Genomic DNA, 57,553 nt, shown 5'->3' with positions numbered 1-57,553 from the left:
GGTGAGCTCCACCTTCTGTGCAAGGCTAAGCCTAATGCAGCTCAAAGTGGTGCACAGAGCGCACCTGACCAGAACCCGAATGAGCAGGTTCATCCCGAAGGTGGAGGACAAATGTGAGCAGTGCCAGAGGGGCCCGGCCAAGCACACCCACTTGATTTGGGCTTGCCCCAAGCTTGCTGAGTTCTGGACAGCCTTCTCCGAGGCAATGTCCAAGGTTGTGGGGGTGAGGGTGAAGCCATGCCCAATAGTGGCAATCTTCGGGGGAATCGGAGCAGCCAGAGCTACACATGGGGAAGGAGGCCAACGCCCTCGCTTTCGCTTCCCTAATCGCACGCCGGAGAATCCTGCTAGGCTGGCGATCAGCAGCACCGCCCACAGCTGCAGATTGGCTCGCTGACCTCTCGGAATTTCTCCACCTGGAGACGATTAAGTACGCCATCCAAGGGTCAGAGGAAGGCTTCCTGGATACTTGGGGGCAGTTTGTCGGCCTGTTCCAAAATCTGTTCGAGGCCAGCAAAGAGGAGTAAACCATGAAAAAAAAGAGTTGAAGAACCAAAGGACTGCACAACCTGGGGGGGAGGGGGGGAGAAAAATGGGGAAACCACAACAGAAGAGGAAGGGTGCTGAAACCAATTGGGGGGGGGGGGGAGGAAGTTAGTCAAATGAAGGACAAAACAAACCTCTGTAAAATTAAGCAAATTAGCGCGGGCAAGCAAAATGTAGGGCGGAATTCTCTGCTCCCCACGCGGCCTGGGAGAATAGCGGGAGGGCCTCCCGCCATTTTTCACGTCCCCCTGGCGCCTCCCGCTATTCCCCCCCCCCCCCCCCCCCCCCCCCCCCCGCTCACCGAATCGCAGCTCGCCGTTTTTTACGCCGAACAGCGATTCTCCGAGGCCAAGTAGCCGGCCGTTTCCGACCTCTTCACAACGGCGGCAACCACACCTACAAGACTCCTCAACGACTCCCCTTCAGACTGATTTGTTCCCTGTAAGAACACTATTCACGTTGCCCTATGCTGCTCTTGCTCATGTATTTGCTTTGTTTGGCCCCTTGTTCCACACTGTGACTAATCACTGTTTGTCGATGTACCATTTGTCAATGTTCTCTGTTGATTATTCTGTTTATCTACTTTGTAAGTACTGTGTACATTCCCTCGACCACAGAAAAATAGTTTTCACTGTACTTCGGTACATGTGACATTAAATCAAATCAAAATCAACACATCAATAGGATGGGAATAGAGGGATACAGATCCCGGAAGTGTAGAAGGTTTTAGGTTAGATGGGCAGCATGGTCGACGTAGCTTTGGAGGACCGAAGGGCCTGTTCCTGTGCTGTACTTTTCTTTGTTGTTTGTACAAGGAAGTGCTTCCTGCCATCACCCGTGAATGGCCTAGAATGACAGAATCTAGAACTGGGGTCACTGTCTCAAAATAAGCTGCGGCCCATTTAGCGCAGAGATGAAGAAAAGCTTTTTCTCTCAGAGGATTGTGAGGCTTTGCAATTCTCTTCCACAAAAGGTGGCTGAGACAGAGTCCTGAACATCTTTAAGGCATTCTTGATCAACAAGATGGTGAAAGGTTATCGGGGGTAGGCAGGAATGTGAAGTTGAGGTTAAAATCAGATCCACTATGATTTTATTGAAATGAAAAATGAAAATCACTTATTGTCACGAGTAGGCTTCAAATGAAGTTACTGTGAAAAGTCCCTGTCACCACATTCCGGCGGGTGGGGAGGCTGGTACGGGAATAGTGGCGAGTGGCCTACTCCTGCTCCTAAATTGAATGTCCTTCATTTTAAGGTGCTTGTTCTCGACTCCCTCGCCAGACAAAAAAGTTTCTCTCTAACTTGTATTTATAACCAAATTCTTAATCTTCTGTATTTGAGGAAATATATTCAAAGAAATATAATTCCAGTCTGTGCAACCTCTCCTCATAGTTGCATGTGTTGAGCCCTGACATAATTCTGGTGTGCACAGTAAGAAGTCCTACAACACCAGGTTAAAGTCCAACATGTTTGTTTCAAACACTAGCTTTCGGAGCACTGCTCCTGCCTCAGGTGAATTCCTCGGATTCACCTGAGGAAGGAGCAGTGCTCCGAAAGCTAGTGTTTGAAACAAACATGTTGGACTTTAACCTGGTGTTGTAAGACTTCTTACTGTGCTCACCCCAGTCCAACGCCAGCATCTCCACATCATAATTCTGGTGAATCTCACTCCTTCCAAGGCTGGCACATTGGTTAGTACTGCTGCCTCCCAGTGCCAGGGACCTGAGTTCGATTCCGGCCTTGGGTGATTGTGTGGAGTTTGCACATTCGCCCGTGTCTGTGTGGATTTCCTCCCACAGTTCAAAGATGTGCAGATTAGGTGGATTCCCATGCTAAATTGTGCCATAGTAGCCAAAGATATGCAGGTTAGTTCGGATTATGGGGATAGAGTGGGGGAGTGGGCCTAGATAGCGTACTCTTTCGGAGGGTCAATGCATACTCGATTGGCCGAATGGCCTCCTTCTGCACTGGAGGGTTCTATGGATTCATGAAGTTCAGAGCCCAGACCTGAACACATCATTCAGTTGGACTTTAATTAGAGTTTTATATAGCTGCATAACTTCAACCTTTTCTGTTCCAGCTCCTTGAGGTAAGCACCAATATTGCATGAGCCTTTCAAGTTATCTTTGTGTACTTTCCCACTAAGTTTCACTGATTTCTGCACATGGATCAGTATCTCTCTCTATTCCTGTACGATTCCTATCTTCCTGCCATTTGGAAAATACTCTGACATACCTTTATTAAATCTAAAGTAGACAACCTCATACTTACCAACATTTTGACTCTCCTAGAATGAATCGCACTGCCATGATGGCGGAGTTGAAACCAGGCCAACAGCTGTAGGTCCTGCCAAGCATTTCAATTTTAAAGACCCCAGGATGGTCATTGTGTAGTTCCAGTAGAATCGGGTGCTGCCCTTGGCGGTGTCAACTATTCGGGACCCCCAAAGGTGATACCATCCCCAACAGTTCATCTTTCTTGGTAAGATATGGTTTCATGTCATCTGAGGATTGTCCCCGGACTCCGCCATTCAGGATCATATGCAGACACTGGATATGTCTCTATACAATTTAGGGCCATCGTGACCTTTTGCAGCAGCAGGGTAGCATAGTGGTTAGCATAAATGCTTCACAGCTCCAGGGTCCCAGGTTCGATTCCCGGCTGGGTCACTGTCTGTGTGGAGTCTGCACGTCCTCCCCCTGTGTGCGTGGGTTTCCTCCGGGTGCTCCGGTTTCCTCCCACAGTCCAAAGATGTGCGGGTTAGGTGGATTGGCCATGCTAAATTGCCCGTAGTGTCCTAATAAAAAGTAAGGTTAAGGGGGGGTTGTTGGGTTACGGGTATAGGGTGGATACGTGGGTTTGAGTAGGGTGATCATGGCTCAGCACAACATTGAGGGCCGAAGGGCCTGTTCTGTGCTGTACTGTTCTATGTTCTATTACTGGCAAGGTAGCCTGGCTTGTAGGCAGCGGGAGGTGACTGAAGCGTTAGCTATTCTCATTCCAGGATGGTGCTCTAAATCTTCATTAGCTGCAAGTAACAGGACCCAAGGCTGCATCCTCCTTGAAAAGTCCCAATAAGGGCTTTTGGTCGGTCACTATTATAAAAACCTACCAGAGAAGTACTGGTGAAATTCTTTCACACCAACACGATGGCCAGGCCCTCCTTCTCAATTTGATAATACCTCCGCTCAGCATCCAAAAGAGTCTTGGATGTGTAGGCGATAGGTTTTTCTGTCCCGTCTTTCCAGCGATGTGAAAGTACCATTCCGATTCATAGAATTATAGAATTTACAGTGCAGAAGGAGGCCATTCGGCCCATTGAGTCTGCACCGGCACCTGGAAAGAGCACCCTACCCAAGGTCAACACCTCCAACCTATCCCCATAACCCAGTAACCCCACCCAACACTAAGGGCAATTTTGGACACTAAGGGCAATTTATCATGGCCAATCCACCTAACCTGCACATCTTTGGACTGGATTCCAGGAGGGGAAGCATCACATGTCAGGATCAGTTCCTTTTCAGGGTCAAAATAGCAAATAAATTGGACAGCAGCAACTGCTGTTTTACTTTCTTGAAGGTCTCTGCCTGCGGTGCCTCCCAAGACCATTTCTGGTTCATTTGCAGTAGTATGTGTAGTGGAGGCGGCAAGGAAGCCAAATTTGGGATAAACTTCCCATGATAATTGACTAATCCCAGGAAGGATTTCAATTCTGGGATGTTTCTTAGAGCCGGTGCTTCACTGATGACCCTCACCATGTGCACCACAGAATTCCTACAGTGCAGAAGGAGGCCAATCGGCCTATTGTGTCTGCACCAACCCTCTAAAAGAGCAGCCTACCTTGGTTCACTCCCCACCCTATCCCCATAACACCACCTAACCTGCACATCTTTGGACAATAAGGGGCAATTTAGCATGGCTAATCCACCTAACCTGGACATCATTAGATTGGATGTAACCCCTTTTTATCCACCCAGAAGCCTAAATAGATCACTTTGCTTGTGTTATGGGCCAGGGTTAAGAAAACTCCAAAATATTTTGTGGAGTTCACCTGACCTATAATTGTTTGTTGATTTTGGCTATGATGAGCACAAGAGCCCGCCTTTCAGGTATTATTCAACAGTGTTCTCTGGCGTTTTTAATCAAAAAACAAACTTAATCTACGAATTTAGTTAACATTTGTATAAGCACATACAGTAAGAATTTTTATCAACTACAAACATAAAGACCCCATACAGCTACAGTAATTATGTATAACCCTTAATGAATTCCCCTGAACTGTTCCAATTAAATAACAAAATCCAAGTAAAACAAGAAACCCTTTTCAAAGGCTTGGCCCAGCACAGGGCATTCTTACTAGTATAAGACTTGTAATTGATACTCTGTCCCCTTTACAAACAGCAGGTTTGAATTCTTTCCAGAAAGCAATTATCTCTTTTAAATTATCAAGCAGTCTGGAAACAGCTTTTAAAATGAAGATAGAGAGACACTTGTTTCAACCTGTGCAGTTCAAACCAGTCCAAAACTCAAAGCAAAAGTAAAACGCACAGCCACAGGCACAGCCACAGCCCAGCTCCGCCCACAAAATGACATCACTGAAGCCATGTGATAAGACAAAAACATTTCTTAAAATGGGGCACTCCCATGAAATCTCCCCCCAAGAAAAAAATAAGCCATCAATTTCAAAGATGGTTTCATTTTTCACCTTTTCACTTGCCCATTCATAACAATTGACAATACACAAAAAAATTTTTAAACAAAAAAAAGGCAAACATTGATAATAATGCAGTCCATTTTAGTTCTTCTTCCACCATCAAACCTGCTTCTCTTCATCACATTCGTGACAAAGAATCGGCGATCACATTTTCTCGTCTTGCCACATGTATAATTTTTTTAATTAAACTGATGGGACCATTGAAACAGTCTCATTTTTATTCCTGATGTGGAGATGCCGGCGTTGGACTGGGGTGAGCACAGTAACAAATCTTACAACACCAGGTTAAAGTCCAACAGATTTGTTTCAAATCACTAGCTTTCACCTGAGGAAGGAGCAGTGCTCCAAAAGCTAGTGATTTGAAACAAACCTGTTGGATTTTTATTCCTGAATCACTACAAAAATGTCAATGGATTATGATCAGTATATATAATTGTTTCAGATGAATTGCTGGTAACATAAATGTTAAAATGTTGCAAAGCCAGCACCAAGCTCAAAATCTCCTTTTCAATTGCTGAATACTTCCTGTGGTGATCATTTAATTTCTTGGAAAAATATCCAATAAGCTGCTCAATTCCATCATCTTCTTTCAAGAGCACGGCACCCATGGCAAAATCACTTGCATTGACAGTCACCTTGAATAGTTTCGTAATTTGGGGTGGCCAACACAGGAGCAGTGGTTAACACAGCCTTCAGGCTGTCAAATGTCTGTTGACACTCCGCCGTCCACTGAAATTTGCTACGCTTCTTCAGCAAGTGCATCAGTGGAGCAACCACGTTACTAAAATTTGTCACAAATTTACGGTAAAAACCACTCATGCCAAGAAATCTCATTATTTTCCTTTGTGTTGAGGGTATTGGAAACTCCCCAATAAGTTTTGTTTTCACATCCCATGGGACCATTTGTCCATGTCCATGTCCAATTGTATGGCCAAGGAACGTGACTTGGGCTTTTCCAAGCTCACTTTTGACTAGGTTTACCACCAAACCCTCCTCCTGAGGTCGAGCGAATAACTCCATCAGATGCTTCAAATGTTCTTTCCATGTCTGACTAAAAATCACCACATCGTCTATGTATACCGCACAATTGGGTAATCCTGAAATGACTTTGTTAGTTAACCGTTGAAATGTGGCTGGGGCATTTTTCATGCCAAATTGCATAACTTTGAAGCATATACCATTTGCAGAAATCTCCTTTGCTCTTTCAGATAATGGTACCTGCCAGTAACCTTTAAGTATTTCCAGTTTGGAGATAAAAGCTGATTGTCCCACCATCTCAATGCAGTCCTCCAACCATGGGATAGGATAAGAGTCTGTTCTTGTAACTGCATTACCGTTCATCCACACACAATCGTCGGGTACTGTCTGGTTTAGGTGCCATCACTATGGGTGAGCTCCATTGGCTGCAACCCACTTCAATTATGCCATTTTTAAGCATACTTTCAATTTATTTTTGAACCTGTGCCAATTTTAGAGGATTAAGTCTATATGGATGTTGTTTAATTGGAACAGCATTTCCCACATCTACATTATGTACAACCATTTTAGTACTTCCCAACTTATCTCCACAAACCTGCCCATGTGATATTGATAACTCTTTCAGGTCAGCTTGTTTTTCCTCTGGAAGGTAACTCAATAATTTACCCCAATTTTTAAGAACATCCTCATTCTCCAATTTAATTTGAGCAGTGTCAAATTCAGAGTCATCTGGATACGGTTCTTCACTTTGAGTTAGAATCACTAAAACCTCCTCCTTATTCTCTCCTTCCCTTTCCAAATACCTTTTAATCATATTCACATGACACTCAGTGAGTTTTCCTTCTATCTGGCGTTCTTACCAAATAATTCACCTCACTTAATTTCCTTTCAATCTGATAAGGTCCACAAAACCTCGCTTTTAAAGGTTCGCCTACCACTGGTAACAATACTAAACTTTATCTCCACTGGTAAAGCTAAGAACTTTTTCTTTCTTGCTCACTACTTGTTTAATCTCATGCTGTGCAACTTTTAAATGTTGTCGAGCCAATTCACTTGCTCTATTTAATCATTCCCTAAAATTTGACACGTAATCCAATAATATAATGTCAGACTGCTCATTGACTAGTTTCTCTTTAATCAATTTAAGTGGTCCTATTACGTCATGACCAAAAATTAGTTCAAAAGGACTGAATTTGGTTGACTCATTAGGTGCACCCCTAATTGCAAACAGTACGAATGGAATTATTTTATCCCAATCCTCTGGATACTCTTGACAATAAGCCCTCAACATTGTCTTTAACGTCTGATGTCACCGTTCTAATGCTCCCTGCGATTCTGGATGGTATGCAGATTTTTACATAGAATTTACAGTGCAGAAGGAGGCCATTCGGCCCATCAAGTCTGCACCGGCTCCTGGAAAGAGCACCCTACCCAAGGTTAACACCTCCACCCTATCCCCATAACCCAGTAACCCCACCCACCTAACCTGCACATCTTTGGACTGTGGGAGGAAACCGGAGCACCCGGAGGAAACCCACGCACACACGGGGAGGATGTGCAGACTCCGCACAGACAGTGACCCAAGCTGGAATCGAACCTGGGACCCTGGAGCTGTGAAGCGATTGTGCTATCCACAATGTTACCGTGCTGCCAAAGCTATCCATAACCTCCTTGAATAACCTTGAGGTAAAATTTGATCCTTGATCCAACTGTATTTCTGTGGGTAGTCCATATCTCGTAAAAAAAATTAAGTAACTCCTCCACAATCTTTTTAGCTGTAATACTGCGTACTTGAATGGCCTCTGGAAACCTAGTAGATACATCCATTATAGTCAAAAGATATTGATTCCCACATTTTGTTTTGGGAAGCAGTCCAATGCAATCAATTAAGACCCTTGCAAAAGGTTCCTCAAAAGCTGGAATGGGTATTAAGGATGCTGGTTTTATCATCCCTTGAGGTTGTCCTAGCTCTTGACATGTGTGACATGATTGACACAATTTGACTACAACTTTATGAAATCCAGTCCAGGCCAATAAAAATGGTTTTGCATTTTAGCTTGAGTTTTCCTTATTCCCAAATGATCTCCTACTGGTACCTCATGTGCTACTCGCAACACCTTCTTTCTATTCCCTACCTGCAATACCACTTGATTAACGTCTGCCCACTTTTCTGCCTGTATGTGTAAAGGTCTCCATTTTCTCATTAAGACATCATTTTTAAGGTAATAACATTCTAGTGTACACTCAGTTTCCTCTTCCGTGTATGCTTTCTGATACATTCCGTTTTATTTCTCTATCTGTTGTAACTCCGCCAACTTTCCTGAACTAAAAATATCCACCTCATCCTCCACCTGTTCTTGTTCTTTTCCAACCATCTGATCAGAAATCATTTCTGATAATTGAACTTCAACTTTATCTTCACTCTTTGATTTCTCCTCCCGACTTAATCTGTGACTTTGTAACCTTATTCCTACACAATCAGGAAAAGTCCCAGGATATTTGTCCTTCAACAATTCAGTTGTTTAATTTTCCACTGGCTTATCAAGCACAGTAGGTATCACTCCCACCTATGATCCGGCTACATCATTACCCAAGATAAACTGTATTTCTGGACAAGATACTTTCTCTATTACTCCAACGACCACTTCACTACTCTTCACTGGACTCTCCAACCTCACCTTATAGAATGGAACACTACTCTTCTCACCCTGAATTCTACCTTTTCTGGCAATATTCCTCCCAAACTACATAACTCCTCATCTCTTACCATCAAATATTGACTTGCTCCCGTATCTCTTAGAATTTTGACTTCTTTACCTGCTCCTCCTGGTACACATGAGTAAACTTTACCCATACAAGTCAATTCTTTAAGGAGATCTTGCACCTTCTTATCATTCACCTCTTGATCGGGCTGTACGTTCGTTTGCACCTCCTTCGCTTCAATTTGGCTTTCCTTTACCACTTTAACAAATCCCACTAGATTTACCACATCAGCCTTCCGAGTGTTTTTCTTAAAACCCCAACACTGACTTTACATGACCTGGTTTATTACAGTAAAAACATCTGAAACTTTACATTTCTCTTCCACCCTCCTGGATTTCTTTTTTAATCTGAGGTACACTATCCTTATTATCTCCCATTCGATCTCCTCTACCTTTACCACCTGAGTATTTCTCTTTTCCCCAGTTTCTATCCCTCACAGGCTGAAACTGATGTCGGTAACCAAACTTTGATTTATGAACTAATTCATCATCATCTGCCGTTTCTGCTGCTAATCCCACAGTTTTAACCCTCTGCTCTTCCACATGAATTCTCACTGCATCAGGAATTGAATTTTTAAACTCCTCCAAAAGTATAATTTCTCTAAGAGCTTCATTCGCTTGGTCTATTTTCAAAGCCCTTATCCACCTATCAAAATTACTCTGATCCCTTCAAACTCTATGTATGTTTGACCAGGTTCTTTCCTTAAATTTCTAAACCTTTGTCTGTAAGCTTCAGGCACTAGTTCATATGCACCTATGATGAATTCTTTCACCTCCTCATATGTCCCAGATACCTCCTCTGATAGTGATGCAAACACTTCACTAGCTCTACCTACCAACTTTGTTTGAATCAGTAATACCTACATGTCCTGTGGCCATTTCATTTGTTTAGCCACCATCTCAAATGAAATGAAAAAGGCTTCTACATCCTTCTCATCAAACCTTGGCAATGCTTGGACATATTTAAATAGATCTCCACCAAACCTTCAACTATGAAGCTCTTTCTCTTTCTCACTATACTCATCACTATCCTCAGACTGTACTCTTCGCTTTATCTCCACCAATTTTAACTGATGTTCACTTTTCATGGCAAGTTTCTGAAGTTCAAGGTCTCTCTTTTTCTTTTCCTCTCGCTCCTTTTCTTTTTCCCTGATCTGTACCTGCCTTTCTCTCGCTTTTCATTCTGCGAGGGCTATTTCTTTTCCCTCATTTCAAGTTCGAGCTGCTTTAATTCTTTTTCACGTTCAAGCAGCTTTAATCCTTTTTCATGTTCAAGCTGTTTCATCTGTAATCGAATTCTTGCCATTTCCAATTATCCTGACTGTGTCTCAGGCAATTTTAAATGCTCAGCTATCCCACCACAATTACTTCCCCTTTCCGTACTTTGTCAGGCAATGTTAACTGTAATAATTTTGCCAATTCTAAAACCCTTGTTTTAGTCACCGTTTGTAAGGTACTGCGCGTGACCGTTTCCCCCCCAAAAAAAATTCTGAAAGAGCAATTTTCCACAACACGCTCCCTATTTAAACTTGAATACAACACCTGAAAAGAAAACAGAAATGTGCTCATCCGTCACTCTCTATGAGTTTACTAAGCCAACCCAAACATGAAATATAGACTTTTATCTGACATGTCCCCAATTTGTTATGTGCCAGGGCTCAGGAACTCCAAAGTTTATTGTGAAGTTCACCTGACCTATAACCTTTATGTTTAATTTGGCTAGGATGAGCACAAGAGCCCTCACTTCAGATGTGATTCATCAGACTTCCTCGGCGCTTTTATCAAAACAAAGTTTATTATAAGAATGTAGCTAACATATATAAAACACCGCAAGAATTTGTTATTAATTACAAACATAAAGAAAACCCAACAGCTACAATAATCTATGTATATAACTCTGAATGAATCTTCTGCAGTCCAAAGCAACAAACCAAAACTGAAACCCAAAACCTAAACCCCCTCTCACCTGACAGCAACAGCCCAGCTCCACCCACAAATTGCATCACTGAAGCCATGCTGCAAGTCATGCGGTAACACCAAACCTTTCTTCAAGGGACACTCACATGACATAAGGATCCTTAGGAGTGTGGGTCTTATCAACTGATGTCACTTTTGATTGTTGACCAATGCGTTAGCAACGCGCCAGGAGGATTGTGTGCTGTGTGAAAGCAGAGGACCAGACGGGGTTTGGAAGGGGCGACAGTTATCGTCAAATATTAGGAGGTTATTGAGTGTGGTGATAATGTCCCCTATGGGTCAGGAAATGGAGGTGATGATATCTATGGACGCGGAGAAGGCGTTTGATCAGATGGAGTGGCAGTATCGTTTTGAAGTACTGAAGCGGTTTGGTTTAGGACTGGAGTTTGTTGGCTCGACTAGAATATTGTACAGGGCTCCCATGGCAAGTGTGCGCATGAACACTGCGAGTTCAGAGTATTTATGCTTGCACTGGGGAAAGATGCAGGGATGTCCACTGTCCCGTTGCTTTTTGCATTGGCGATTGAGCCATTGGTGATGGAGCTTAGGTCCAAATAATAATCTTTATTGCCACAAGTAAGCTTACATTAACACTGCAATGAAGTTACTGTGAAAATCCCCTAGTCGCCACACTACGGCGCCTGTTGGGTACACTGAGGGAGAATTCAGAATGTCCAATTCGCCCAACAACCACGTCTTTTGGGACTTGCGGGAGGAAACTGGACAAGACGGAAGAAACCCATGCAGACATAGGGAGAATGTGCAGGTTCCGCAGACAGTGGCCCAAGCCGGTAATTGAACCTGGGCCCCTGGTGCTGTGAAGGAACAGTGCGAACCACTGTGCTACCATGCCGCCAACCTGTGCTACTGTGCCGCCTACACGCTTCAACAGAGTGGAGAATAATAGAGAGGGGGGCGGCTGGAGCATTGATTGTTCCTGTATGCAGCTGATCTGTTGCTACATATTGCAGACCCGCTTTCTAGTATAGATAGGATTATGGGAATACTGATGAAATTTGGTTTGTTTTCAGAGTATAAACCCAATGTGGCAAAGTGCGAGGTGTTCCTGGTCAATGCCAAAATACAAGGGAGGGGATTGGGGAAGTTGCCATTTTGGTTCGTTAAGTCAAGATTTTGGTATCTGGGGATACGGGTGGCGCATAGTTGGGCTAAGTTGCATCAATTGAATTTGGCTAATTTGCTGGATGGGGTGAAGGAGGATTTCAGAGGTTGCATGTTCTGCCCCTATCACTGGTGGGGCAGGTCAAGACTGTGAAAATGATGGTTCTCCCCAAAATTTTGTTGATCTTTCAGGATCTCCCGATTTTCCTGCCCAAATAATTTTTTGGGAGGATAAACAGGATGATTTTCGATTTTCGAACAGGTGGCTGGGAATTGCCGAATTTGCTGAATTATTTATACATAGAACAGTACAGCACAGAACAGGCCCTTCGGCCCTCAATGTTGTGCCGAGCCATGATCACCCTACTCAAACCCACATATCCACCCTATACCCGTAACCCTTAACCTTACATTTATTAGGACACTACGGGCAATTTAACATGGCCAATCCACCTAACCCGCACATCTTTGGACTGTGGGAGGAAACCGGAGCACCCGGAGGAAACCCACGCACACAGGGGGAGGACGTGCAGACTCCACACAGACAGTGACCCAGCCGGGAATCGAACCTGGGACCCTGGAGCTGTGAAGCATTTATGCTAACCACCATGCTACCCTGCTGCCCCTATGGTCAGTTAATGGAAAGGGCCTTATTGGAGGAGATAATGCCGATTTGGGAAGTAGTGCTGGGTGGTGGAATTGAAGGGGTGGGGTTAGAATGAGGCCCTGCGGAGGATAAATTCAACCACCCCATGTGTGAGATTTTTTTTTTTTTTTTTTTTATAAATGTTTTTATTCAGTTTTCATATTTTATATTGAACAAATTACAAATTGTTAGGAGAGAAAAAGAACAAAAAAAAACAAACAAACACGCAAAAATTAACATACATATTTACAGGTAAGCATCTTCGTAGTAGTAACTGCGCCCGCCCCCCCCCCCCCCCCCCCCCCCCAACATGTTTATTTAGTTTGGTTTTGGGCCTTAGCTAGCCATCGAACCCCCGTACCGAACCTGTAGCCCCCCCCCCCTCCCGCTACCTTCCCCCGACTATTCTTCCTCTTGTACATTGGCCACAAATAGGTCCCGGAACAGTTGCATGAATGGCTCCCACGTTCTGTGGAAGCCGTCGTCCGACCCTCGGATGGCAAATTTGATTTTCTCCATTTGGAGAGATTCCGAGAGGTCGGACAGCCAGTCCGCAGCTCTGGGCGGTGCTGCTGACCGCCAGCCAAACAGGATTCTACGGCGGGCGATCAGGGAGGCAAAGGCAAGGGCGTCCGCCCTCCTCCCCAGGAATAGATCTGGCTGTTCTGAAACCCCGAAGACCGCCACTATCGGGCATGGCTCCACCCTCACTCCCACCACTTTGGACATAACCTCGAAGAAGGCTGTCCAGTACTCCACGAGTCTGGGGCAAGACCAGAACATGTGGGCGTGGTTGGCCGGGCCTCTTTGGCACCGTTCACATCTGTCTTCCACCTCCGGGAAGAACCTACTCATACGGGTTCTTGTTAAGTGGGCTCTATGTACCACTTTTAGTTGCGTCAGGCTGAGCCTTGCGCACGTGGAGGTGGAGTTGACCCTATGCAGTGCTTCGCTCCAGAGTCCCCACCCTATCTCCATCCCCAGGTCGTCCTCCCATTTCCTTCTTGTTGCGTCCAGTACGGTGTCGTCCCTATCTACCAGTCGGTCATACATGTCACTACAGTTCCCTTTCTCTAGGATACTTGCGTCCAGTAGGTCTTCCAGTAGTGTCTGTCGTGGCGGTTGTGGGTACGTCCTTGTCTCCTTTCGTAGGAAGTTTTTGAGCTGCAGGTACCGTAGCTCGTTCCCCCCAGCTAGCTGAAATTTCTCTGTCAGTTCGTCCAGTGTTGCGATCCTGTCGTCCGTGTATAGGTCCCTGACTGTCAGTGTCCCCCCGTCCTGCCTCCACCTTTTGAAGGTGGCGTCAGTCAGTGCTGGTGTGAACCTATGGTTGTTGCAGATGGGAGCCCTGTTCGACATTTTGGTCAGGCCAAGTTGCTGCCGCAGTTGGTTCCAGGATTGGAGGGTGGCTGTCACCACTGGGCTGCTGGAGTGTTTTTTGGGTGGGGATGGGAGTGCTGCCGTGGCGAGGGCCCGAAGGGAGGTTCCCATGCAGGAGGCCTCCTCCGCACGCACCCACTCAGCCTCTGGCTCCTGGATCCATCCCCTTACTCGCTCGGCTGTTGCTGCCCAGTGGTAGAATTGTAGATTCGGGAGGGCTAGCCCTCCCCTGGTTTTTGTTTTTTGTAAGACCTTCTTTGGGATCCTAGCATTTTTACCCCCCCATACGAACGCCATGATGAGTTTGTCCAGCGCTTTGAAAAAGGCCTTGGGGATGTAGATCGGAATGGATCTAAACAGGAAGAGGAACCTGGGCAGTACGTTCATTTTGATCGTCTGAACTCTCCCCGCGAGGGAGAGCGGGAGTGTGTTCCATCTTTGTAGGTCCTTTTTAACTTCCTCCGTCAGGCTGGTGAGGTTCCATTTGTGGATCCCTTTCCAGTCATGGGCTATTTGGATCCCCAGGTAGCGGAATTTATGTCGGGCTTGATTGAACGGCAGCCCCTTTAGTGCTGCCCCCCCCCCCCCCCCCTTGCGGGTGTACTGGGAAGATCTCACTTTTGCTCATGTTGAGTTTGTAGCCCGAGAAGGCTCCAAACTCTTTCAGGAGCGCGATGATTCCGTCCATGCTGCTTTGTGGGTCCGAGATATAGAGGAGCAGATCATCCGCATAGAGTGAGACTCTGTGCTCTCTACCTCCCCTTCGGATCCCCCTCCAATTTTTTGCTGCCCTGAGCGCGATTGCTAGCGGTTCAATTGCTAGTGCGAACAGCAGCGGGGACAGTGGGCATCCTTGTCTGGTGCCCCTGTGCAGCTGGAAGTATTGGGAGTTGGTATTGTTGGTCTGTACACTCGCCATGGGAGCGTTGTACAGGAGCTTTACCAAAGCGGTGAACCCTGTTCCAAGCCCGAACCGCTCCAGTACCTCTATGAGGTATTTCCACTCGACTCTGTCGAAGGCCTTTCCCATGTGTGAGATTGAGTTTAATTCAATTGAAGGTGGTGCAGAGGGTGCACATGACAAAGTCGAGTATGAGTCAGTTTTTCCCGGAGGTGGAGGATAGATGTGAGCGATGTTCAAGGGAGCCGGCAAACCACACTCACATGTTTTGGTCTTGCCTGAAATTGGTGAAGTTTGGCAGTCTTTTGCTATGTCAGAGACCAACAACAATAGCAAGAAGCACAGCAGAAACGAGAACGACAACAGAAAGAACAAAAGCAACATGAAGCGCGACAAGACAAACAACAAAGACAGGAACAAAGATAGCGACAACACCAAAGACAGAAACGACAAAAACAGCAACACGAACGGCAACGAAAACAACAAAGTCAGGAACAACGACAGTGCCAACACCAAAGACAGAAACGACAAAAACAGCAACAAGTACGGCAACGAAAACAACAAAAACAGGAACGACAGAAACAACAGCAATGAAACAACGACTTGTACACAATGGTACTACTCGGCACATGAAGGACAATGCCACAGCACACTGCAAAACGATGACAAGACTACAAACATGTCATGGGATGACAACAAATCGCACAAACTCACGTCTGCTCCAGAACGAGCAAGCACACCAGCATCCAAGGCGGATGAGACAATAAATCAACACCACAAGCACAGAAAAAAGGCCATGCCAGTCAACATCAGTGAGGTGACCATGCAAACACCTCGGGATGATGCATTGGGTACTTAAAATAACAAGGAACACCAACAACATTCACAGCGGACTTGCAATATCAATATCACCACATCATCAACAACAAAAAAAGAAAAAAAAAAGCTCTGAACAAATTCATCAAGTTTGGACTCATAAATGTTTTATTGAGATTGGACATATAACTACATTGGCTTTGTACAGTATGCAATAGCACCATCACCTGTATAGATACGCATATCATAAGTAACTGTTTTCTATAATTTTCTTTAACGATGTACAGCAAATATGTAAAGAGAAAAAGGGGGATGTGGTGATCGTAGATTGACTAGATACAAAACAACTGAGCAAACACCAGAGGGAGAGCTAGAAATACACCGGGACAGGATGTACAATTTTCTTTAACGATGTACAGAAAATATGTAAAGAGAAAAAGGGGGATGTGGTGATCACAAGTTAACTAGATGCAATACAACTGAGCAAACACTAGAGGGGGCACGGGAGAGCCATATAAATAGACGGGGACAGGAAGTGAGGACACACTTCACTGAGGGCAGAACTTGGAGCAACACAGATACACCCACACACCAGCTAGGAACACTGAAGGTAACCTTAGGAAACAGCTCTGAAGAGAGAACGAACTCACAATAAAGCATCTTCTCCACATTTGAGACTACGAGCTTTATTAAGACACGAGTAACAACACAACTCCCAAGCTTTTGAATTTTATGCCTCTACACATAATGCCCAGAAATCTGTAAAGTATATTTATTGTTTCTCAACCTGCCCTGCCACTTCAAGGATTTGTGCACAAGTCCTTTGGCGCCAACCCCCTTTCAGAATTATATATTTCTTTAATGCTTTTCCTTGTTTCCCGAATAAAATGTATCACTTCACACTTCTTTGCAGTAATTTTCATCTGCCACATGTCTGCCCATTCCACCAGCTCTTGATGTCTTTCATTATGATCCTGACAGTTCACAATACTTCAAAGTTCTGTATCATCAGTAAATTTTAAAATTGCACCATGTACATCCAAGTCTAGGTAATTGATATAGATCATAAAAAGCAGCATCTAAGGCTGACTGACACATTGCTGGATTGATTTAATGGTTCAGATGGGCAGCACGAGAGATGACATTGTTCCAGAGAGGGCCAGAAGACCCTCAAGGATCATCTGAAAAGAAGGCGAAAGCAGGAGATTTAGTCAACTCCCAAACTCTTGGCCCAAGTCCTACAACACCAGGTTAAAGTCCAACAGGTTTGTTTCGAATCACTAGCTTTCGGAGCACTGGTCCTGCCTCAGGTGATTCATCTGCGGAAGGAGCAGTGCTCTGAAAGCTAGCAATTTGAAACAAACATGTTGGACTTCAACCTGGTGCCTGGTGTTGTAAGACTTCTTACTGCGCCCACCCCAGTCCAACGCTGGCATCTCTACATCTTGGCACAAGGACCGATGCAGCAGTTTTGAAAGAGATCGAATGACCTCACATAGTGGTTAGCATCAGCAAATGCATCTTCACATGACATCTCCTACCACCAGAAACCAATCTCTCACACTGTTCAATGTACCACACCCTTACCTCTCACCCAGCAGCAATCTCTAGCAGTCAGGATTCACACCTAACATCCAGATATTCCAGTTCATCCAGCAGACACCTACCAAAACTGGCAACCTTCCAACCACTTTACACTGCCTCCGCGTTCCTCCAACTATTCAGCGGGGGCGGAAACATCACCAAACACAATGCTAAATAATCACTGACATTCAGGACAAGGTGACCAGCAGGGATCAGAGCAGAATCGTAAGGGACACAAACACCTTTTTCTCCTGAGTCCTACAGTGGAGATGATTCACTCCATCCTAGAACAGGCTGCAATGGGTGGCATCTGATGTTTCTGGGAACATTGAGGATGATGGCATCTTCCTGCCTTTTGCCCCATTTCAACCCCAGCACACCCGCTATTTGGCATGATGAGCAAGCTGCAGATCGACCTCTTGTTCCCTACTGCACGCCCAGTTCCTACACACCACCTTCCCCTTCTCTACTTTTCAAAAACCCACAATATTCCACTGCACTGCCATAGCAGCGCAAAGAGGAAAAGCGAGCGAGAGAGCGACAGGAGCGTATGGATGGAACAGCCCCATCAGGACCTGACCCTCACCGAAACGCAGGTACCGGCACTGCACTTAGCCTATGAGGCTAGTATAGAGTTAGGATCAGCACACAATGAGTCAATGGCCACGAGTGGTCTGTAAGCAGGCCAGGGAAAAATGATAATTCATTTACCAGCTCACCGGAGAGTGAGGTGGCAGACAAACACTGCTGCACATGATGGCCTGAACGGGGTGGCAGAAAGGAGAATGTTGAAGGGAGATATGGACACAAAATGCCAGTCCACCTCCTGACACTGCCAAGGAGCATGAGGGAGGCTGGCACCAACTTAGCAGAGATGACAGGGAACTTTCCCTCTCTGCAGCTCCACAGGGCACTGTCACTGCTGCCCCCATACCTGTTGCAGCCTTTGTGTGGGCAGGTTACCGACTCGTCTGCTGTCCCTGCGAGAACGCAGCAACACTCTTTGGCAAACAGATCCAAGCACCTCCAAAAACCTGTCAGAGTATTTTCAGATATTTTCAAGGGAAAACAGTTCCGAAGATTTCATTTACCTGCAACGAGGGTGCTTGGTCTTTAAATAGTGCTTCTGCCGGGCCCACCTTGCTGCTTCCTGTCTCTTTTTCCAGGAGTGGATAACAAAGGTATTGCCAGAGTCGCCATTGTCCAAGTTTGGTATCCTCGAATCATATCAGCCGGTTGGACTGTGTTACATCAGGATAGAATCAATTCAACTGTTTGGGTGCACATAGGAGACACAGACGTGTGCAGCCATAATCAATGAAGGATGCTGCGTGGACCATGCCAATAGTGACCTGCGTCACTGCCTAGTCCCCAAAGAAAGTTAATGTGGCCTATCTAACACTGTTGAGCTAGTGATGCTCAACAAGTAAATTTCTCACCTAAGGTCTATTGGGAGAGTGTACATTCCATCAATTAAACAGTGAGCCACAGGTAAATTATAGTCTTCTAAGGGAGGACATTGAATTATTTCAATTTGAATTTATATTTATCTTTTATCCATGGTGATGCAATGTGGGGAATGCAATTCTAAGTGAAAGACCAATGGAACATGGACCCATGTTCCCTGGATACACACAGGCTTGCTCTAAACGAAAATATTTAGCTTTTAATGTAAGCTTCAGGCAAATACTATGATTGCTAGAAGCCAATTAGAGTGCCAAAAATAATGAATGTTCGCAGACGGAATGCTAAAGTGTCAGATAATACAAGCTTCTTATCTGGCACCGGGATTGAATTCCTGCCTGGAGCTGCTCAGATACTAGGCAACGGGAGCAGCAATCAGTCATTTCCCCTTCTTTATCAATTAACATTGTCTCCTGTTGTATATTTTCTCAGGTTCAGTTCAAATATGAACAAGCTTGTGACACGTTAGTTTGGTGCCGCTGTGTGGTACAAATTGGGGTTCCGTTTAAATATTGCCACTTGTGCCTTAGTATTTTGTCAGTGGTAGGAATCAGTTCCTTCAATTGGTTGTGTAACCTGTGTTTAAACCGTGTCCCAGGATGGATTTAGGGTTTTTACAATTTGAGTTAGACTATTACCCGGTCACCATCTACCAGTTTATGAGTGTCCCTCTTGCACTTATGTTCTACCACCTGTCCGTCACAGGACACCTTCCTTTGGCTGCAAGGTAAGAATGCCTAAAGTTTGTCAGTAATGAGTAATAACAAGCCTCTAACTCTTTTAATCACTAAAAGTTCTGAATTCCATCCTGTACGCTCTGCAACCTGGGATGTTGTGAACATGTACATTTTCAGTTAAATGTTGGGTAGCAGGGCAGGTGAAATTCCTTTGGTAGGCTAAAATAAAGCAGCAGAAGCCTCTGATATGCGTGCCTGGATAAAATGTCTGGTTGGCAAATTGAACTTAAATACCTTGGAATGGAACAAAAGGAACCAGAGTGTCTGTCTGCAGACAGACTGTTACGTGTGTAAATCTCTAGCTTGAGTGTTTACAGATGCAAAAGCAAACCTCAAAAATTGAGTTAACGTTTTAGTTTGATGATCTTTCATCTGAACCCTGAGTGAGGTTATCAATCTGATGCTGCCAGGTCTGCTGAGTATTGCCAGCATTTTCTGTCTTCTTATTTCTAGCATTTATAAAAATTTTCTTTTCCACAAAAATGGAGTTGTGAAGACAAAAGAGAATAATCTGCAAGGGGGGGGGGGGGGGGTGGAATGCAGCATGGTAGATTGTTTCTTTCATTTTTATTATTATGTATGACAGACCAGGAATTTAAGGAACAAACAATAATAATTTTAACTTGAGTGTAAAGTACATCAGGCGGCACGGTAGCACAGTGGTTAGCACTGTTGCTTCACAGCACCAGGGTCCCAGGTTCGATTACCGGCTTAGGTCAGTGACTGTGCGGTGTCTACACTTTCTCCCTGTGTCTGCGTGGGTTTCCTCTGGGTGCTCCGGTTTCCCCTCCTACAAGTCCCGAAAGACTCGCAGGTTAGGTGAATTGGACATTCTGAATTCTCCCACGGCGTACCTGAACAGGCGCCGGAATGTGGTATCTAGGGGATTTTCACAGTAACTTCATTGCAGTGTTAATGTAAGCCTACTTGTGACAATAATAAAGATTATTATCTTATTATTCATTGTTATTCTTTTTGTGTTGACCAAAATGAAAACTGGGGCATACCTGAAGTGGAATTCACTCTTTTGCAAGTAGCTGCTTCATTTAATATTAAGAAAATACAAAACGTAGCAATTTAGTCAGCTGTTTTGTGACATTGTGAAACTGTCCAACTGTTCAAGGTGCTTTAAGTATCATGTATAAAGCACAAGGATTTCTCCTCTGCTATTAATTATGGTGAGTCAAGGTAACAGACTCAATTTGGTCATTTATGTAGCTCTTTTGATACAATAACAATCTGGTGATTTTTCAAACTTAATTAACCAGAGGTTAAATGTTCATGAGCTATATTCCAGTAATGGTTATATATATATTTTTTAATAGCGATTTTCTATGTGAGATCAAACAGATAGCTATTTTAATTGTGCAGGATCTACCATAAACAAATTGCAGTTATTAGCACTGTTTACAATTACAGGGTATTCTGAAGTGCTTCTTGAATTGTAAAATAAATAATCTTTATTGTCACAAGTAGGCGTACATTAACACTGCAATGAAGTTACTGTGAAAAGCCCCTAGTCGCCACATTCTGGCGCCTCTTCAAGTACATGGAAGGAGAATTCAGAATTCTCAGCTGGTACAGGAATATGAACCTGTGCTGCTGGCCTTGTTCTGCATCACAAACCAGCTGTCTAGCCTACTGTCCAGCCCTGCTTGTAGTCACTGTGATGAGCAGCCAATATGTGCACATCAAGATCCCACACACAACAATGAGATAAAGGATCAGATAATCCAGTTTTAGTGATACTGGTTAGGATCCCTCATCCATCTGTGAGGGCAGATGCAACCTTGGTTTAACCCTTTCTCGGTACTCATTGATACGTTATTTGGTACAATGTATTTAATTCTTTCGAGTAGAATTGAACCCACAAACCCTTGAATCAGAAGTAAGAATTGCTACTGCTGAATACTGTGTGTGTTCATGTATTTCAATATGCATAAGTTGATGAGAGCATGTATACTTTAAACAAATATATATATATAAATGAGAACTTGTAAATGTGTCTATATATATGAGTGACTGTATAAAGTCTGTGTGAGTATGTTGGTGTACTTGCATTTCTGCATGTTTGAGTATATGGTTTGATACATCAGTGTGGGTATGTGTGCGTTTGTGTATGTGTTGTCCTACGTGTGGGTGCTTGCGTCTGTATCCCATTTAGAAAGGTCGATTGATAACAAGGTGCCAATGTGCACAATTAAGTAGCAATTCATATGGGTCTAACTTAAAGAACAGAATTTGTCATATTTCCCCAGATACATATTCCTTTTGATCGGAGGGATCCTTATGGCGATTGTTTCCATGGGACCATATGCAGTTCTGGTGCTCATACCTTCTGTTTTCTCAGTGGTATTCATTCACTCGCTGGAGCCCAGAATTGTTTACAAGTTTACCTTCCTCACTCAGATGGGATGGCAGACGCTGTGCCATCTCTGGCTCCACTACAAAGACTATTATTTACAAGAAGCAACAGACATTAAGTAAGTATGTAAGCACTTATTCTAAATGCCACTTGGTGATTAATTGGTTCATTCTCCAGTCTAATATTGCTCTCATCTGGTGTTATAACTAGGTTCTATCTTATTAATCTTCTCTTGTAGCTGTTCTGCTGGTTTTTCTAGCCTCTTTATTTTACTATTTTGCCTTCAAACTAATGCATGATCTCCTTTATACACACAAGTATTGGAAGAGCTAACCAATACTAATATCCAGGCATTCGCTCAATGGAGTGCAGCGTGGCTATTAGGATTGCCAGGAGACACAGATTTCACAGATCCTGCATACAAATGGAGATCTATTTCATTACAGAATGATCAACAGAAGATCGGCAAGTTCTTCAACAGTTGTCTGTAGACCCTAAATGTGGGGGGATAAATGTGGTGATGCCCACCAGCCTTTGATGACTGCTAATACTGCAATGTATCCCTCATCTGCATGCACCTGTCCACGTGTCAAACCACGTGGAAAGTAAGGCTCACAATAGCAGTGCAGGGCCGGTTTTAAGCCTATTTGACCAATTTCATCAAATTGGGCCCAGCACCTTAAGGGGGCCCCGCGCCAGCGGCAACAGAGTTACCGTTTGAAGCCTTTTCTGTATTCTAAGAGGAACTATAGGGTAGTTTTTACTTTTGGGGAACGCACCGCATTACCGTCGACAAATCCTTCAGCCCTGCGCCGCCAAATCCTTCCGCCCGGGTAAGTAAGTTTCAAAATTTTAGTATATCAAGCATTTAATGTTTTTTTTTGGTTAAAGACGAGCATACTACACGAAATATAAACATACATAAATTTTTACTTTTGTAGAGTAGGGGCCCCGCCATCACTTTTCTAATTGGGCCCGCAATTCCTAGCACCGGCCCTATAGCAGTGGGTGGGGGTGGTTCCCATAAATTACAGCCTGATAGGGGATCTGAATGGCAGGCCTTTAATATCATTTTCTCATTCTACAGCAGCTGGCCAGATTAGCAGGCTCCCACAGACGAAAGCCAGCACGAGGAGGCCAGACTGTTGGTGACGGTCTCTGGCAATTATGAGACTGGAGGTTACACAGGAGGTTGGCACGCAGACAGAATGTCTGCTTGGCGGGGGGGGAGGGGGTGGAGGCTGCTGATGTAAGTACTCCTGCTCCACAAGTCGTGTTCTAAAAAAACAGATCAACTCTGTAGCCACTTTTTCCATCTCCAATTAGCTGGCAGCAGAGTTAAAGCTGAAAGCAAGATAATGAGGGTAAACACCCGAAGCAGGCCGAGTTGGCCACGTTCCGAGCCTTACTCAATACCAATATTTTGCAAAAACCTAAATCAGGTACCTGTGAAGGAAAGTTAATGAAGGAGGAATCAAGAATTCAAGAGGTAAACATGCTGATGTGATTGCTTCAGTTAAGCTCATTGTTAATTCAGTTTCACTCAACAAGTGCCAGTAACTCAGTGTTACTCAGTTAGCTAGAACTGTTCACGTGTGTGTGTGTGTGTGTGTGTGTGTGTGTGCGCACATGTGTGCGTGCATTAAATCTTCATTTGAAATTAAGATGACGCTTCCTCTGCTACTAATTCCAAGTAATTTATGGAGGATGTAAGTGTTACGATCTGGTGCTTGGCCGTTTGGAATAAATGCATTAAAGGACATCTAGTTTTTGACTAGTTAAAGTTTTATTGTTTAACAATTTATTGGGTTAGATAGCCATAAGAATCTTATCAAAAACTACTAACTATTATAAATTAACTAAGAGCTACTACAAATTGTGACTATCCACCACAAAGATTATCCCCAGACTCCCTGAAGTAACAGTGTTATGATGTTGTTCTCTACTGCCACCTGCTGGTTGGAGGTCTTGTCTATCACAATATACAGTATTGCTTATGCATATCATCACATCCCCTTTCCTTTGGAAATGTATAGTTTTTACATACATTATTTCAATATACTATACAATGTATATGATATGCATAATGTGTTCATTATTTACATGTTTACAGTTCATCACAAGTTCAATCTGTCTGGTTTTCTTCTGTGTCGTGTCAACCTTCTAAGCATTGGTTGAACCTGTGAGTTTGCTTGATGTTCATTTGTTGTCAAAGATGATTCTTGCGGGCAGCACGGTGGCACAGTGGTTAGCATTGCTGCCTACGGCGCTGAGGACCTGGGTTCGAATCCCGCCCCGGGTCACTGTCCGTGTGGAGTTTGCACATTCTCCCCGTGTCTGCGTGGGTTTCACCCCCACAACCCAAAGATGTGCAGGGTAGGCGGATTGGCCACGCTAAATTGCCCCTTAATTGGAAAAAATGAATTGGGTACTCTAAATTTATTTAAAAAAAGATGATTCTTGCTGTTTTTCTTGGTTTTGTACATTTCCATCTTGTTCTGTTTCTGTATGCTGAGGTAGTGTTTGTTCAGTTGCCCTTGGGTTGTTTCGAACATCATCTTATGGTTCCATAACAAAGGGTTGCTGAACCTTCAGCAAGGCTCTCCTGTTTCGTCTTAGAACTTGCCCGTCATCAGTAATGATGATATATGATTGAGGACCTGATGATTGAAGTATCGTAGCACACTTCAACCATCTGTTTACATCAGGATCTTCCACCCTGACTGTGTCATCTTTTTCTAACTGCTGTAGCATTCTTGTCCTTTTGTCATAATACCTCTTTTGCCTCCTTTTTTGAAATGTGAGCTTCCTCACAAGTTTTTGATCTGTTTGTTTCAGTGGAATGTAAGATAAGGTTATTCTGGGCTGTCTATTCATCAACAACTGCAAAGGAGATAATCCATTTATCAATGGTGCTGCTCTATAGCTATGTAGAGCAAGAAATGGATCTTCCCAGCTGTCAGTAGCTTTTGTGAGCAGCTGCTCATTGATCGGAACAATTTTGGGATTATTATTCTATTTCGTCATGGCAAAAACCCATTGGCTGCACTTATCTCTGCTCTGATATTATAATAATTGGAGCAGGATTCTTTTGGCCATCCCTCTGTGAGATATTTTATTACTTTCTGTAAGATTTCACCTTTGCTGGTTTCGTCTCTGATTAGTTTTTACTTCTCACCTGAGACTGGAAGGGATTCCGTCACAAGATTCACGTGTGCTTGTACGTCCTCATCTGAGTGTTGTTCTGCCTTCCTGTCTGTAGCAGGAGATAGTGCATCCGCTATGATGAGATGTTTACCTGGCGGGAGGTGAGAAAAAATCGTATCTTTGCAACTTCATCATCATACGTTGTATCCTGGATGACATCTCATTTAGATTTTTCTTTACTATCACCACAAGTGGTCTATATGGTCAGTCTCCACTAAGAATGTCAGTAGGCCATATACGTAATCATGGAATTTGTTTAATCCATTATCAAGCCCCAGTATTCTTTTTATATTTGATCATATCTCCGCTCTGTGTTAGTCAATGACCTTGAAGCATAGGCAATTCACGTCATTGTCTTGTTGCAATAATACCGATCCCAACCCATACTTCGACGTGTCTATCGATATCTTTGTCTTCTTCGTAGAGTCAAAAAATGTCAGCACCGATGCTGTAGTCAATGCTTCCTGTAACACTCGCCACTCATGTTCATGTCTGTCAGATCATTGGAAAACAGTATCCTTCTTGATTATTTCCTTCAAGCACATCGTCTTTTTTGAAAGATTAGAAATAAATTTTCCCACAATATTTATCATCCTGAGAACTCCTTTTTTGTCTGTTGGGCGTGGCATGTTTAAAATCGGCCGTATTTTCTCATGGTCAGGTTGTATACCTCTAGCAGAAAGCTTCTCTCCTCAGAATGTGATTTTTTTTAAATTTCAGACCATGCTTTTGATGCTTCTCGGCCCTTTGATAAGCCTTTCGTTGTGCTCTTCTCTTTTTGAGCCCAAAACGATAATGTCGTCTATGTGCACTCTGACTCCTGGAATGCTTTCTACGACGTGTTCCATTTCTCGATGGAAAATTTCAGATGCTGAAATAATACTAATTGGCATTCTGAGAAAACAGTATCACCCAAATGGAGTGTTGAAAGTGCACAGCTTTGTGCTCTCCTCATCTAACTCAAGTTACCAAAAGACCCTGCAATGCATCTAGTTTGCTGAAGCATGTCACTCCTGACATCTCACATGTGATTTCTTCTCTCGTCGGCATAGGATAGTGCTCTCTCCTTATGTTTAAATGACATCCTGGGAACCCATCCAGATTCTCTGGTCATTATTCCGTTTCTTCACACAAACCATGGAGTTCACCCAATCCGTTGTGTCATGTGAGAGTACCTTTAAGAAATGGATGTTTAAGCAATGTAACTTTAAGAAAGCGAGCAGCTCATATTACTGAAGTGATGTCAGAGGGTGGGGGAAGCTGAGCTCACTTCTGCTTTTAGTTTCAGTTTGAGAGAGCAGCTGAAAAGTGCCTGGCTGGTTTGCTGAGAGCTGCATGAAGAAAAAGAGCTTGGGTGTGTCTGTGTTTGCAGTGAACTGGATCTGCTGTGATCTCTGCCGGGAAAGACTATCTCTGAATCATTTGTTCTTCCAATGTTCTTCAAAGTCGGAGGCGCGACCCGCGGGTGGGTCGCGGGCGGGTGTCAGGAGCGTCGCGGAGCCGTTGTCCCCACGTAGCAGCAGGCTTTTCATAACACCGGCTGCAAGCAGCCACGAGCATGGAAAAATAATTTGGCCGCATTGCGCATACGCACACGATGATCGCCGCTCATGCGCATTCCGCGAAAATATAAAAACATTCAGCCGCATTGCGCACGCGGGCTCGATGTGCGCCAATCATCGGGCACGCATGCGCAATGTGGCCGCTATTTTTTTTAATGGTTGCAGCTTTTTGTTTTACAAGTTCTGAAGTGGTTTTTTTCATTTATTCATTTATTTATTTCATTTAATTTTTATTTTTAAAATTTATTTTATTCATTTTTTTTTACAAGTTTGGAGGGGTTTTATTCATTTTTTTCATTCATTTTACTCATTTTTTATTTTGTTACAAGTTCGGGGGAGTTATTTGATAAAATTTTACAAGAAAAAATTCAGAACTTTGGACAGATGGAGACTCCATACTTTCCGACACCAGAAGGCGTCACCTTCACCAACAGGTTCCATTGGAGGAGCGTGTATGAGGGCCAAAGGGACCCAAAACCATTTCCTCCATTTTTGTCAGCAGCAAACAAGGTAAGAGAAAATGGTGCGTCGCGCAGGTCAGCCAGCGTGGGTCGCGCAGGTGTGTCGCGAAGGTCGGCAAGGTTGGGTCCCAAAGGTTGGCCAGTTGGTAAAAATGGTCCCCGGAAAAAAAGTTTGAAGAACACTGATTTAAACTCATAATAGTAATGTCTTTAACCTAATGTGTTTCTGTTTAAAGGTGTGAAGTCTTTTGGAGGTTTGAAGGAACATTTTGAGGGATTATTTAGTGGGGGATAAAAGTCTATCTATTGGATTGGCTTTTGTGAACTTAAAGACAGTGAAGAATTGTTGCTTTTCCGGTGTGGTATTTTAGTTTAAGTGTGTTGTGGACAATGGCTCTTTCAGAGGCTCAGAGGTTTTTGGGGGTGAAGAATGTCACACGCAGTATCTTACGGACAGAGATGAAAAGCAGACCGTTAGATTTGGCAAAAACATTGCAGTTAACATTACCTGACAAAATGCGAAAAGGTGAGGTAATTATGGCAGTGGTTAAGCATTTAAAGTTGCCTGAGATTGAGTCTGGCTCATTGGAAACGGCAAAAATTCAGTTGCAAATTAAACAAATGGAACATGAGAAAGAATTAAAGCGGCGTGTATACAAAAGAGAGAGAGAGAGAGGAAAAAGAAAGAGAGAGAGAGGAAAAGAAAAGAAGAGAGAAGAAAGGAGAAAAGAAAGAATAGCCCGAGCAGAACAAAAAGAAAAAGAAAGGGAGATACAGATCAGGGAAAAAGATAAAGAGAGGGAGTTTGAACTTCAGAAAATGGCCATGAAACATGAAAGTCATTTAAAATTGGCCGACATTAAGGGAAACGTACAGTTGGATGATAGTGATGAGGATAGTGAGAAGGAGCATCATAGTCGAAGGCTTGGTGGGAATCTATTTAAATATGTCGAAGCATTTCCAAAGTTTGACGAGAAGGAAGTGGAAGCCTTTTTCATTTCATTTGAGAAGGTACTAAACAAATGAAATGGCCACAGGACATGTAGGTATTACTGATTCAAAAAAGCTGGTAGGTAGAGCTAGTGAAGTGTTTGCATCACGACCGGAGGAGGTATCTGGAATGTACGAGGAGGTGAAGAAATCCATCTTAAGTGCATATGAGCTAGTGCCTGAAGCTTACAGACAAAGGTTTAGAAATTTAAGGAAAGAATTTGGTTAAACGTACATGGGCTGTTTAGCTCACAGGGCTAATCGCTGGCTTTGAAAGCAGACCAAGACAAGCTAGCAGCATGGTTCGATTCCCGTAACAGCCTCCCCGAACAGGCGCTGGAATGTGGCGACTAGGGGCTTTTCACAGTAACTTCATTTGAAGCCTACTCGTGACAATAAGCGATTTTCATTTTCATTTCACATGGAGTTTGAAAGGCTCAAACAGAGTAATTTTGATAGGTGGATAAGGGCTTTGAAAATAGATCAAACGTATGAAGCTCTCAGAGAAATTATACTTTTGGAGGAGTTTAAAAATTCAATTCCTGATGTAGTGAGAAGTCATGTGGAAGAACAGAGGGTTAAAACTGCGAGATTAGCAGCAGAAATGGCAGATGATTATGAATTAGTTCATAAATCAAAGATTGGTTTCCGACATCAGTTTCAGCCGGTGAGGGATAGAAACTGGGGAAATTAGAAATACTCAAGTGGTAAAGGTAAAGGTGATCTGATGGGAGACAATAAAGAGAGTGTACCTCAGATTAAGAAAGTAATCCAGGAGGGTGGAAAAGAGATGAAAAGTTTCAAATGTTTTCACTGTAATAAACTAGGCCATGTAAAGTCACAGTGTTGGTGGTTGAAGAAAAGCACTGGGAAGGCTGATGTGGTAAAACAGGATAAGACAGTGGGATTTGTTGGAGTGGTAAAGGAAAGCCCAAGGGAAGTGAAGGAGGTGCAAACGATTGTACAGCCTGTTCAAGAAGTAATTGTTAAGAAGGTGCCAGGACTTCCGGTTGCGGCTATGACCAGCTAAGTCGCATGTTTGGCTGCTCCTGCTACAAAGGTGTTTTCGGGCCGATTGGAGGGCCCCAACGGCGCTGTAAGGACAAATCCCGGTGGGGGAAGGCTCCCTGAAGAGAACCAGACCAACTTTATGGTCGGTACCCGGAGTGGGGTGGTAAAGAAAGCAACAGCAGCTCCCAAAAAAAAGCGGGGGAAGAAGACCAAAATGGCGGCCGGTGGCGCACCCGAGGAATGGAGGAAATGGGCGGAGGAGCAGCAGGCCGCTCTCCTGCGCTTCTTTACGGAGCTGAAAATGGAGCTCTTGGAGTCAATGAATGCAACGACCACCAGGCTGATGGGAGCCCAGGCGACCCAAGAGGCGTCGATTCGGGAGCTGCAACAGGAGATGACTGTGAGGGAGGAGGAGGCCACGGTCCTCGTGGGAAAGGTAGAGGTGCACGAGGCACTCCACCTGAAATGGCAGAGCCGTTTTGAGGAGCTGGATACCCGAATGAGGCGGAAGAACCTGAGGATCTTGGGCCTGGCAGAAGGCCTGGAGGGGTCAGACCTCCCGGGATATGTAGCAGAAATGCTGAGCTCCCTGATGGGGGCAGGGGCCGTCCCTTCGCCCCTGGAGCTGGAAGAGGCCTACAGGGTCATGGCTAGGAGGCCAAGAGCAAATGAGCCCCCGAGGGCGGTGCTGGTGCGGTTCCAGCGACTCAGCGACCGTGAGAGAGTGCTGGAGTGGGCCAAGAGGGAAAGGAGCAGCAAGTGGGAGAATTCGACGGTGAGGGTCTACCAGGACTGGAGTGCGGAGGTGGCAAAGCGGCGGGCCCGGTACAACCGGACGAAGGCGGTGCTACATGCAAAACGGATCAGGTTCGGAATGCTGCAGCCAGCGCGCTTGTGGGTCACCTACAGGAACCAACACCACTATTTTGAGTCCCCAGAGGAGGCGTGGGCCTTTGTACAGGAAGAGAAACTGGACTCGAATTAGACCCAGGGGATACTTGGCGGCCGTAGCCGCTCGGGTACTTTCAGCTGAATTCTTTGTTTGGATTTTGAACTCTTGCTGTGGTTTTTCTTCTGATGTTTTTTCCCCCTTTGCCAACTTCCCTTAGTTATTGTTATTGTGGTTATTCATGGTTATTTATGGTTATTTATGCTGTTTGGTAGAGGGCGACTGTTAAGTACATTGTTATTTGTTATTTATCTGTTATTTATGATGTTAAGTTGGGGAGGTGGGACGGGGGGGAGAGCAGATCGGGGATATGGGCCCCTAGGGGGGGTTCTTTTACAGGCATGGACGGGGACGGGGGTGGAACTGAAGATGGCGGGGTGGGGTGTGGCAGGGCGAAAGCGCGGGCTTTCCTCTGTTTTCCCGCGCGCGGGGCAGAGGAGGGGGGAGGGGAGGAGTGCGGGGCGTGGCTAGCAATGGCGACCTTTCCCACGCTGGAGCGGGGCCAGGGAGGAGTGGCAAGGGGGGGGAGGCCCCCCCCCCCGAGCCGGGGGGAGTCGGAGTGTGGCAGGAGCAGCCGGGTCAGCGTGAACCAGCTGACTTACGGGAGTACGATGGAGGGTACATCGCGGCTAGGAGGGGTCCTAGCCTGGGGGGGGGGGGGGGGGGGGGGGGGTTAGGGAGGGACACCGGGTTGCTGCTGAAAAGACCAGAAACGGGAAGTGGAGGACTGGAGAGGTGGGGGGAGGGGGACATCGCCATGGGGAGCGGGTCAGAAGGGGAGGGTCGACCCGGGGCGAGCAGGGAACAGGACATGGCTAATCGGCAGGGGAAGGGGGCGGGTCGTCCCGCGACCCGGCTGATCACTTGGAACGTGAGGGGGTTGAATGGGCCGGTCAAGAGATCAAGGGTATTCTCACACCTGAAGGGACTGAAGGCTGATGTAGCAATGTTACAGGAGACCCATTTGAAGGTAGTGGACCAGGTTCGCCTGAGAAGGGGGTGGGTGGGACAGGTGTTCCACTCTGGATTGGACGCAAAGAACCGGGGGGTGGCGATTCTGGTGGGAAAGAGGGTGTCGTTCGTGGCGGAGGAGGTGGTGGCGGATAAGGAGGGTAGGTATGTGATGGTGAAGGGTAAGCTGCAGGGGGAGAAAGTGGTGATGGTCAACGTATATGCCCCGAACTGGGATGACGCGGGTTTTATGAGGCGCCTATTGGGCCTCATTCCGGGACTGGAGGCAGGGGGCTTGATCATGGGAGGGGACTTCAACACAGTGCTGGACCCCGGGCTAGACAGATCGAGCTCAAGGACCAATAGGAGGCCGGCAGCGGCAGAAGTGCTGAGGGGGTACATGGAGCAGATGGGAGGAGTAGACCCATGGAGGTTTGGTAGGCCGAGGGCGAAGGAGTATTCCTTTTTCTCCCACGTCCATAGAGTGTACTCCAGAATCGATTTCTTCGTGTTGAGCAGGGGGCTGATCCCGAGGGTACGGGAAGCTGAGTACTCGGCCATTGCGATCTCTGACCATGCACCGCATTGGGTGGATGTGGAAATGGGGGAGGCGCGGGACCAGCGCCCGCTGTGGCGGCTGGATGTGGGGCTGTTAGCGGACGACGAGGTGTGTAAAAGGGTCCGGAAGAGCATTGAGAGCTATCTGGACTTGAATGACACGGGTGAGGTGCAGGTGGGGATGGTCTGGGAGGCCCTGAAGGCAGTGATCAGGGGAGAGCTGATCTCCATAAGGGCGCACAGAGAAAGAAAGGAGAGGCAGGAGAGGGAGAGGCTGGTGGGGGAGCTATTGGAAGTGGATAGGAGATATGCGGAGGCACCAGAGGAGGGGCTGCTGGGAGAACGGCGCAGCCTGCAGGTCAAGTTCGACCTGCTGACCACCAGGAAGGCAGAGACGCAGTGGAGAAGGGCACAGGGCGCGGTCTATGAGTATGGGGAAAAGGCGAGCAGGATGCTGGCACACCAGCTTCGCAAACGAGATGCGGCTAGGGAGATTGGGGGAGTGAAGGAGAGGGGCGGGAAGGTAGTGCAGAAGGGGCAAGAAGTGAACGGGGTCTTCAGGGATTTTTACAAGGAGTTGTATCGGTCTGAGCCGCCGACGAGGAGAGGGGGAATGGAGGACTTCCTAAACAAATTGAGGTTCCCAAGGGTCCAGGAGGGGCTGGTAGAAGGGCTGGGGGCGCCAATAGGGCTAGAGGAGCTAGTCAAGGGAATAGGTCAGATGCAAGCGGGGAAGGCGCCGGGGCCAGATGGGTTCCCGGTGGAATTCTATAAGAAAAATGTGGACTTGGTGGGACCGGTACTGGTACGAGCCTTTAATGAGGCGCGAGAGGGGGGGCTTCTGCCCCCGACAATGTCGCAGGCTCTGATCTCCCTGATATTGAAGCGGGATAAAGACCCCGTGCAGTGCGGGTCCTACAGGCCTATCTCGCTTCTGAACGTGGATGCCAAGTTGCTGGCAAAGATCCTGGCAGCTAGAATAGAGGATTGTGTGCCAGGGGTAATCCATGAGGACCAGACGGGGTTCGTGAAGGGGCGGCAGCTCAACACGAACGTGCGGAGATTGCTGAATGTAATTATGATGCCGGCAGTGGAGGGGGAGGCTGAGATAGTGGTAGCGCTGGACGCGGAGAAGGCATTCGATAGGGTGGAGTGGGAGTACCTGTGGGAGACGTTGGAACGGTTTGGGTTTGGGGAAGGGTTTATTAAGTGGGTGAAGTTGCTCTACTCGGCCCCGACGGCGAGTGTAGTGACAAACGGGAGGAGGTCGGAGTATTTCGGGCTCCACCGAGGGACCAGGCAGGGATGTCCCCTATCCCCCCTACTTTTCGCACTGGCGATTGAACCGTTGGCGATGGCACTGAGGGGTTCAGGGGGGTGGAGAGGACTGACTAGGGGAGGGGAGGAACATCGAGTATCGCTGTATGCGGATGATCTACTGCTGTACGTGGCAGAGCCAGAAGGGGGAATGCCGGAGATAATGGAACTATTAGCAGAGTTTGGGGACTTTTCGGGGTACAAACTAAATTTGGGCAAAAGCGAGGTTTTTGTGATACACCCGGGGGACCAGGGAGAGGGTATTGGGAGACTCCCCTTCAAGCGAGCAGGAAAGAGCTTTAGGTACTTAGGGGTGCAGGTGGCAAGGAACTGGGGGACCCTCCACAAGTTGAACTTTTCCAGGCTGGTGGAACAGATGGAGGAGGAATTTAAGAGGTGGGACATGGTACCGTTGTCGCTGGCGGGGAGGGTGCAGTCAATCAAAATGACGGTCCTCCCAAGGTTCTTGTTTTTATTTCAGTGCTTGCCCATCTTCCTCCCTAGGGCCTTCTTCAAAAAGGTGACGAGTAGCATCATGAGCTACGTGTGGGCGCATGGCACCCCAAGGGTGAGGAGGGTCTTTTTGGAGCGGAGTAGGGACAGTGGAGGGCTGGCACTGCCCAATCTCTCGGGGTACTACTGGGCGGCAAATGTGTCAATGGTGCGCAAGTGGATGATGGAAGGGGAGGGGGCAGCTTGGAAACGAATGGAGAGGGCGTCCTGTGGCAACACAAGCCTGGGGGCCCTAGTAACGGCACCATGGCCGCTCCCCCCCACGAGGTACACCACGAGCCCGGTGGTGGCGGCCACCCTCAAGATATGGGGGCAGTGGAGGCGACATAGGGGGGAAATGGGAGGTCTGTTGGCGGCGCCAATAAGAGGGAACCATAGATTCATCCCGGGGAACATCGACGGGGGATTTCAGAGCTGGTACAGGGTGGGCATACGGCAGCTGAAGGACCTGTTTATAGAGGGGAGGTTTGCGAGCCTGGGAGGGCTGGAGGAGAAGTTCGAGCTCCCCCCGGGAAACATGTTCAGATATTTACAAGTGAAGGCATTTGCTAGGCGGCAGGTGGAGGGGTTTCCCCTGCTCCCCAGTAAGGGGGCGAGTGATAGGGTGCTCTCGGGGGTCTGGGTCGGAGGGGGGAAGATATCAGACATCTACAAGATAATGCAGGAGGCGGAAGCAGCATCAGGGGAGGAGCTGAAAGCCAAGTGGGAAGGGGAGCTGGGAGAGCAGATAGAAGACGGGACGTGGGCGGATGCACTGGAGAAGGTCAACTCTTCCTCCTCGTGTGCGAGACTGAGCCTCATTCAATTTAAGGTGCTGCATAGAGCTCACATGACGGGGACAAGGATGAGCCGGTTCTTTGGGGGTGAGGACAGGTGTGTCAGATGTCTGGGAAGCCCAGCGAACCATGTGCATATGTTCTGGGCATGCCCGGTGCTGGAAGGGTTCTGGAAGGGGGTGGCAAGGACGGTGTCGAAGGTGGTGGGGTCCAGGGTCAAACCAGGATGGGGGCTTGCGATCTTTGGAGTCGGGGTAGAACCGGGGGTACAGGAGGCTAGGGAGGCCGGAATACTGGCCTTTGCGTCCCTAGTGGCTCGACGAAGGATATTAATTCAATGGAAGGACGCGAGGCCTCCAAGCGTTGAAACTTGGATTAACGATATGGCTAGCTATATTCAGCTAGAAAGGATCAAATTTGCCCTGAGAGGGTCGGTACAGGGATTCGCCAGGCGGTGGCAACCTTTCCTTGACTTTTTAGATCAGAGATAGACGTTCGGGGTCGTGGCAGCAGCAACCCGGGGGGGGGGGGGGGGGGGGGGGGGGGAGGAGGGGGGGAGGGGAGGGGGGGGGGGAGGGGGGGGGGGCAGCAAGGGTCGTGGGGGGACATGCACGACTGTAACGCGGGCAAGTCTGCTCGCTGCTCATGTCTGAAACTGTAGGCTGCCTTGTTTGTTAAGGTTGCCTGGGGGGGGGGGGGGGGGGGGGGAGGACTGGTGCGCGCGAGAGGGCGGGCGAGGGAGGGACATTTGCCTAGAGGGATTGTGTTGTAAATAATTTAAAAATTAGTAGGGGTAAATGTCTGTATGGAAAAACTCTTTCAATAAAAATTATTTAAAAAAAAAAAAAGAAGGTGCCAGATGTCTTTAAAGAATTTACTTGTGTGGGTAAAGTTTACTCATGTGCATCAGGAAGAGCAGGTAAAGAAGTCACAATTTTAAGAGATACAGGGGCTCGTCAATCTTTAATGGTAAGAGATGAGGAATTATGTAGTTTGGGAAGAATGTTGCCAGAAAAGGTGGTGATATGTGGAATTCAGGGTGAGAGGAGTAGCGTTCCATTATATAAGGTAAGGTTGGAAAGTCCAGTGAAGAGTGGTGAAGTGGTAGTAGGAGTAATAGAGAAACTATCTTGTCCAGGAATACAGTTTATCTTGGGTAATGATATAGCTGGATCGCAGGTGGGAGTGATGCCTACTGTGGTTGATATGTGAGTGGAAAATCAGACAACTAAAGTGTTGAAGGACGACTATCCTGGGATTTTTCCGGAATGTGTAGTTACCCGGTCGCAAAGTCACAGGTTAAGACAAGAGGAGAAATCAAAGAGTGAAGATGAAGTTGAAGTGCAATTATCAGAAACAATTTTTGATCATATGGTTGAAAAAGAACAAGAACAGGTGGAGGATGAGGCGGATATTTTTAGTTCAGGAAAATTGGTGGAGTTACAACAGAAAGATGTAGAAATAAAACGGATATATCAGAAAGCATATTCGGAAGACAAATCTGAGAGTATACCAGAGTTTTATTACCGTAAAAGTGATGTCTTGATGAGAAAATGGAGACCTGTACATATGCAGGCGGATGAAAAGTGGGCAGAAGTTCATCAAGTAGTATTGCTGGTAGGGTATAGAAAGGAGGTGTTACGAGTTGCATATGAGGTACCAGTGGGAGGTCATTTGGGAATCAAGAAAACTCAAGCTAAAATCCAGAAACATTTTTATTGGCCTGGACTACATAAAGATGTAGTTAAATTTTGTCAATCATGTCACATATGTCAAGTGATAGGGAAACCTCAAGCAGTGATAAAACCAGCACCCTTAATACCCATTCCAGCATTTGAGCAACCTTTTACGAGGGTCCTAATCAATTGTGTGGGAGCGCTTCTTAAAACAAAAAGTGGGAATCAATATCTTTTGACTATAATGGATGTGTCTACGAGGTTTCCAGAGGCCATTCCAGTACGTAATATTACAGCTAAACGGATTGTGGAGGAGTTACTTCAATTCTTTACTAGATATGGACTACCCACAGAAATTCAATCGGATCAAGGATCAAATTTTACTTCAAAGTCATTCAAAAAAGTTATGGATAGCTTAGGAATAAAACAATTTAAATCAACTGCGTATCATCCAGAATCGCAGGGAGCGTTAGAAAGGTGGCATCAGACATTAAAGACAATGTTGAGGGCGTATTGTCAAGATTATCCAGAGGATTGGGATAAAGGAATTCCATTCGTATTGTTTGCAATTAGGGATGCACCTAATGAGTCTACCAAATTTAGTCCTTTTGAACTAATTTTTGGTCATGAGGTAAGAGAACCACTTAAATTGATTAAGGAAAAATTGGTGGGTGAGAAATCAGAAATGACTCTATTGGATTACGTGTCAAATTTTAGGGAACGATTAAATAGAGCAGGTAAATTGGCTAGACAACATTTGAAAGTTGCACAAAATGTGATGAAATGGGTAGTGGACAAGAAATCCAAAGTTCATAGTTTTGTCAGTGGGGATAAAGTTTTGGTGTTGTTACCAGTGATAGGTGAGCCTTTAAAAGCTAGGTTTCGTGGACCGTATCAGATTGAAAGGAGATTAAGTGAGGTGAATTACGTGGTAAAAACACCAGGTAGAAGGAAGACTCACCGAGTGTGTCATGTGAATATGTTTAAAAGGTACTTTGAAAGGGAAGGAGAGAAAAAGGAAGTTTTAATGATTCTAACTCAAAGTGAAAAATCAAATCCAGATGACTGTGAATTTGACATACGTCAAATTAAATTGGAAAATGAGGATGTTCGTAAAAATTGGGATAAATTGTTAAGTTACTTTCCAGAGGAAAAACAAACTGACCTGAAAGAGTTATTGATATCACATGGGCAAGTTTGTAGAGATAAATTGGGAAGTACTAAAATGGCTATACATGATGTGGATGTGGGAAATGCTGTTCCTATCAAACAACATCCATATAGACTTAATCCTTTAAAATTCATAGATTCATAGAATTTACAGTGCAGGAGGAGGCCATTCGGCCCATCGAGTGTGCACCGGCTCTTGGAAAGAGCACCCTACCCAAAGTTAACACCTCCACCCTATCCCCATAACCCAGTAACCCCACCCAACACTAAGGGAAAGGGCAAAGGGCAACACTAAGGGCAATTTTGGCACAATTTTGGCACAAAATTGGCACAGGTTAACAGAGAGATTGAGAGTATGCTGAAAAATGGCATAATTGAAGTGGGTTGCAGCCAATGGAGCTCACCCATAGTGATGGTACCTAAACCAGACGGTATCCAATGGTGGTGTGTGGACTATCGAAAAGTGAATGCAATTACAAGAACGGACTCTTATCCTATCCCACGTTTGGAGGATTGCATTGAGAAAGTGGGACAATCCGCTTTTATTTCCAAAGTGGATTTACTGAAAGGTTACTGGCAAGTACCTTTATCTGAAAGGGCGAAGGAAATTTCAGCTTTTGTGACTCCAGATGGCATATACCAGTTCAAAGTTATGCCATTTGGCATGAAAAACGCCCAAGCAACATTTCAACGGTTAACTAATACAGTAGTTTCAGGATTACCCAATTGTGCGGTATACATCGACGATCTGGTAGTGTTCAGCCAGACATAGAAAGAACATTTAAAACATCTGAGGGAGTTATTTGGTCGACATCAGGAGGCGGGTTTGGTGCTAAACGTAGCCATACAATCAGACAGGGTCGAATGGTCCCACGGAATGTGAAAACGAAAGTTATTGGGGAGTCTCCGATACCCTCGACATGACGGGAAATAATGCGGTTTCTTGGTATGAGTGGATTTTACCGGAAATATTTACCAAATTTTAGCAGTGTGGTCGCTCCACTGACGGATGTGCTCCAGAAGCGTAACAAATTCCAGTGGACAGCGGAGTGCCAACAGGCATTTGACGGCCTGAAGGCTGTGTTAACCACTGCTCCTGTGTTAGTCATCCCAAATTACACCAAACCATTCAAAGTGGCTGTTGTTGCGAGTGATGAGGGTGGAGGTGCGGTGCGTCTACAAGACGACGATGAAGGGCTGGAGCAGCCTGTTGGTTATTTTTCAAAGAAATTGAATTCTCACCATAAAAAGTATTCAACGATTGAGAAGGAGACTTTGAGTTTGGTGCTGGCTTTGCAACATTTTCACATTTATGTGACCAGCAATCCATCTGACACCATTATATATGCTTATCATAATCCTTTGCCCTTTTTGGAGCGATTCCGGAATAACAATGCAAGGCTGTTTCGCTGGAGTTTACTGTTACAGCCATTTCATTTAAAAATAGTACATGTGGCAGGACGTGGAAACGTGATAGCTGATGCTTTGTCACGAATGTGATGAATGGAAGGATTTTGGTTGGAGGAAGAACTGGAAAGATGGACTTTTTTGTTATGCCTGTTTGCGTGTGTTGTTTTTTTTTGTGAAACGAAACAGTATATTTACTGTGTACATTTCTTAGTGGATGGTGCAAAAGTGAAAAATGAAACCATCTTGAAGTTGATGGTTTATTTTTTTTCTTGTGCATAGGTGTCATGTGAGAGTACCTTTAAGAAATTGATGTTACTGAAGTGATGTCAGAGGGTGGGGGTAGCTGAGTTGAGCTCACTTCTGCTTTTAGTTTCAGTTTGAGAGAGCAGCTGAAAAGTGCCTGGCTGGTTTGCTGAGAGCTGCATGGAGAAAAAGAGCTTGGGTGTGTCTGTGTTTGCAGTGAGCTGGATCTGCTGTGATCTCTGCCAGGAAAGACTATCTCTGAATCATTTGGGTGATTTAAACTCATAATAGTAATGTCTTTAACCTGATGTGTTTCTGTTTAAAGGTGTTAAGTCTTTTGGAGGTTTGAAGGAACATTTTGAGGGATTATTTAGTGTTGTATTATTTTTGGGGTTATCTTTGAAGTAAGGGGTGTTAATGGATCCAATATTTATTTAAAAAGGTTAAGTTGAATTCATGGAATAAACATTGTTTTGTGTTTAAAAACCCACGTGTCCATAATTGTAATACCACACCTGGAGACCAAGCCATGTGCTTCAAAAGCAACAATACATTAAAGGGAGAGGTTGGTTGAACTCCATGATACATTTTAGGGTTCTGAAAATGCCGATCCCATAACAGTTGGTTCTTCAATTTGTATTCTCACCCCCAGATTTGTCATTCTCTCCAGTTCATTTTAAGTTGTTCCTTTAATGGAGCTGGGTCACAACACGGTGCATGTATGACTGGTTGTGCATTTCTTTTAACTGTATACGATAAATGAATGGTGGCATTCTGAATCCTTGAAAAATTTCAGGAAATTCTTTCAGGATTGCATCCACTGATGTACTTTGCATTGTTACAGCACAGTCTGCAGTGTAGACTCTTTTCCCCAGTTTGAGTGCTTCACATGCTTCCACCCCCAATAATGATTCATGCTCAGCTTCTACAATAGAAAACTTCACTGTATGCACTTTGTTCTCTACACGGACCTGTAGTTCACATACTCCCAGTGTATTAATTATTTTGTATTCCTTTAAAAGTGTTGTGGTATTTAAGACGTGCGATTTAATTTTCATTTCTCGCAAATCGCATAAACTGATAAGATTGGCTCTCACTCCCGTGTCCAGTTTAACATTGATTAATGTTTAATTAATCAGAAAACAGTTCAATTAACTCTTTGAACACTTGCTTCTGCATTGCTGTTCCTGCAAATTTGCTTTGACGCCTGTTCAGCTTGCAGGCTGTCACCATGCTCACCTTCACTAGATATCATGGGCTGGATTCTCTGATTTTGAGGCTATGTCCGGAGGATGGGTCTGGTTTTACGACAAAAAAGTTGGTGCCACCCTCATACCGATCCTCTGACCGGTGAGGGGCTAGCAGGCGCCACGTAAAATTGCTGCAAGTTAGAGGTAGGTATTCCTGCTCTGCTACTAACCAGCCAATGGAAGGAGAATTTAGCCTCATATATAGAACATAGAACATAGAACAGTACAGCACAGAACAGGCCCTTCGGCCCTCGATGTTGTGCCGAGCCATGGTCACCCTACTCAAACCCACGTATCCACCCTGTACCCGTAACCCAACAACCCCCCCCCCCTTCCTAACCTTACCTTTTAGGACACTACGGGCAATTTAGCATGGCCAATCCACCTATCTTTTGGGCAGTTGCAGTAAGTATTAATTGTCCTTCACATGCTTTGGCTGAACACACCTTACCCCCATGTGTCTTTCTCAGAGCTTGATGACTTAAATTTCACCTTCCTAAGCCTCAGAGAAATTGGCACACCTATCTCTGCCGACAACTGACTGATCTTCTCATACAATCTGTAACTACCTCCCACTCCCTGTCTTCAAGAAGAAGTCTTCCAACACCAGGTTAAAGTCCAACAGGTTTGTTTTGAATCACTAACTTTCGGAGCACTGATCCTTCCTCAGGTGAATGAAGTGGCAGGTTAACCTGGTGTTGTAAGACTTCTTACTGTGTTCACCCCAGTCCAACACTGGCATCTCCATGTCACCCCTGTCTTCAATACTGTGCTTGTAAAAGGTGCCACTCTACCTCTGCTAAGTAAAGATTATGAGAAAAGGAAGACAGAATCTGAGAGCATCTGCCAGGAGTTGTTCCAAACTCTTAAACTCTTGTCTCATTTAAATTGACCAATCTGACCAATTTAAAGAAAATTGACCAATCTGGATAAGGCATGCATCAGGAGGTGGTAATAATTTCTAACAGCAGTTTAAGAGTCCAGGAAGATCTCAAGCTGGTGAGGCATAAATGCATAGGCATGCCAAACTACACTTCTGTTCCCTTGACATCTCTGTCTTTCTGTTTAACAAAATAACTTGCACAAGATGAGGCACAAGCCTTTATATCCCACTAATGAGCTGTTCCTGGGCACAGTATGGAGCTGGTCTATTTATCATTGGTAAGGAATGTTGTATTTAAGTAAACCTTCTTCATTTCAATTATCTTCTATTTCCCAGAATTTAGTTTACAAGCTAAATCCATGCTGTATAACCTTTAAACTGAAACTCCAGTTTGAGCTTATTTTTCATACTTTGTTTATGCTGATTCAAAGTTTATGAGCATCACTAACAGCCCTGAATGTCATTGAGTGAAGTTACTTCCCCAGTGCAGTTAGATACAGTTCTAAGATTTTGACCTTGTGACGAGGAAGGAACCAGGATATATTTCTAAGTCAGGATGGTGTATGGCTCAAAGGGGAACCTGGAATATTACCATGCATGTGCTGCCCTTGTCTTTCTCGGTGGTGGAGTACATGAGTTGGGAAGTGCGAAGTCTTGGTGAATTACTGCAATGGATCCTGAGGATAGTCAACACAGCTGCCATAGTGGGGAAGGAGTTTGAGATAGCGGGTTGGGAGCAGACTGCTATACATAGAATTACATAGAATTTGCAGTGCAGAAGGAGGCCGTTCGGCCCATCGAGTCTGCACCGGCTCTTGGAAAGAGCACCCTACCCAAGGTTAACACCTCCACCCTATCGCCATAACCCAGTAACTCCACCCAACACTAAGGGCAATTTTGGACACTAAGGGCAATTTAGCATGGCCAATCCACCTAACCTGCACATCTTTGGACTGTGGGAGGAAACCGGAGCACCCGGAGGAAATCCACGCACACACGGGGAGGATGTGCAGACTCCACACAGACAGTGACCCAAGCCGGGAATCGAACCTGGGACCCTGGAGCTGTGAAGCGATTGCGCTATCCACAATGCTACCGTTATACCTTGGATATTGTTGAGCTTCTTGAATACTGCTGTAGTTGCACCAATCCAGGCAAGCTGAGAGTATTCTGACTTGTGTCTTACAGGTTATGGAGAGGCTTTGGGAATTCAGGAGATTCAGAGAAGTCAGTCTCTGCAGAATACACACCCTCCACTCTGTGCTAGTGGCCACGGCAGGTATGTGTGGCTCAGTGAGTTCCTGGTCAATAATGATTCAGAGAGTGATAGATCATTTGCAGTACAGTAGGAGGCCATTCGACCCATCAAGTAAATGCCAGCTCTCCATAGAGAAATCTAGTCAGTCCATTCCTGCGAGGAAGCTGATGATGGGGGTATCGATAATGGCAATGCCAAGGGGAAGTGGTTAGATGTTTTCTGGGTGGAGATGGTCTATGTGGGCATTACTTGCCACTTACTAGCTGAAACCTGGATTTTGCCCAGGCCTTGCTCCACGTGGGTGCAGGCTGCTTTATTCTCTGATGAATTCAGAATTGAAATGAGCACTGTGCAAACATCAGTGAATAATCCGACTTCTGCTCTCAACAACAAGAACTTGTATTAATAAAGTGCTTCCAGTGTGATAAAATGACCCAAGGTACTTCACAGAGGCATTATAAAACTATGACGCCAAGACACATTAAGACATAATGGGTGCTGTTGTGTTATGCTGCTTCGGATAACACAGGCTGCTACTTGATGCAGTCTTAACTAAAGGATGCTCCAGACTCTGAAATGAGCTCAACGTGTTTATTGAACTATTAACAGTTCTCAAATGAGTTCAACTCTCTGCTAATCTAACTGCAGTAACTCAGTCTAACTGTACCAGCTTGCTCTAAGCCATGGGCTGGGGTGTGATGCTGCTGATCAACCCTGTCTAACTCTCTAGATGTCTCTGTGGAAAGAGGCAGGGTGTGAGTGCCTCATCCCTTTTATAGTGTTTATGTCATGCCCCCTTGTGGTGATGCCACCTCTGAGTGTTCTGACTGCCCATTGGTTGTGTCCTATTCTGAGTGTACAGGTGCGATTCTCCCAAAATAATTCGAAGTTAATTTGTGGCGGGTTTTTCAGGGAGTTTCCTGCTGGCTCTGCCGGTGAGTTCCCCACCGCTATTCAATGACATTTAGTCACTTTGTTGGGTCCTGGGGACTTTCTCACCAGTTTAGGCCATTTTTCTTTCATCACTTCAATGTCTTGCAGGACGTTGGAGAATCCCGGGAGGCGCAAAGGCTGTCAGTCTTGCTGGAGGCTTTTCCCGGTATTCTCCGGCCGCGTTGCGCTCAAGCGAGAGCACAACATGGCTGGAGATTCGCGCCCAAAATGTCAGAAGGTCAAAAGCTTAGTCAAAGGGGTAGCTTTAAGGAATGTCTTAAGGGAGATTAAGTTTAGTGAGGGAGTGTAAGAGCTTATGTGTTAGCCAACTGCAGTCATGGCCACTAGTAGTGGAGGGGTAGGGGTTGCTCAAGCTCAAAATGCCAGAATTAGGGTACGGCAGATATCCTAAGAGGGTGGTGGAGCTGGAGGAGATCACAGAGATAGGGAAAGGCTAGGTCACAGAAAGATTTGAAAACAAGGATAAGAATTTTACAATCAAAATATTTCTTAACTAGTAATCAATGTAGGTCAGCAAGCAAAGGGTGATTGGTGAACAGAATTTGGTGCAAGTTAGGACATGGGCAGTAGTTCTGATGGCCTCAAGGTTATGGATAATAGAATGGTGGAGGCTGGCTGGGAGCATGGGAATAGTCAAATCAAGAGCTAACAAAGGCACGGATGAGGCTTTCACTGATGCACTTGTGAGCTGTAGCCTGTGAGATGCCACACAAGTCCCCACTCAAGTCCTGGAATGACCCTGAGGAGTAGACATTCAAGGCTGCGGTGTCTTGACGGTCACCGGGAGCGGTTACCCTCCTCCTCCACATGGTGCCAAGTCCACCAGGACGTGGCACAGGTGCCGCACCATCCCCTTATTGAGGCGGAGCCTCGTGCAGCACACGCTGTCTGTCATCTGTTCGAACGACTAGCGATGCCTGTACACCTTGAGCTTCCCCCTTTGGGTTCTCAAGGTGTGGGGCGGGGCCCTGCGCATGGGCCACTGCCTCGAGTCTCTGTCGACGCTGATGCCGTTGTCTCCTCCAGCGTCTGGCCGCCTGGCGTGTCAGCAGCAGCAGGAGGGCAGCTTCCGCGGGGCCAAATTATCATCCATTGCGTGTAAATCTGTAAGGAATCGGGAAAGGGTGAGGGACGAACAACCAGCGGCCAATTGCCCCATTGCATCCCCCTCCCCACTATTCCCCCATTTCTCCATCCTTCCCCCTCCCCCCATTGCTCCCTATTCCCCCATTGCTCTCCCGTCCAACCCCCTCCCCCGCCCACATTCCCTGCCATCTGACACGCCCTGCCCACTCACTCCTGGCTGCAGCGGGGGCCCTTGCTCATCGAACGCCACACTGTGTACCCCAGGCATGTGACATTGCCTGGGTCAGATGCAGGTCCCTTTGTCGGTGCTCACACCCACCCTGCGGCCTCAGTAATGTCCCCGGTGCTGGGGCCCAGTCCCTGGCTGCTCAGATGTTGGCCGCTGCATCCATGTAGTGTTCCAGGCATCACGGTCCGATTGGAATGCGAGGCAATGACTCCCACATGTTACATGGGCCGTCCACTTACGTGAATCTACTCGGGAGGTGTGAAGTGCTCACTTAACTACGATTTCTAGTTCCCAATTAGCGATAGCCTTCAGCTGCGTGGCCAGAGGTCTCCGCAGTCAGCGGGGTTTTATGGATGGCTGGTGGGGCTGGTGGGCTGGGGTTGCCCCAGGAACAGGAACAGGGAGTAGTATGGCGGACCTGCGGACGCTGAGGCACCCAACTCCCCTCCCCACCTCAGCTGAGGCCATCCTCCCCTGCTCCCCACCCCTCTCCAAGATCCAGGGCAGCAATCCAGTGCTCCCAGGCACAGGGTCTGTTAGCGAAGATGGCTACTCCCATCCACCGTCTTCACGTTTTTAATAATGAGACTGTGTGGCAACTTGCTGGGTAGGTGGTTAGACCACAGGAGGCCGTTAGATACGGAGTCACTCCTGTTAATTGCATGGAGATTGGCGTTAAGTGGTGATTATTGGTTTCTCGCCACACTATGGCGGGGTCCTGATTTTGCCAACGGGGCAGGCCGATTAAATCACTAACAGATCGTCGCTCGGCGCGGTTCTTGATTTTGGCCTCTCCCGTGATCAACAGCCTCATCACGCTCTCCACCACTCCCACCCCCACCCCCTCTCCACCACACAACCCCACACCCCTTCTCAACCACTCCCACCCCCACCTCCTCCCCACCACACAACCCCACACCCCTTCTCAACCACTCCCACCCCCACCTCCTCCCCACCTCCTCCCCACCACACAACCCCACACCCCTTCACAACCACTCCCACCCCCACTCCCTCTCCACCACACAACCCCACACCCCTTCACAACCACTCCCACCCCCACTCCCTCTCCACCACACAACCCCACACCCCTTCTCAACCACGCCCACCCACCCCCTCTCCACCACACAACCCCACACCCCTTCTCAACCACTCCCACCCCCACCTCCTCCCCACCTCCTCCCCACCACACAACCCCACACCCCTTCACAACCACTCCCCCCCCCACCCCCTCTCCACCACACAAACCCACACCCCTTCTCAACCACTCCCACCCACCCCCTCTCCACCACACAACCCCACACCCCTTCTCAACCACTCCCACCCCCACCCCTTCTCCCCCACTCCCACTCCCACCCCCAGCCCACCACACAACCCCACACCCCTTCTCAACCACTCCCACCCCCACCCCCTCTCCACCACACAACCCCACACCTATTCTCCACCACTCCCACCCCTTCTCCACCACTCCCACCACCACCCCTTCTCAACCACTCCCACCCCCAACCCCACCCCCTCTCCCCCACGCCCCTTCTCAACCACTCCTACCCCCACCCCCTCTCCACCACACAACCTCACACCCCTTCTCCACCACTCCCACCCCCACCCCCACTTCCTCCCCACCACACAACCCCACACCCCTTCTCAACCACTCCCACCCCACCCCCTCTCCACCACACAACCCCACACCCCTTCTCGACCACTCCCACCCCACCCCCTCTCCACCACACAACCCCACACCCCTTCTCAACAACTCCCACCCCCACCCCTCACCACCACACAACCCCACACCCTTTCTCAACCACTCCCACCACCACCCCTTCTCCACCACTCCCACCCCCAACCCCACCCCCTCTCCCCCATGCCCCTTCTCAACCACTCCCACCCCCACCCCACCCCCTCTCCACCACACAACCTCACACCCCTTCTCCACCACTCCCACCCCCACCCCCACCCCCACCCCCACTTCCTCCCCACCACACAACCCCACACCCCTTCTCAACCACTCCCACCCCCAACCCCACCCCCTCTCCCCCACGCCCCTTCTCAACCACTCCCACCCCCACCCCCACCCCCTCTCCACCACACAACCCCACACCCCTTCTCAACAACTCCCACCCCCACCCCTTCTCCACCACACAACCCCACGCCCCTTCTCAACTACTCCCAACCCCACCCCTTCTCCACCACTCCCACCCCTTCCCCACCACTCCCACACCCACCCCTTCTCCACCACTCCCACCCCCACAACCCCCGGCCCCACTCCCACCCCCTCTTCCCCAACCCCACCCCCCTCTTCCCCAACCCCACCCCCCCTTCCCCAACCCCACCCCTGTCTTCCCCAACCCCACCCCCCTCTCTCCCACTGCCATCCAACACCCCATCTCCACCACGCCCACCCTCTCTCCCCCACTCCCACCTTGGTGCTCTACCAATTACGACGAGACGATAGTAGGGAGTAATCAAGGCTTTATTACGCAGAGATGTGGAGCCTCCCGCAGCTGCTGCTGAAATGGCTGCAGCTCGGAGAGCCCACACATTTATGCTCCGCCTACTGGGCGGAGCCAGCAGGCAAGGATCTACCCTTGTACCTGTAGTACAGGGGCCTTACCGTAATACCCTTGTATGCAGTATACACAATACAACAGTGGTGACTACCACATTCACCCCCTGTTAAAAAAGAGTTCAGCAGGGGTAGTGGAAAACTATTTACATACAGGTTGTTAAAAAAAATATAGAGTCTACAGAATTAGACGGTCGTGTGTCCTGATCCGTCGTTGCGCGTGCCGCAGTTGTGGTGTTTATTCAGGCGTCGGTTCGGTCATCGTTGACTCCAGAAGTGTGTCAGCCTCATCTTCGTCCACACGTGGGACTAAGGGGAGGGCGGATCGTCCTGGAGCGGGGGCTGTGGCAGGGTGCGCCGGGGGGGGAAGAAGGGTGGTGCCGGGGAAGAGGGGGGTGGGTGCTGGGAACTAGCTGGTGCCACTGTGTCGGCCGTCGGGGTACGCTACGTAGACGTACTGCGGGTTTGCGTGGAGTAGCTGTACCCTCTCAACCAACGGGTCTGCCTTGTGGAGCCGCACGTACTTGCGGAGGAGAACGGGTCCTGGAGCTGCCAGCCATGTTGGGAGCAAAACCCCGGAGGTGGACGTCCTAGGGAAGGCAAAGAGACGTTCATGGGGAGTTTCGTTAGTCGCAGTACATAGGAGCGACCGAATGGAGTGGAGGGCGTCGGGGAGGACCTCCTGCCAGCAGGAGGCCGGAAGATTTCTGGACCGTAGGGCCAGCTGACCGGCCTTCCAGATCGTCCCATTCCCCCTCTCCACCTGCCCGTTTCCCCTGGGGTTGTAGCTGATCGTCCTGCTCGAGGCAATGCCCCTGTTGAGCAGGTACTGGCGCAGCTCATCGCTCATAAATGAGGATCCCCGGTCGCTGTGGACGTAGGCGGGGAAACCGAACAGAGCGACGATGGTGTTGAGGGCTTTGATGATGGTGGCAGACGACGTATCGGGGCATGGGATGGCGAAGGGGAATCTCGAGTACTCGTCGACCACATTGAGAAAGTACGTGTTGCGGTCGGTGGAGGGGAGGGGCCCTTTGAAGTCCATGCTGAGGCGTTCAAAGGGGCGAGAGGCCTTCACCAGGCGCGCACAGTCTGGCCGGTAGAAGTGCGGTTTACACTCCGTGCAGACCTGGCAGTCTCTGGTGATAGCCCTGACCTCCTTGATGGAGTAGGGCAGATTGCGGGTCTTTATGAAGTGATAAAAGCGGGTGACCCCCTGGGTGACAGAGATCATCGTGCAGAGTGCAGAGTTAGTCCACTTGTGCGCTGGCACATGAACTCGGGATAGGGCATCAGGGGGGGCTCGTTGAGCTCACGAGGGCGATACAAAATCTCGTAATTGTAGGTGGAGAGCTCGATCCTCCACCTCAAGATTCTATCATTTTTGATCTTACCCCGCTGTGTGTTGTTGAACATGAAGGCAACCGACCATTGGTCAGTGAGGAGAGTGAATCTCCTGCCGGCCAGGTAATGCCTCCAATGCCGTACAGCTTCAACGATGGTTTGGGCCTCCTTTTCAACAGAGGAGTGCCGAATTTTGGAGGCATTCGCGGGAAAAGCATGCCACGGGCCTGCCTGCCTGGTTGAGGGTGGCGGCCAGAGCGACGTCTGATGCATCGCTCTCGACTTGGAAGGGGAGGGACTCGTCGACCGCGTGCATCGCGGCCTTGGCAATGTCGGCCTTGGTACGGTTGAAGGCCTGGTGAGCCTCGGCCATCAGTGGGAAAACGGTGGAGTGGATGAGTGGGCGGGCCTTGTCCGCATAGTTAGGGACCCACTGGGCATAGTATGAGAAGAACCCCTGGCGTCGTTTGAGGGCCTTGGGGCAGTGGGGGAAGGGGGGTTCCATCAGGGGCCGCATGCGATTGGGGTGGACCCTAGAACTCTGTTCTGGACCACATAGCCGAGGATGGCTAATCGGTCCGTGCTGAACACACACTTCTCCTTGTTGTAGGTTTGGTTAAGGAGTTTGCCGTGTGGAGGAACTTGGAATCCGTGTGGAGGAACTTGGAAAGGTTGGCATCATGGTCCTGCTGGTCGTGGCCGCAGATGGTGACATTGTCCAGGTACGGGAAAGTGTCCCGCAGTCTGTACCGGTCAACCATTCGGTCCATCTCCCATTGGAAGACCGAGACCCCATTAGTGATGCCGAAGGGAATCCTAAGGAAATGGTAAAGGCGGCCGTCCGCTTCAAATGCGGTGTACAGGCGGTCCGCCTTGCAAATGGGGAGCTGGTGGTAGGCAGATTTCAGGTCCACTGTCGAGAAGACCCGGTACTGTGCAACCTGATTGACCATATCAGATATGCGAGGGAGGGGGTACGCATCGAGCTGCGTGTACCGATTGATGGTCTGACTGTAGTCAACAACCATACTGTTTTTCTCCCCAGTTTTCACCATTCCCACTTGGGCTCTCCAGGGTCTTTTGCTGGCCTCGATAATACCTTCCCATAGCAACCGCTGGACCTGAGACCTGATGAAGGTCCTGTCCTGGGCACTGTACCGTCTGCTCCTGGTGGCGACGGGTTTGCAATCCGGGGTGAGGTTCGCAAACAGGGAAGGTGGGTCAACCTTAAGGGTCGTGAGGCCGCATACTGTAAGGGGTGGTAGGGGACCGCCAAAGTTTGAGGTCAGGCTCTGGATGTTGCACTGGAAGTCCAGGCCGAGTTCAAGGTAGCGCAGAGGTTGGGGAGGACATAGAGACGGAAGCCGCTGAACTCTATGCCCTGGATGGTGAGGGTGGCGGAGTGGGATCCGGAGGCCAGGGAGATTCTCTGGTTGGTGGGGTGGTCTGTGAGGGAGCAGCGCCTTACTGTATCTGGGTGGATGAAGCTCTCATTGCTCCCGGAGTCCAGAAGGCAGGAAACCTTGTGCCGGTCGACGTGGTCGCGTGGTTGTGCGGTCGTGTCTGGTCGATCGTGACTGAGGTCAGATGTGGCTGGTCGGCGGCGGATGCAGGCAATGAACGGCCTGAAGAGGTGTCCGATGAGCAAGGATCCGGAGGCGGGAAGATGGCGGCGCCCACGGGCCCCACGTGTCCTGGGGCGGGCAAGATGGCGACGCCCACAGGCCACACGAGGTCTGAGGCGAAGAAGATGGTGGCGCCCACGGGCCGCACGAGGTCTGAGGCGAGGAAGATCGCGGCGCCCGCGGGTCGCACATGGCGGGTGCCGGGGCAACAGTGGTGACTGAACGGGCCTGGCACATAGCAGCAAAATATCCTTTCTTACCGCAGGTCTTGCAGAGCACGCTCCGTGCCGGGCAGCGTTGTCGGGGGTGTTTTGACTGACCACAGAAGTAGCACTTGGATCCCCCGGGTTGTGTGGCTGCCGTGCGGCGCAGGCCTAGGGTTGGCTGGGGAGGTCGCTGATGGGGTGTTCGCTGGCGGAGTCCACGATGTCCAGGAGGGGTGGGCCGCGCGGTCGGGGGCATATGCCCGTATATAGCGTGAGGCGACTGTGAGCAAGAGCGCTAGTTTCTTGGTCGCTGCGAGGTCAAGGGTAGCCCCTTCTAAGAGTCGCTGGCGGATGTAGGCCGACCCTATGCCTGTAACAAACGCGTCCCTAAGTAGCAGGGCAAAATGTTCAGCGGCTGAAACGGCCTAGCAATTGCAGTCTCTCACTAGGAGTTGCAGGGCACGCCAGAAACCCTCCACAGACTCACCGGGGAGTTGATACCGCGTGGAGAGGAGGTGCCTGGCGTACATCTTGTTGGTCTGCTGCGTGTAGTTCTCCTTCAGTAGCGCCATGGCCTCAGTGTAGGTTGGCGCGTCCCGGATGAGGGGGAAGATGTCGGAGCTCAGCCGCGTGTAGAGGATCTGGAGCTTTTGTGCCTCTTTTCAGTCGCAGATCCTATGTATGCCTCGAAGCAAGCTAGCCAATGTGCAAAGGCCGACTTGGCGTTGTCTGCTTGAGGGTGCAGCTGCAGACGATCAGGCTTGATGCGAAGATCCATCGTTTTAAATTCTCTGCGTAATAAATTGATGCACTATCAATTACGACAAGACGAGAGTAGAGAGTAATCGAGGCTTTATTACGCAGAGATGTGGAGCCTCCCGCAGCTGCTGCCGAAATGGCTGCAGCTCGGAGAGCCCACACATTTATACTCTGCCTACTGGGCGGAGCCAGCAGGCAGGGATCTACCCTTGTACCTGTGGCACAGAGGCCTTACCGTAATACCCTCGTATGCAGTATACACAATACAACAGTGGTGACTACCACACACCCCACCACCCTCTCCACCACTCCCACCCCACGCCCCCTCTCCCCCACTCCCAGCCCACACCCCCCTCGCCACCACTCCCAGCCCACGCCCCCTCTCCACCACTCCCAGCCCACACCCCCTCGCCACCACTCCCAGCCCACACCCCCTCACCACCACTCCCACCCCCCTCTCCACCACTCCCACCCCACACCCCTCGCCACCACTCCTACCCCACGCCCCCTCTCCACCACTCCCAGCCCACACCCCCTCACCACCACTCCCACCCCCCTCTCCACCACTCCCAGCCCACACCCCCTCGCCACCACTCCCAGCCCACACCCCCTCGCCACCACTCCCAGCCCACGCCCCCTCTCCACCACTCCCAGCCCACACCCCCTCACCACCACTCCCACCCCCCTCTCCACCACTCCCAGCCCACACCCCCTCGCCACCACTCCCAGCCCACGCCCCCTCTCCACCACTCCCAGCCCACACCCCCTCGCCACCACTCCCACCCCACGTCCCCTCTCCACCACTCCCAGCCCACACCCCCTCACCACCACTCCCACCCCCCTCTCCACCACTCCCACCCCACACCCCCTCGCCACCACTCCCAGCCCACGCCCCCTCTCCACCACTCCCAGCCCACACCCCCTCACCACCACTCCCACCCCCTCTCCACCACTCCCACCCCACACCCCTCGCCACCACTCCTACCCCACGTCCCCTCTCCACCACTCCCAGCCCACACCTCCTCCGCCACTCCCACGCCACACCCCCTCTCCATCACCACCACACCCCACCCCCTATCCACCATCACCAACCCCCCACCCCCCTCTCCACCACCCCCCTCCACCCCACATCCCCTCACCTCCCTCTCCACCCCCACCACACCCCACCCCCTTCTCCACCACCCCCCTCCACTCCACACCCCCTCACCTCCTTCTCCACCTCCACCACCCCCTCACCCCCCTCTCCATGTGACGGAATGGCTAGCTCGCATGCAGGGAGCACCCAGGTGGATGGTGGAAAGTGCCACCGTGGGCAGGAGTTAGACGTTGTCAAATGCTGCGGAGAACGAGAGCTCATCACAAAGTATTATCATCATCCTCCATCCCAAGCACCAGACCCACTGTTACTGCCAATCCCAGAGTTCCCACCCCGTAGTGCGGCAGGTAGATACCACGGAGGAGGTTGCAACCAGGGAGGTGGCCGGTAGGGGTGGGGAGGGGGGCTGTGGTCTCCGTGCCCCTGGCCAGTCCCGTTGCCCAAGTCGGTGAATCTGAAGGCAATCAGAGCATCCTGTGTATGTTGGCCCCGGCGCACACGTTGTGCGGCTTCCCATGCCTGCCTGCGCCCCATGTCTTGCCCATCGTCGCCCGCTCCCGCATCCTCCCCGTTGGACGAGGCCTGGCGTTCATCCTCCTCCTCCAACACGTCACCTCTCCACTGTGTGACGCTATGTAGGATGCAGCGGGCCACACTGCCTGGGTGTCGGGCTCAGGCGTGTTTGGTGTGCATCTCATGATCACAGACCATCTACACGTTCATCGAGTGGTGAACTCGAACCTTTCGGTTTGTGAAGATCGGCCTGTCATCTGTAGGTGCTCTTGGGTGCAACATGCATCCTGTTGATCACCCCCTGACCCCGGGGCATCTCGTTGATGGTGGCGAACCCCACTGCCCGGGAATCCTGCTGGCCACACCCCCTCTCCACCACCACCACCACCCCTCTCCACCCCACACCCCCTTTGAATTTGAGGTATTGGGCCGACTGGGCATATAGGGCTTCCGTGATGGCACGGATGCTCCTTTGCACTGAGTTCTGTGAGATTCCGGACCGTAGCTCATTCGGCGCCTGGAAAGACCCTGTGGCATAGAGGTTCAGGGCAACCGTCACCTTGACGGCCACCGGGTGTTCTCCCCCATTCCCTCACGGCGCCAGGAGTGCCATGATCCAGCAGATATATTGCACTTTCTTCGAAGGCATGTTTGATCCGGCCGCTCCTCGAATGACTGACAATGCTGGTACACATGAAGCCCCTTGCGGCGCCTCCTTTGCACCACCTACTCAGCCTGTTGGGCGGCCGGCTCTCCATCCTCACCATCTGCCCCCTGTTCCTCTGGGGCAGGCTCCGCTGCTGCAGGGTCCTCCTCCTCGAGCATTTCCAGCACATACAGAAATAATGCATCCACCAGGGCTGCGGCGACTAGGAGGAAGACCACCATTGCTGGTTGCATCCCAATATCCATTGTCTGCAGGGGGTGAAAGGCAGACATGTTATAATGGTGCGCACCCCCATGCCCAACCAGGTCCAATCAGCATCTAAACCGATTCTCCACCCAATTGCCTTTCCCAGTTTCACCATCGGCTGGTGGAGAATCCCATCAATGAAAAGTTGCGGTGGGTTGATGGGCTTCCTCGTCTGTACTTGTTAAAGGGAATATTCATTGTTTTGAGGTCCGTGCTCCTGTAAAATCAGAATTCATGAACAAAGAAGCCAACTGAGATGAGAAAATATCTTTAAATTACACATTCTATCCTTTTTTTATAAATGTTTTTTATTAGGTTTTTGAACAAAGTATATTTACCGTTAAGTACACAGAATAAAATATATATATATATATATATAGAAGAGCACACACAAACAAACAAACAAAAAAAATTAAATAAAGTAACTGGGAGGGTATTATGCACTAGTTCAACAACAGCAACTCTGTACAATTGGCAATATTATTTTTAACACATGATTAGGCATCTGTTTGTGGGGGGGGGGGGGGGGGGGTGGGTGGGATGGTGGGCAGGGGAAGTGGGGAGGCACATATATATTTGGGTGCTCCTTTCCAGTCTTTGGAATTTTTTTTGACAAGTATTATTCCAGCAACAGTTTAATTTACTGTTGTACAACAATAAATTAATCGAGGTCTATGCTTGGTTTCACATTCAGGTTCATGATAGCGCTGTCCTCTCTGATGCTGTTAACACAAAGAGTAACATCACTGGCACTGGACGTTCATGAAGGTGAAAGCAGGATTCCAGCTGGAATTAAGCAGAAAGGTGGCGTTGGCTGGAACATTCTCTATTGTTTATTACCATACTTCAGCTACATGCTATATTTCCCTGCACTACTTGGTGGACCTCTGTGTCCTTTTCAAATGTTCAGGATTCACATGGAAAGCCTTAATAGGCCTGGTAAGAAATCCATTGCCAAACCCTTGCGGCCATTTTTTAAAAAGTGTGGCTTATTTTTCTTGTTGAACATGCTGAGAATGGCTGTCAGGAACTGTATCAGTGTTACGGAGCAAAGTAACCAAGGGCCCCTTCAGTGGGATTCTTCGAAGGACATTTTACTGATTTGGATTACAGCTTTGATGTTCAGATTAGCATATTACTCTCAATGGCTTCTTAGCGAATCTCTTAACAATTTGGTTGGCCTGGGATTGGACACCGAGAGGACTGGAAAAGCCACTTTCTCCGATGCTGATATCTGGACGCTTGAAACAACCAATAAGATATCCGAGTTTGCTCGAACATGGAATAGGACCACAGCCGGTTGGCTCCGGCGGATGGTGTTCGAGCGCAGCAAAGTTCAGCCTCTGATGTCAACATTTGCCTTTTCAGCTTGGTGGCACGGCCTTCACCCTGGTCAGATCTTTGGATTTATCTTGTGGGCTGTTACTGTTAAAGCCGACCATCATGTTCACCGATATATGGGCTCACTGACTGCGGGATCGAGGGTCCTGAGAATGTTCTATAAAGTCCTGACATGGATGCAAACTCAACTGGTAACTGCGTACATTCTAGTAGCTGTGGAGCTGCGGAGTCCTTCTGGCGTGCTGGTGCTGTGCAAGTCTGTTTGCTCCGTCTGCCCATTACTGTATGTACTGGTTCTAATCGGTATGTCAAACAAACCGAACAAAAATTAAAGAGCATTTTCATTTTACCGTGTGCTCTGTTTTCCTCTCATCTAAACAAGGCCGCATCACTTCCGGTTTTCAAATCATCTGCACTTTGTCATCCTGTCTGTAGATGGCACCAAGCAGCTTCTGTGGATTGGAGACACTAATTTGCCACAAATAGTAGGTCTCTCAGCAAATGGGCATCCTAGGTGTACCCCTAATGTTGAGGGGGTTGTGAACCATTGTCAGGAATAAAAGAAAATTACTGCGGATGCTGGAATCTGAAACGAAAGAGAAAATGCTGGAAAATCAGACTCGAAACGTTAGCTCTTTTCTCTCCCTACAGATGCTGCCAGACTTGCTGAGATTTTCCAGCATTTTCTCTTTCGTTGTCAGGAATAATGCAGGTGAGCATGGGTTCGTGTACATCACATTCATGCTTGGATGCTTTCCTCCCACAAATTTTGACTGTCCAGACCATCATAACCCCTGCTTGGGATATCAATTCATTCAACTGGCCATTGTTAATCAGTCCTAATTCCCAAACTATATCTTTTGGCACGTGCTTTAGGAAATCTATGTTCACATTCAGTGGGGCTGGTTTAGCACACTGGGTTAAATCACTGGCTTTGAAAGCAGACAAAGGCAGGCCAGCAGCACGGTTCAATTCCTGTACCAGCCTCCCCGGACAGGCGCCGGAATGTGGCAACTGGGGGATTTTCACAGTAGCTTCATTTGAAGCCTACTTGTGACAATAAGCAATTTTCATTTAATTTTTTCATTTTCATTCAACAGTACTTGGCTCTTCCATTAAACATTTATAAATGGACAACTATGCAGTATTCTTTGAAAACATCGTGGCAACTGCCTCGCTTATGAATCTTATCCACCAGCTGGAATGGAGATTGCTGTATTTATTTTCATAAATTACTATCAATATGAAATGAAAGAGCATTCGGATGGTGCCAGAATAATTACAGCGAATAGGCTATGGTCCTTTAATTGCAGATTGCTCTCCCTGAGTAATTATAGTTTTAGAACCTCGAATCCTGACTATCATATTTATCTATTCACCTGTAAAAACCTGTGGTCACACACATTTTGTCCAATCACAATTCAGGCTAAAATGTCATATTTACAAAATATGGACAGATTAGAACAAATAGGGAATGTTTAAATGGATCTGGACAGAAAGGTTACATACATTTCCAATGGAAAACTGCTAAATACAAATGAAAAGGCTTGCATATGCAATGATCTTCAGCTGGGAACATCAAGTAGACCATTCATCTTGACAACTTCTTGAGGTCCCCACCATTGCTAATGCCAGTCTTCAGCCAACTCGATCAGTTCCAGCTGATATCAACAAATGTCGGTGTTCACTGCATACAGCAAAGGCTATAAACCCTGATTATCACTCCAGTAGCAATGTCCTTGTACTGAGATGACTAGCCTCCACTAATCACAGCCAACTTACGTTGTGTTAGATAGGACTTCAACCAGTGGAGAATTTTCCCCCTGATTCCCATTCATTTCAATTTTACTAGTTGTTTTTGATGGGACACTCAGTCAAATGCTATGTTGCATATACTGGTCGCATGGCCTATTCTATCTGGAGAGATTGTTGCCTGACTCGGGTACACAGGAACAGGAGCCCATCAACCCTGCTCCACCATTCAATTAGATCATGGCTGATCATCTACCACCAAGACCACTTTCCCATGTTTCTCCATATCCTTTGATGTCATTAGTATCCAGAAATCTATCAATTTCTGTCTTGAACATGCTCAATGACTGAGCTTCCACAGCCATCTGGGGTAGAATTATAAAATCCTTACAGTGCAAGGGACCATTCAGCCCATTGTGTCTGCACCAACCCTCTAAAAAGCACCTTGGGCCACTCCCCCATAACCTGACCTAACCCAATCATCCCTGGACACTAAAGGGCAATTTAGCGTGGCCAATCCACCTAACCTGCATACCTTTGGACTGTGGGAGGAAACCGGAGCACCGGGAGGAAACAGACAGTAACCCAAGGCCAGAATTGACCCAGTCCCTGGCATTGTAAGGCAGCAATGATAACCACTGTGCCACCGTGCCGCCCCATATAAGGTGCTGACGGGTATTGACAAGGTGGATGTGGAAAGAATGTTACATCTTGTGGGAGAATCTGGAACTTGGGGTCACTTCTTAAAAAAAAGGAGTCGTCCATTTAAGACAAAGATGTGGAAATCAATTTTTTCTCCGAGGGCAGAGTCTTTGGAACTCGCTTCCTGAAAAAGCAGTGGAGGCAGAATCTTAGAATATTTTTAAAAGGTATTTCGATTCTTGATTAGCAAGGGATGAAAGATTATCAGAGGTAGGCAGGGATGTTGAGTTGAGGTTACATCAGATCAGCTATTATCTTATTGAATGGCGGAACAGGGTCGAGGGGCCAAATGGCCTA

General features: G+C 47.8%; 1 protein-coding gene across 2 annotated transcripts; it reads left to right on the top strand.

The window, feature by feature from the left end:
* The first annotated feature begins 21,891 nt into the window (after positions 1-21,891).
* On the top strand, positions 21,892-55,150 carry mboat4 (membrane bound O-acyltransferase domain containing 4). Of its 2 annotated transcripts, none has more exons than XM_038803946.1 (3): positions 21,892-22,109; positions 42,107-42,197; positions 54,156-55,150. In XM_038803946.1, exons 1-3 carry the CDS (start codon positions 21,941-21,943, stop codon positions 55,132-55,134), a joined length of 1,239 nt encoding a protein of 412 aa, XP_038659874.1. In that variant the 5' UTR covers positions 21,892-21,940; the 3' UTR covers positions 55,135-55,150. The 2 variants fall into 2 exon arrangements, with proteins under 2 accessions (XP_038659874.1, XP_038659875.1); XM_038803947.1 differs by lacking the exon at positions 21,892-22,109 and adding an exon at positions 41,050-41,196.
* The last annotated feature ends 2,403 nt before the right edge of the window (positions 55,151-57,553 follow it).

This window comes from Scyliorhinus canicula, chromosome 8 (assembly GCF_902713615.1).
Source record: "Scyliorhinus canicula chromosome 8, sScyCan1.1, whole genome shotgun sequence".
In the NCBI taxonomy this organism is placed as follows: domain Eukaryota; kingdom Metazoa; phylum Chordata; class Chondrichthyes; order Carcharhiniformes; family Scyliorhinidae; genus Scyliorhinus; species Scyliorhinus canicula.
Note: the sequence above shows the minus strand (reverse complement) of the source record. Positions and strands in the feature narration are given on the sequence as shown.

What these genes read in the sequence shown, in the direction of transcription:
- mboat4 (XM_038803946.1), top strand. Translation starts at nt 21,941, where the DNA reads ATGCAGTTCTGGTGCTCATACCTTCTGTTTTCTCAGTGGTATTCATTC. An exon ending in CAAGAAGCAACAGACATTAA is followed by an intron (nt 22,110 to 42,106) that starts GTAAGTATGTAA and finishes TGTGTCTTACAG; the next exon opens with GTTATGGAGAGGCTTTGGGA. An exon ending in TGTGCTAGTGGCCACGGCAG is followed by an intron (nt 42,198 to 54,155) that starts GTATGTGTGGCT and finishes TTTCACATTCAG; the next exon opens with GTTCATGATAGCGCTGTCCT.